The sequence below is a fragment of the Carassius auratus genome, chromosome 27 (genome assembly GCF_003368295.1).
Source record: "Carassius auratus strain Wakin chromosome 27, ASM336829v1, whole genome shotgun sequence".
Taxonomy (NCBI): domain Eukaryota; kingdom Metazoa; phylum Chordata; class Actinopteri; order Cypriniformes; family Cyprinidae; genus Carassius; species Carassius auratus.
Window position 1 is genome coordinate 27,610,603 of NC_039269.1, and position 65,807 is coordinate 27,676,409.

General features: G+C 37.4%; 1 protein-coding gene across 2 annotated transcripts; it reads right to left on the minus strand.

Annotated features, from left to right (window-relative positions):
• Positions 1 to 290: 290 nt before the first annotated feature.
• Positions 291 to 27,849, minus strand: LOC113046099 (GREB1-like protein). 2 transcript variants are annotated; one of them, XM_026206969.1, is made up of 33 exons: positions 27,765 to 27,849; positions 26,574 to 26,730; positions 25,317 to 25,493; positions 24,917 to 25,093; positions 24,123 to 24,299; positions 22,939 to 23,061; positions 22,315 to 22,431; positions 20,821 to 20,961; positions 19,850 to 19,960; positions 19,291 to 19,431; positions 18,035 to 18,220; positions 17,559 to 17,861; positions 16,506 to 16,634; positions 15,510 to 15,644; positions 15,228 to 15,425; positions 14,024 to 14,204; positions 13,745 to 13,934; positions 12,617 to 12,750; positions 11,317 to 11,656; positions 11,120 to 11,235; positions 9,786 to 10,036; positions 8,799 to 9,331; positions 7,653 to 7,755; positions 7,418 to 7,573; positions 7,001 to 7,146; positions 6,686 to 6,847; positions 5,588 to 5,792; positions 4,603 to 4,771; positions 4,313 to 4,519; positions 4,080 to 4,221; positions 3,279 to 3,479; positions 2,878 to 3,016; positions 291 to 1,933 (listed from the first exon to the last, which is right to left on the minus strand). In XM_026206969.1, exons 2-33 carry the CDS (start codon positions 26,725 to 26,727, stop codon positions 1,770 to 1,772), a joined length of 5,808 nt encoding a protein of 1,935 aa, XP_026062754.1. In that variant the 5' UTR covers positions 26,728 to 26,730; positions 27,765 to 27,849; the 3' UTR covers positions 291 to 1,769. The 2 variants fall into 2 exon arrangements, with proteins under 2 accessions (XP_026062754.1, XP_026062753.1); XM_026206968.1 differs by having other exon boundaries at positions 12,617 to 12,753.
• Positions 27,850 to 65,807: the final 37,958 nt, after the last annotated feature.

Genomic DNA, 65,807 nt, shown 5'->3' on the forward strand with positions numbered 1-65,807 from the left:
GCTTTAACAGGGTTAAAGTTCACTACTTCTGATTTTATACAGAGTCCTGCAATATTGAGCACAGAGGTGACTGTATACAAGGTTCATTATCGGCTGATGATTGATGGTTTGACTCGGCAAATAAACACAGCAGACATATAAAACTGTGTCACGGAAACAGCTTATCATCAATAGATACAACACAGTACGGTACAGTATACAGTTAGCTAAACCTGCACATGACAATGAACAAGATTACTATTAAAAGATCATGTGTTTTTTCCACATTTCTGACATCAGAAAGTTTCACATAAGTTGTTGATAACACTTTATTACATTCATTTATCTCGACAGCAACAACGACATTTTTGTGAAATCAAATGTTTACTAAAGCAGTAGATCACGAGGTAGAAGATTTCACAGCTGACAGCAAAGATGCACAGATTGTGAGAAGCAAATCGCATCATGTATGTGCACATCAAGTTAGCTACGATTGAGACACATTCGAAAGGTTGTCCAGTGGGTTTCTTCATCATTACATTCAATATCATTATGGGAACCGGTGCGTTTTATTCCAAACGCTCCAGTCGGTTCATAATAACGTAAACCATACGTCTGGCATGCTTCACATTAGTTGATTTCTAATACATCATCTGTGTGCAAAGCTTTCGGTGATGAATTCAAGGACTTGACCTAGCAAAGCATTCCTGATATTTCAATGATTATCAGTCCAAGAAGCTTTTTCAATAAATAAAACCATCCCTCAAAAAAGGGATCCATTTTTCTCATTTTTAAATAAATCACCCGAGACAGAAACGAACGGGTCCTAGGAAGATTCTTTGTGCCGTGGAAAAACAAAAGGACAGGGTTTGATCCGTGTCACATACGGCTCAAAGTGGCTCTTCGGTAAAACTAGCCAGAATCCAAAACCAAAGTCTGTCATATATATTAATATCGGCATTTCTTAAAATGTAAACAAAGTCCTAAACACAATTCAGAACATTCATCTTCTCAAACATACCATCTATAGGTAGCTATCATTAGGAAACGGCCATTGGTTTTCCAGTTTCACTGATATTAATCGTCTCTTGGGATTGTGTCAACGTCAACAAGTGTGCAACTCCGAAACATCCCCAGCTACTTCAATAAAGGCAATGTTTGACTGAAGAATATGATTAATCGATGCTAACTTTAAACAACGTGACCTTAACACTTCTGAGACATGCACCAAATGGCATTTACAATCATTCTGGCCGGAATCAATAAGATCATAAATGGCTTTCATTAGCGGTGGCAGACATCGGTAATTGAACTTTGTAACCTTTGCGACGCCCAAACTTGGGTCCCTGACAGGAGCAAGGAATGTTTTTTGGATATCTTTGGCAAGATTAAAGATTATAGAAGATTCTTTGTCTTTTCACCAAGATGAGATTTCCCAATGAAACGCTCCTTGGTCTTTGGTGGACGGCATTAATGGTGAGCAGTACATAAAGCAGAAAGAATAGCAGTCTCATGAACACAATTCCCTGAGATCATGTGTAGAAGGACGTATCCTTCGCAGTGTCCTCGTGTTGTTAGGACAAGCACAGTCACCGACAAACAAAGTTTTTTGAAAATATAAAAATGGAAACACAATTGGTCATTTCTTCAACGGATCTATCCTCATGGTCTGAGGTAGTGCTGAAGGGATGACAATCTCAAGTCTGGTTCTCTTCAGAAGCCGGTGTTGGAGAGCTACGATGCTGGAGAACAAACAGCCAAGCGGTTGAAGGGAAACGGAGATGAGGAGGTCAGATATGGCGGCCGGTGAGGAAGTAGAGGGGACGGTCCTCGCTGCAGTTGGCCGTCTGAAACTCGTCCCGCAGACGAAACTGCCACTCGTCCTCCAGCTCCAGACGCACAATAGTCTGACGCAGAGAGCTGCGGTCCTGACAGATCACACACAGCGTGGCGCCTGCAAGACCAGCCACAGAAATGAGCTTGATTTCAATCTCCTCACAGGAGCACAATGTGCTGTCACTGTTCTGATGAACTCTCATATTCAATGTGTATGTGGAGCGGAGCATTTAGAGATTCGATTGAGCTATTTTAGTTATAAAAACAAGCTTTTCTGTTTGAGATGATAGAAATGGGAAAGTTTGGGATCAGTGAGATTACTTTTATTTAGAAAGGATTCATTAAACTGATTAAAAAGATATCATATGTGACCCTGGAGCAGAAAACCAGTCTCAAGTCTCTGGGGTTTATTTGTAGCAATAGCTAAAAAAACACTGTATGGGTCAAAATTATCGATTTTTCTTTCATGCCAAAAATAATTAGGATATTAAGTGAAGATCATATTCCATGAAGATATTTTGTAAATTTCCTACTGTAAATATATTAAAACTTAATTTTTGATTAGTAGTATGCATTGCTAAGAATTCATTTGAACAATTTTAAAGTGATTTTTCTCAATATTTAGACTTTTTTGGCTTCCTCAGATTCCAGATTTTCACATAGTTGTATCTTGGCTTAATATTGTCTGATCCTAACAAACCATACATCTATGGAGAGATTATTTATTCAGCTTTCATATGATGCATACATGTCAGTTTAGAAAAATGTATACTTAAGACTGGTTTCGTGGTCCAGGGTCACATGTATGTAAGAATGATTTGTGAAGAAAATTCAGCTTTGCATCACAGGAATAAATTACATTTTAAAATATATTCAAATAGAAAACAGCTGTATAAAATTGTAATAATATTATAGATTTTTGTTCAAATAAACGTGGCCTTGGTAAGCTGAAAAAAACGTATTTAAAAATAAAACAAACACAGATTTAGATATAGACAGACATAGATTTATGTATTTTTTTTATTTTTTTTTACATTCCAGCTATAAGGGACCCGGCCTCACCTTTGAGGAAGTTGAATTTCTTCAGGAGGCTTGAAACGACGAAGGAGTCACACAAGTAGAGCAGCAGTCCGCCGAACATCACGCCTTGATGATCCACGTTCACCGAGTGCGGCCGGGAGCTCATGTAACACGTCTGAATCTGGACACACAAGAAACCGTCAATACTGTGTCTCAAGTAATAGTTTTCATTTTCTGACTGTCAATGCTTATTCAATAATAGCTAGCTGTTGTTTTATGAAAAGAGCTGCGCGAACATTCTTCAAAAGCTCTCTTTTTGTGCTCCAGGAAACACATACGTAAGAGCACACAGGTTTGGAGTTATTTTAAGGTGAGTAAACAATCGAAACATTGATTATGAGTGAACTATCCCTTGATTTGTGTGACTTGTCATGTATTTGCACCTGTGGGCCGAGGTTGAGGTAGCTATCTATGGAGAGCACGGGGTTAGTGCTGTTACAGACGGCCAGAGGAAAGAGCCGGTGACTGCAGGACTGAAGAAACTTCTCCAGCAGGAACTGAGCCGGCGCAGACAGAAGTGTGTGTTCAGTGTCCGGAGCGCACACGTACTGAGACGCACACACACGCACCGGGGTCTCCAACCTCTGCGGCACAAAACACATAGTCTTACAATCACACTCCTTCTTTACAAACTGTCAGAACATTTTCACAGTCCCAGAAATCTGTCAAATCCAAAAAATATAATGCAATCATTTTAATGTCCCGGTTTGCTGATAAAGAAACATTTATGATTATTTTCAATGTTTAAAATGTTTTTTGTGGAAACTGTGATATGTTTTTTTTTTTTTTTGCAAAGTACAAAAAAGCAGCATTTATTTCAATTTTTTATTTTTTATTTTTTTTGCAACAACATAAAAGTATTTAATTTTGCGCATCCTTGTTGAATAAAATTATAGTTTTCTTGAATTAAACCTTACTGACAGCAAACCTTTGAATGGTATTGTAACTCTCCTCATTTTATTGATTAATATATCATATTTAATTATAGAAATTGCACAAAATTCACAGACATTAGGATGATAGAAAGCTTTTAAAATGCATGAAATCCAGCATCAATATGATTGCACAGCGCCCACTAGTGAATGTATACTATAACTGCAGACACCATTAGCGTCATGCTAACAAGCTAATATTAGCGTCTGGATGTAATGAAGCATTTTGAAGCAGGCCTTTCTGAAGCTAACCATGAGTTTTGGCTTGATGAGGAAGTCTTTATGTCCTCCGATGGGGATGTGTTTCTTCATGACACTCAAGTGATTGAACCGACAGAGCAGGAGACCGCTGCTGTTTGCCCTCAGGTTAAAGTCCACCTCTTCACATGTGAACCTACACACACACACACACACATTCAGACTGTTACTGGTGCATCACTAATGACTTAAAGTCTAGTACTCAAAACTACATGTGCAAAACTCACCGGTTGAGGTCGTACTGGACGTTCTGGGTGAGGTCGACGTTCAGCATGACGAGGTCGTGCAGGTGACAGCGAGAGAAAGGGCTTGTGGGTGCTCGAGAAGACACAGCACTGCTCCATTTGCGCAGGCCACACATGGCATACAGAGAGATCTTAGGAGTGGCCTCCATGTGCTGCAGGACGCTCTTCAGTGACACGTTCATCACCTCGCTGAGAGAGAGACACAGAATCCAGAGATGTTAGACAACGACACTCCAACAAATCTGAACACGGATCCATGTATCAGTACATGCCTGTTGCCCTCGGGTCCAGGCTGGTGGGCGCTCCACAGGACGCAGGAGTCGTCCATCATCACGATGAAGGGCCACACGTCCTGTCGTTTGACGCCCTGCTCCTCTTGCCTGTTCCTCTCCAGCTCCAGGTTGTGATAGGACAGTTCCTTGATCATGAATCGAGCCGCTCCTGAAACACCACATCAACACACTCGGTCACAACAAGAGCAACTATGAAAGCTCGTGTCCACCACTGAATAACAACAACAACAACAAAAAATATCGCAACTTTGCAAATTCATTTTTTTTTCTTAATATCCTGAGTTTTCAATATTCTCACTTCTTTTCACACAATTGAGTTACAAAGTCTGATAAAAAAAGTCGCAATTCTGACATTTTTGTATAAATTTTAAGTTTATATCTCACAATTATGAGAAAAGAAGTCAAAATTGCCGGATATACCGTTATATACTCACAACTGCGAGAAAAGAGTCACAACTGTGTTTATATCACGCAGTTCTGACTTACTATAACTTGCAATTGCGAGTTTTTTATATCATGCAGTTATTTTTTTTCTTCCTGCAATTGCAGTTCATATGTCGCACTTACTAACTTTATTACTTGCAGTTGCAAGTTTATATCACACAATTCTGAGGGAAAAAAAAGTCTGAATTGCAAGAAATAAACTTGCAATTGAAAAAAAAAAAAAAGCTTTTTATTTTAACCAATTGCAATGCAATAAAAATACAAAAGCCAGTAATTACTGTCATGCAGTGGCTGATGACAAACATGCATTATTAAAATAGCATACTATTAATAGTATACTTATCTAATTCAGCACAATTACAGTATTTCATTTACTTCTTAAAAGTACTATCATTTGCTTAAAGTAAATTTAGGCAACAATCTTTATTATTATTTCTGGAACAATCTTAACGCCTGCTGTTAGAGAAACAGCATTAGAATAGCGCTGAGTTGTTTCACAGTCTTCTTCATCATCACTCACCCACTCCGGAGTTGTTGAACATGGCGGGGAGCACCAGGAGGATGTGGTTGGGCCAGTACTTCCTGTAGAGAGGCATTTCATATTGCTTGACCACCAGAATGTGCAGGTGCTGGGCTCCCTCCGTGGCGTGGTAGATGTTGAGCAGGCCGTGCTCCTGACGGCCCGTGGTGGGGGTGAAGATGGGACTTTTCAGCAGGCCAGACTCCTGAGTCAGCAAACGGTCACCACGGTCACTTTCAGACATTTGATTATTCTGTATTTTGTACATTTCAACTACTTTAAAATATTGAACTGTATGTCAAATATTTTATATTGTATGTATATATTTTTGTTGTATTATATAGAATGCAAATATTTTTATATATATTTATCTATATTTTTAATATTTTTATATATAGATTTTATTTTATATACAAAATCCATTTGTATTTTTTGTGTATTTGAACTATTTTTCATATTTTATAAAAAAATATATTTGTGCACATTTTGTGTATTTTAACTCTTTAAAAAATATTTTCAATACTTAACTTTTTAAATATTCTGTATATTTTGTGCATTTTAAATCCGTATTCTGTATCTTTTAACTTTTGTATTTTTGTCCATTGCTATGTATCAAAATACTATGTATTTTGTACATTTGTTTTTTTGGTAAATAGTGCAAACTGTGCCTTTGACACATATTCTGTACTTTTAAATTTTATTTTATACATGTATTTAAAATATGAATTTTTTCAGTATTTTTATATATTTTATTTTATCTTATATATATATATATATATATATATATATATATATATACATATATATATGTATATATATGTATATATATATATATATATATATATATATATATATATATATATATATATATATATATAATGCAATTAATTCTAAATATTTTTGTATATTTTGTGTATGTTTAAGACAACTTGTGCAATAAGACCAGAAAACAGAATGTAAAAAACAGCAACCAACAGGACTTTTTGCATTGCTCAGGTATCCATGTGCGCCTGACATCAGGATATTTCTTTATCTTTTTTTACTTTGACAGACTTTTAAAGTCATTCAGTGCTTGATATTAATAAGTGTGTCGCTCACCTTGTCTGAGATCAGCGGGAGCCGCATGCTCTCTAGATGACTGCCTTGCTGGCTGAACACGAAGTGAGGCTCTTTGGCTTTAGGAATAATAAAGTGCAGCTGGACTTCCTCTCCCAGCATGGAGGAGCAGAACGTGAAGGCATGGAAGGTGCATTCGGACAGCTAGAATCACACACACACACACACACACACACACAGAACATCTTACAGCAGCCATATACCCGTCTAGACATGCTATCACATATGTTTGAGGTGTTTTGAAATAATGTCATTTAAATATGTCACTAAGTGTTAATGCATCACAAATGTCCTCACCTGAGCGGCAGGAGCAGGCTCGCTGTAATGGTGGCACTGCTCACAGCGGTGAAATGCATTATGGGCCGCAAACAGGCTGAGTCTGACAGACACTGTGTTTCTCTTCGGCAGCTCCCCTTCTGCCTCCAGCCTTTCTGTTTTAACCCCTGTGTTTCATGCGAGGATGCAAAACAGCACATAACATACCTGCTATTTTCATGGGCATGTAGGCACACCATAATAAAAGTAAGTAAGTAAAATGTATTAAATGGCACATAGGAGTCACAAAGTGCTTTACAGTAAAAATAAATGAGAACAAATTAAATACCAGCTGTACAAATACTACAACATTCAATAACGGCCAAACCATATGGTTCATTAAAAGTGTTAAAAAAAAGTTCTCAACTAGTTCCCAATGTTAAGAGAGCAGTTTACTACCATTCAGTGTTTTTGGCATCCTGTCTGCATACACTGGACTCGTGTATCTGAACTTGGGGTCACGGGGGTAGAGGTCAAAGGGCAGTTTGCGGATGTCCTCCACGTCAGGCCACTGCGGTCCACTGGCAGGGGCAGCCTTGGATTTGTCTTGCACATCTAGAGATTGAATATGAGGGTCATTAAAACAGGTGAAGGGAAGAGCATCGTGTGGAGTAATGTGAAAGCACTCTCTCACCTTCCTCCAGCTCTTCTTCATCATACACGTCCACCTCCTGCAGGCGGATCAGCATACGGAACAGGATTCGCAGGAACTGCAGATACGCACCTGTTTTTCCAACCTTAAACAAAAAGAAAAGAAATGAGACACTGGATGCTTGTTGGTGAAGAGGTCAGCTAGCATGAGACACCGGTCATTGTAAATGGATGTGGCTCTGAAACAGACATTGGGAATCTTTGTATACTTTAACTATTTATTATTATTTCAATACTTAATGTTTCAAATACTTTTGAATGCTAAAATCTTTTTGTATGCTTTGATTATTGTTTGTACATTTCAACTACTTATAAATATTGAAATGTATGTCAAATATTTTATATTGTATGTATATATTTGTATTGTATCATATAGAATGCAAATGTTTTATTTTTCATTTAATTTTTATATAAAATCCATTTGTATACTTTAAGTATTTTAACTGTGTGTTTTGTGTATTTGAAATATTTTTCATATTTAATAAAAAAAAAAAAAAATGTGTATCTTACTGGTTTTAACAAATTTTTCAAATACTTAACCTCAAATACTTTTTTATACTTCGTGCATTTTAACTATGTATTCTGTATCTTTTAACTATCCCTTTTTATATATATATATTTTTTGGAGTTTTTTATCCATTGCATGAACGTTGTGTTTTGTACATGTGTTTGTACATCGTACATATATTTTTTTGAATATTTTGAGTATTTTATCTGTGTATTCTTTTTAACATTTCTAAAAAAAGTAACTTTTTAAAATATTTTTGAGCATTTTAATTGTATTCTGTTTATTAAAAAAAAATTTACAATTTTTTTTTGTGTGTGTAACCTATGCATTTAAAACATATGTTGTACTTTTTTGTTTTATTTTAGACGTTGCATTTAAAATATGCATTTTTTCAGTATTTTTATATATTCAATCTTAGAAAAATATAAAAAACACAATTCATTCTAAATATTTGTGTATATTTTGTGTATTTTAAATGTGTATTTAATATTGTTTTTGTCTATTTAATAATAAAAAAAAAAAATGTCCACCTGTATTTTGATGAGTGTATAGTCGATACACACACAGCACCAGCAGTGATGCTCACCTTAACTCTCTTTTAGTGATTGAGCTACTCCTCACCTGTGGTGGTCCGCTCAGCAGCAGTCTTCTGGGATGGGGCACAGCCGGCCCGTCATAATCGGCGTGGTGCTGTCTGGCTGTGGTCCACTGGCGGTAGTACAGGGACATCTCCACCCCTCCGAGAGCGTGAGGAACCGGCGGTCTGAGCGGGCTGCTCCAGGACACATCCGCGTGCGGCAGCAGAGACGCCGAGCTGGGCTGACCCAGCGCCTCAGGGGCCAGCAGGGCGTACGCCGCCCGGGACAGCACCGCCGTCCGGGGGAACACCTGTGCCCGGCTGCATTCACGCGGGGCCTGAGTGGACTGGCTCGGCCGCTGAGCTCCCGGAGAGGAGGAAGAGGAGGAGGAGGAGGAGGAGGCAGAGGAGAACGAGGACGTGGCAGAAGAGCTGGGAGCCTGGGAGTCACACTCCTGTTTGAAGCCAACCGGAGACGAGCAAGAGTTCATTATATTTCGGCTGCTGGACGACTCGCTGTGCGAGGACGCTTTGTCCAGAACACCTGAAGAACTGACGCCGTTTTCTGTGGTGGAGCCTGAAAGAGAACGAGGAAGAGTGATATTAGATCATGTGACCACTCCAGACCAGAATCAGGCGTCCAGAGTCCTTCACTGGGGTGCTTCTTAAATTAGTGAGGGTGCTCTAACTATATATATATATATGTGTATAATATATAGCTTAGTTCATCACAATCTCACAAAGATACGCTATTTTCATTAACGTTCTCTACGCTGCACAGAGAGTCTCGTCTACATTTTGTTTTAATGAGATGATTCACGGTGAACACAATTTGAGAAGTGAGCTGATTCTGATTCAAGAAATCAACAGATATGTCTGTGATTAGCTACTTTTCTCAACGCTGCAGAAACACGCTGAAATAGAAATCGATTTCCAGAGCGCACGGGACAGATTGCCAGATCTGCAATAGAAAGCATTAATGCATCTTTAAGTGAGGGTGCTTTCGATGGAGTTTGAGCCTGGTTCCTCACCGGAGGTCCTGGTGGCAGCGCTGGCATTGCTGGGGGGTCTCTCCAGATCCATCTGGAGCTCGTCGTGGTCTGCTGTTTCTCCCGGGATCCTCTCCTCATCTGTCGGTCTCTCTTCTCTGCCCGCGGGTGTTTTCGTCTCGGGTATGACTCTGCGTGTCACGTACGAGCAGGCCAAACCCACTTCCTGTTCCAGAGCAGTACGCGTCAGGTAGCTGGAGTCGATCAGCCGCAGGTCACAGTACTTCAGCGACCTGCGTAAACATCACACGCAAACACACTCTTCATGTGTCCCTCAGAAACTCAGAAAAACGGATTTTATTTGATCTTTTGGATGGTGCATAGTCTTTCAAAAAGATGAACATGAACTGTATTGAAATAATGCCACTGGAGAGTTAAAACAAAATATGAACGGGGGAAGATTTTCGAGCTGTAGCTGTAACAACTGTAGTAACCGCTAGGAGGTGCTCTTTTTAACAAAATAAAGAGGAAACCAAAAGAGCAGCATTTATTTATTTATCAAGGCCATCATATGATCATATAATGTCAGATAATTAACTTACGTCCTATATTGAAATACAGTGTAAGCCTGAAGATTTCATCATTAACTTCAGGTTTGATTTCTAAAAGAGGTTTGTCATTTAAGGCAATACATTATTATTATTATTATTATTATTATTATTATTATTATTATTATTATTATTATTATTATTATTGTTATTATTATTATTAGATCTAAAAATAAATAATACTTTCACACTAACAGAAAAAATATTAATATTTGTAGTTAACAAATATTAATTTTAATTTATTTTAAACACATTTAATGAATAAATAAAAATGAAATAAATTCAATTAAAATATAAATAACTATATGTATAAAAATAATAAATATATGTATATACTCCACTGTTGAAATTGCTCACCAAGGTTGCATTTATTTGAACAAAAATACAGTAAAAATTATAATATTGCGAAATATTATAACAACTTAAAGTAATTTTTTTTCTATTTGAATACAAATTATATATATATATATATATATATATATATATATATATATATATATATATATATATATATATGTATGTATTCTGTAAACTACGTACATTTCATTGAAAATGACAATTGGTCAAAAAAAAAAAAAAAAAGATGCCATGTTTCTATACATTTTTAGACAAAACAATACCAATGTTTAAACTTTAGAAAAGTTTTCAAATCAATATTTGCTGAAATAAGCCTAATTTTCAATCACCACGAATGAAAACATTTGTTATTTTGACCATATGTCATTTTCTCAATGATTATTATATAAAGAACAACATCACATGCAGTACCTTGGGAAGGTCTCTCCGAGAGGATCTTTTCCTGTGAGGATGACGATGCACGGGAGTCCTTCCAGATCTTCATAGGTGTGTGGGACCCATTCTTCGTTCTTACAGCCCTTCCAAGCCTGAAATGCACAGATGGTTTATTCCAGGCTTCTTCTGGTGGTTTTAAGCAGCCCATATTCTCGAGGGGATCTGGTTCTTACCCGCAGACGTGCACTGAAGTGAACCGGCAGACTGATCTCAGCAGCAGGGCTCCCCAGCAGCACGGCGAAGCGGTACTGAAGACCCAGCTTGTCCCGGGCCTCCTCCAAACGCTCCTGTGCCAGCCGTGCCAGCTGCAGAGAGGGCACACGCACCAGCAGCATGTGTCCGCACCCGTGTCTGCTGCGGCCCGGGACGCTCAGCAGATCCTCCACCATGGCCAGGGTCTGAGGGGTCACGTGATCCCGCAGCGACGGGGCCGCTGTGAGGGCCATCAGGGCCTCTGTGTACTGCTGTATCAACAGATAGCTGCGGATCACCATGCTGTGCAAATGTGGATGCCTGAAATAATACACAAAGAGAGATATAAATGGAAAGAAAGGCACATGCATATAGTTTGAAATGCACAAACGCTGCCAATTTAGACGTGGATCTGAGTCTGAGACAGAGAGTTAACTAAAAAACATTCTTCTTTTAATAGGTTGCATAAAGGTTTACTTTAGGGAGCACTATTCACTATTAACTAGCTGCTCATTAGCATGCACATGGCTCACATACTGCTGTTTATAAAGCACATATTAATGCATCACCATATTCTAGATTCCTCAACTCGTCCCAATACCTGAACATAACTACACAACAACTTATTTACTTACTACACATAAGCAGCTAATTAGGAGTTTATTCAGGGAAAAAAATATGCGTTCCAGAATCTATAGCGTTTGTTGAAATATATCTTGATTTTATTTTGATTTATTCGATGTACTAAAATAACTCAAAAACAACTATAGATATATTCAGAAATATGAAGAAATATGACAAAAATATGAATGACAAAAATTATAATAAAAACAAAAGACAAAAACTAAAATAATAGACTATTTATAGAAAAATAACAGTGGTCTGAGAATAACTTAAAGTATGTAATTATGTATTTACAATGGAAAAGCAGTTCTAAAGGAAGGTTATTTGCTTTAGATCCTCAGTTTTAAGTATTCTTAAAAGTTCTTGTATTTTTTTAATTAGTTTTTAAAGAGGTACATAAGATAAAACATACTTCAACCATCAATACAAAACATGCAAAAACACATGTGAAGTGTGTGTGTGTGTGTGTGTGTGTGAAAATTGTGCTGAGAATGTTTATAGAGAGAGAAAAAATATATAAAATTAAAGGGAGAGAGAGAGAAATAATTAAATGGGTACATAAACTATAAAAGAACAACCAAAGACAAAGAAAGGTGGTTCTGAGAAACTGATTTCAATAAAATGTTGATTGTGAGTGAACATGTATCTGGGCCTGACCTCTCCAGCAGGGTTTTGACCATCCGCTCAAAAGCGTGGTCACATCTGAGGATGGGGCTGGCGACCCCCCACTGCAGCGAGCTGCTGTAGTCCTTCAGCCCGAAGTAGACCAGGTCCTTCGGAGAAGCCTCGGCCTGCTGTCACATGAACACAGAAGAAAAACAACATCCATCTTACCTCTCTGAGCAAAACACAGCGTTGTCCCTTTTACCTCTTTTATTATTGCATGCAAATGCTTTTAAACACATCTAGGTCATTATACAATAATCCAGATTCATTTATGTCGGATTAATATGAATCTCTTTCACTGATATCATACCGCAAGTGTGTAAGAAATGTGATTGCTTTACAGATCGAGTGAATTCTGATTGAAACCGCTGCTGTAAAGATTTTTTTATAGTTACAAACTTCCTGGACAGTGAGCCACAGAGCACAGAATGTGCTGGAAAGACTAATCCCAGAGAAGAAAGCAAACATTAATGGCTACTCTCCACTGCAAAAACACCCGAAATGGTAAACCAAAAAACTTGAACTATCCAACATCAAACAAATATGAGACCCATGATCAAACTACAAAAAAGGAACATGAAAAAAATTCAAGATGATCTTAAATTAAATTGCATACGGTCAAATGTTGCCTTTAGACAGTTTGCCGCTAAATTAGCAAAATAATTAGCAAAATAATTAGCAAAATAATTTACTTAAAAATAAAAAAAGTAAAAAAGTAATATCTGAAACTGGTTTCTATTGTAAAATATATTAAAATGTAATTTATTCCAGTGATACAAAGCTACATTTTCGAATCTGCTGATTTGCTGATTATTATCAATGTTGAAAAAAGTTGTTTTGATTCGTATTTTTGTGAAAACTGTTTTCAGGATTATTAACGAACAGAAAGTTCAAAAGAAGTGCATTTATCCGAAACAGAAATATCGTTGACATTATAAATGTCTTATAATCAGATCAATTTAATGCATCTCTGCTGAATAAAAGCATGCATTTACATACTATTGACCTCAACACTTTCAGCAGAAGTGTGCACACATACTGCTTGCACTCATCTCATTTCAGTCTCATCTGTCCTCCTTAAATTCCTTCCCAGTTGTTGTCGGGGTCAGTGACACTCACCAGGTCGTCAGTGCTGGGCCAGTGCACTTCGTTCTGGGTGCTGATGCGTGACTGACGGCTCTGCAGGGTGAACGGGAAGCAGCTGACCTGCAGAACCAGCAAGTTTATTGCTTCCAGAACCTCGGGACAGTTCACCACGCGGTCGGCCAATCCCTGCAGCTCCCCGTGACACACCGACCCTGACAGAGCGCTGACGGAGAGAGAGCAGACAGACAAGACGTCTTAACTCTGGCGTTTGTGACAGACGCTTTTACAAACCGCTCGTCGTTGTCTTCTCACCTGGTCAGGTCGACGTGTGAGTTGTCGTGAATCAGGACGAAGAGCGTGTAAGGGTTCTGCTTGACTTTCCTCATGAAGGCCTCCATTTTTGTGTGGACCTCTGCGTCCAGACGCACCACATACTTGTCAGACTTCTGCAGCGCTAATGAGGCGTCCTCTATACCTAGATCAATCAGGACGCCTAGCAAACACATGAGGACAACAACATCAAATATGTGTGACCATGGACCTGTCATAAGGGTCAGTCTCTTGAAATTGAGATGTATACATCATCTGAAAGCTGAACAAATAAGCTTAGCATTGATGTGTGCTTTGTTATGAGGACAATATTTGGCTGAGGTACAACTATTTAAATCTCTGGAATCTGAGGGTGCAAAAAAAAAAAATCTAAATATTGAGAAAATCTCCTTTAAGGTTGTCCAAATTAAGTTCTTTGCAATGCATATTACTAATTAATAATTACGTTTTAATATATTTTCGGAAGGACATTTACAAAATATCTTCATGGAACATGATCTTTACTTAATATCCTAAAGATTTTTGGCATAAAAGAAAACTTTTGACCCATACAATTTTTTTGGGCTATTGCTAGAAATACACCCCAGCGACTCAAGATTGGTTTTGTGCTGCAGGGTCACATATGCTTAAGTCATACATCATAAGAGTTGCTTACAATATGTTAACTTTTTCTTTGATGCGTTATTCGAGAATGGTTTGGTCAATCAAAAAACTAAATAATACAAAGCTATTAGCATTTTTTGATAATTCGTAAAAAAAATTGACCAGCAGGTGGTGCTGTTTTCAAATCATTCAAAATTGTGAAAAATCGTAGCCATTAGAAATGTAAAGTTTGGTGTGCATTTGACTCGGCATGAGCCAAGGTTCAATTATTATTATTTATTAAACGGTTCAAGAGTCAGTAGCATAATCATGAGCGTAAATCTGAGCTGTTGGTGTTGATACAGGGTTTGCGTTAGAGACTCCAAACTTGCGGTGCTTAGTGTTGGGACTGTCCTCTATCTGTGTGCCAAATCTCCTAACGTTCCCGCAGACAGTTCTCAAAACAGAATAAAGTAGTAGTTCATACAACATGAGGGTAAGTAAATGATACATTTCCATTAGTGAGCTATCCGTTTAACTGTCATAACAGTGCGCTTGACAGTGAAAACCAGTTGAATATCCCTTCAAGTCGGCAGAATCGTACCTGATTGTTGTATTCGCTGGACGGTTTGGTGAACCAGGACGTGTGACGGCGGCACCAGAATCAGGAAGTCCACTTTACAGAAGCGTCCCAGATCTAAGCTCTGGCTCCCCGAGTCGGCGATGGCACACACCTGAGACAACAGACTGCGTGCAACGCTCAGCTGCGGAGGGTGTATCTGAAAGCCCTCACTCAGCAGATCTGCAACACATCCAAAGACAGTCAGCACTTTCAAGTGCCAGATATGAAGTTTTATCATGGTGTCTGGAGACAGCATTGTCTAACCTGGTCCTGCTTCTGGTAGCATGGCTGCGGCCTCTTGGGAGTGAATGTACTCGGTCAGATGTCCCTGAAACGGCTGAACCACGCGGTCTTTGCGCTTACGCTGATACCGAACCAGCTGTCTGTCCATGTTGTCGCCTGTAGCGCCACAATCAATTTAAAATTAATAAAGGAGACACATGCACATGCTATAATTCTAAAATCTTCAAAAAGTAACAGTTAAAACATTGTTACAAAATGTTCCATTCTCTTCAACTGATCTTTCTATTCATCAGTGCATCACTGTCTCCACAAACATATTAAACATTTTATTAATAATAATTGTTTCCTGAGCCCTGAATCAGCATGAATCAACATGTAATGGCTGCAGAACATTTGGTTTTGGCATAAGAGTAATAAATAATATTTTCAAATATATGAACATAGTAAAAATTAGTTTGGATCGTAATAACGTTTCATAATGTTACCTTTTCACTGTATATTTGATCAAAAATGCAGCATTGGTTAGCACGAGATACTTCTTGCAAAACATAAAATAATAATAATAATAATAATAATAATAACCAAAAACCACCAACTTTTGATCAGTAAATGTACAACTGATAAAGTCAATGCCACTGCACAAAAAAGCATTTCAGCTTATTACGTTTGAAATGTTGTGGCCAGGAAACACTTTTTTCCTTGATTCCTTAGGGTTATTTCTCTCAGAAACATTAGTTTAAATTGTAATATTTCACTATACTTACTAAATCTGATTGTGGCATAGAATCATAAATTGTCAAAAAGATCATTTATAATCTCAGCTATGTTCAGCTTTTAAACTATGTCCTAAAATCACCAAAGAGGGCACAATGACCACATTAACTGCAATGTATAATTTACATGCTTAGCCACAAATCTGCTGCTTACATCTATATTCCTAAATCAATTTCTAAATAAAGGGCAATGATAAGATGATGGAAACCGATGGATCCACTGAATAGTTGCACTGAGACTCACCTAATGAGGTGCTCTGGAAGTGTGAGGCGAGCACACTCACTTTCCCGGTGATGAGCTCATAGCTGATCTCCTTCAGAAACTCATTGGTAGTGAGCATGCTCTCCGCCAAGGCTCGAGACTGATATTTACCTGAGAAAAACAATATAAGACAATGACACACCTTGTTCAAAAAACATTCAGCTTTATTGCTTCTTAATTAGCCAACAGAGTGTGACTTTAGACTCCTTGAATGGCATTCATAGCATGAAAATGGACTCATATTAAACCCTGGCAGAGGCTATTTGCATCAAGTGTAAATAGCAATAGATAGAGCACAGCTCCGTTGATGCTCTGTAAAAATAAACTCCATCCACTGGTCCCTTAATGCTGTTTTTTTTTTTTGGTAATCTGTGCAGGGTTGTCTTGCCCTGGCAACCAAAAACACACTTCTTTTGTGACATTTCGTGACGCTCTCGCTCTGATCAGTGAATGTCTGTTGTGCTCTCAGTGCTCTGCTATACGGGAGCTGCGCGCTCTTCTGGCAGACGTGCCCTCAGGACCCATATAAGGAAATTCCGCTCCATCTAACGTCACACAGAGCCATACTCGAAAAAAACTTCCCAAAACTTGTGACAAACCGGAAGGAGTATTTTTGGAACAGAAATACTCCTTCAAACGAACAACTTAATTTTTGAAACTTTGTCCATGTTTAGCATGGGAATCCAACTCTTTAACAGTGTAAAAAACTCAGTATGCATGAAATAGCATTTCACCCCCCCTTTAAGTTTACAGTCTCATGACAACGGCATGTCACCACATGGAAGAGAGGGGGCGGGGTCAGCAGAGCTCATTAGCATTTAAAGGGACATGCACTAAAATGGGTCGCTGTGAACAGAGCTGTATTTGACAGGGTAATAGTGTTTATTTACACTACCACTGACACATTTTAACCTATGTAACTGACACATTTAAGTATGTAATATACGATTCATTAAGACCCTAAATAAACATATCAACTTGTGGAAAACGGGCATCTGATGACTCCTTTAAGTCTTTAAGAGCAGCAGAACATACCCATCACTAGCACGCAGAACTCATTCGCTCCACTTTTGGAGGTGCAGATGATGATCACGTAGTTGGGCAGACACTGCTGCTGCTGCGGTGGTGTTTCACTCAGCGAACGCAGTGACTCAGAGATGCCCTCGCCCAGAGAGCCGTGGCTGACCAGCACCTGAACACAGCCCCCTGACACACTGGCCTCCATTCGAGCTAACCAGGGCAGCTGGGCAGGGGACACGGGAGGGCCATTCGGACCGCACAGCATGGCCTTCAGTATGATCTGCTCGAACTCTTCCCGTAACGGGATCTGCTCCGTACCTGCATTGAACACAGGAAAAGTAAGAGTCACATCACTATAAAGAGAGCACTCATTGCTTGAGCTAAATGCATTTGAAATAAGACATTTAAGAAGCTATGCACTCTTTTCCATGTTCATGCATTAAAACTGATTTGACATGCATTAGTATGTCTTGTGTGTCAGTGTTGTTTACCCAGCCGAGCGAGGTACTGCAGTGTGAGCAGTATCATGGTCTCTGTGGTGAGTAACTGGCTTGCTGACATGCCCAGGCTGATGAGGGTCTTCTCATTGAGCTCTCGGCCCTTATAGCAGCTCACCAGCAGGGGGCTCACCACCAGATCACCCACATTGCCAAAGAAGTACGGCAAAGTGCCCTGACCTGGAGAGAAACATTCAAACAAACAAGTTCACACACACACACACACACACACATCCAAACACTTCAAGACGAAGTAACTCAAGATCTGGTTATATTGTGTACTGTGATGAACCTATTTCTGATGAAAAATAGTATTTCAGATTATGCTATCTTTCTTAACAATGTTTTTCAATGCTTGTCTTTCTATGTAAATATGTGACCCTGAAGCACAAACGCATTCACAAGATGTATATTTGTATAGACGGTACATGGGTATATATGAAAACAATTAGATCAACAAAAAATCTTTAGAATATTAAGTAAAGATCATGTTCCATGAAGATATTTTGTGAATTTCCTACCGTAAATATATCAAAACTTAATTTTTGATTAGTAAAATGTATTGCTAAACTTAATTTGTTTTAATTAAGTTTAAAGGCGATTTTCTCAATATTTAGATTTTTTTTGCACCCTCAGATTTTCAAATAGCCAAATATTGCCTTAACAAAGGAGCGGTTTTGTGGTTTGTCTTTCTGTCTATCTACTGTTTATTCTATTTAATATGTAGATTAAGTACTTTAAAATCTGTTTTGTTAAAAATATCTATTAATTACTATCTATTAGTTAACAGGCTAGCGAAATGCTGAGGTTTAGATAAAAAAGATAGCAATGTCAGATTAATTAGATTTAAATAAATATATAATTAAATTTAAATAAATTAAATCAGTATTAAAAATATTTTTATATATTTAAAAAATATATATAAAAATATTTTTTAATACTGATTTAATTTATTTAAATTTAATTATATATTTATTTAAATTGACAAAATGTTGCTGAGTTTTATTTTGAATCTCAGTCTTATTATCACTCTGCTGTTTAAATTCTTAAATGTAAATTAATATTGTTACATATCTGATGCTGTCACTATCTAATTAATCTGACATTGCGATCATTTTTCATAGTTCATCCAATCATTCACCCCAAACCTGTTGCTGGTCCCCACTGACTTCCACAGTTTGAGAAAAATACTATGAAAGTCAATATAACTACATGAGGTTTTATTACACAAGCCTGTTATGAAGACTGACCAATGAGAAGGACTGGTCGGACCCCAGAGGAGTTCAGAAGGTTGTCTGGGATGATGACAGTTTCTCCTGCTGTGATTGGTTGGGGTTGTATGACCCCTGACACTGATGGAGGCTGCTGATTGGTCAGGGACAATAAAGAACCTGGAACCAAGGAGAAAAACATTACATGTATGTACTTTATTTCTATTGGAACACACAGAATGTGCTGTCAAGCCACTGTGGAGATGGATTGGATCGCTTCAGTCCCATGCTTTGTTAACATGACACTCCAATCAATGTCGAGGACAAGATAACTGAGCCACAGGATCACAGAGAAAAGATCTCCAAAGCACAAACCCTCCAATCTGCTGCTTTAGCACGACCCTTCACCCCTGTTTCTATCAAAACAATGAATAAATCATCCTCGTGGATGGAAAATGTCATGTACTTGTTAAAAACAAAAACAAGGTAATCAAATCCATGGCTGTTTCCACTCAGGGCCAAGCATAGACAGCCTGGATGAACTGAGCGACAGCAGCATTAACAAACATCAGGAGGAGGAGGATGAAGTCAGACCCACCTGGGCTGCATGCCAGCGGCCGGATGGCTGGCACAGGGACGGGGACGAGAGATGTGGGGTGCCAGCTGCGGTGACGCTTTTTAGGCGGACCGGATGACATAGCACAGGATGCTGCAAGAAAGAGAGCAGGGTGGGACGTGCTTGTTATCATCAAGATGCACAGTGTATTTCACGATGCCTACTAAAAACATCTGATGAGTGTGACCAATAATGATATGCATGATCAGCTGCAGGATTCTGGATAAACTGAGAATCGCAATTTTTTTTTGTCTCATAAGAAAACACGATTGTAAAATCAGACATGAGGGAAAAACTAGGTCATGGAGAACACGGAGCGTGTGGGGGAGGAAAACAAACACACAACAGTCCATGGGCGTTTTCTGAAGAGATGTATACATCATCTGAAAGCTGAATAAATCAGCTTTCCATTGGTGTGTGGTGTGTTAGGATAGGACATTATTTGGCTGAGGTACTACTATTTAAATCTCTGGAATCTGAGGGAGCAAAACAATCCAAATACTGAGAAAATCATCTTTATAGTGGTCCAATTTAAGTTCTTAGCAATGCATATTACTAATAAAAATTAAGTTTTGACTTATTTACGGTAGGAAATTTACAATTTACTTACATTATATTCTAATGATTTTTTTGATTATTTGGCTATTGTTACAAATGTGCTACTTATGTGGTCCAGAGTCACATATTATGAAAAAGTGGTTTGAATGAATGATTCAGTGACACACTCATAAATATTTCAGTTGTTTAATTATAAGAAGAATCTGTGTTTTTGAACAAATCTCTTGAATGAATGACTGAATGAAAAACAGGCCTGTTGCCACCTAGTGGTGAAATAATGCAATTATTTGAAGCACCAGTTACTTTCAAAAGGGGATTTGCTCTATTTCGACATCAATGTTTCTATCCGAACTATAAGCTTTGATTGCATTGTTATTGGCTGGCTTAATGCTTACCTGGACTGTCTCCTGGTTCTATGGCCCTATAGCCATGAGTAGGGGTGGCCAGTGGGTTTGTATGAGGTGGGCTCAGTAGACTGGACCGTCCGTCTATACTCAGACCATTAGTTAGACTGTTTACTCGCAGGGCAGTGGGAACTGAACAACAAAAAATAGGTTTGGAAGTCAGTAAAACAGTGTGGAAAACCATTTACACACACGGGGTCTCACGGTCTTCAAAGCTGCATTAATTGAATCACAAAAATACAGTAATACTGTGAAATAAATTGTTTTCTATTTGAATAAATTTTAAAATGCAATTTATTCTTGTCATGCAAAGCTGAATTTTCTGAAAGATCCTGTAGAAATCACTGAAATATTCAGATTTATTAAAATATATGTATATGCATCATTCGTAAACCGCCTTTTTCAGGCTAAAATTTATTTAGGGATTACCCAAGTGCCCAGAGGGGTGTCGTGTGTGACACATTAATGGCTAAAGTCCACTTTTCTGGTGACAAACACCCCAACCTACATATAAATTCAATAGGGAGGAAAGCTGAAGGAGAATGGGTCCTGCGTGGCTCAGTTTATTGATTTCCTTTAACTGATGGCATATTGATAATGAACTGCTGGCCACTTTTACATCTAATATTCCTGACACACATAAACAGAGCACATATATGTTAAATGTCAATTGCAGGGAACTTGAAGCTTGGGCTGACATTAAACCCCTTAATAGAGAATTTCTGCTCTTATATTGATGATTTGGAGCGAGTTAATGTGTGTGTGTTTGTAAAAGGGGTTGTGTAAGCAGCCAATACAAATGACCTTCAGAGAAGGGATTCATGCTATCCTTCTGTGGGGAAAAACAAACAACATCTGAAACACAAAGTTGACCATAACTGCTTGTTAACCATTTATTATTTAAAAAATACAATACAAATGCAAATACATTTTTATTTGATCTTATTGTTGTGTTTAATGTGTTTTTGTTTAATGAAAAAATGATAATTACATTTGGAAATTATATTTAAATATAATTTGCCTTTTATATTCTGTTTAAAAATTGTGGAAGAAACATTATCACTGTATTAATTTAAAATTGCAAAAACATCCAAACTGTCAATTTAAATGAATGTGATACACTTTAAAGTTTAACATTTGAACCTATTTAATGTTAAAACAAAATAGTAAAATCTTAAAAAAAAAAAACTTTTATAGTATATATTTTATAATAACTGGTTGCCTGTTTAATGTTATTAAAGTACAGTGTGGTTCGTTTACATTTCTAATCCAAAACATGAGATATATATATAATATATACTGAATATTATATATAGAATATAGTGGTATTTTCTTTAGCAAGCAAACTAAAATTGTTAAAAAATAATTTTAACAACTGCTTGCACTGAATGTTTAACTGCAAAAGCAAGTTGCACCTTAAAATAAAATGATATATGGCTTGGTATCATGAGAAATCTTTGCTACTTGAGATTCAGTATCCTGTACCGATGGGTAAAGTCTTGGTCCCGTGGGTCGGTGTGTTCAACGGTTTGAGGAAGCCCAGCTCCGGGGGTCCAAAAATCCCTGAGGATGAGCCAGATTGCATGCGGGCAGGAGGCGAGTCTGTGGATCAGACAATAACTTCTTATCAATGCAGTTTTACTTTTTCCTTTTATAGATGTGGTATTTAAACACAAAATGTGTGTCATTTGTTCTGCAATAATGAGCCCTTCTCCTAAACCTATTTTGTGCATTGTAAAAGCTCGCTATGGCCACTAATGGACGCACTCTGCTGCCAGCTGCACGGCTTTCTGAATGGTGTTGTGAGGAAGAAAGAGACAATGAGTTGCTTTCTTTCACCAAACACTGTTGGGTAAACACTGTGTGGCCTCCAGCCAGATGTCAGCAAATGCTGAGTATCCCCCACCCCTCTTTGAGCACAGGTTTCCCTCCCTACCCCCGTATGGACCCTCCCCCAGGACAGAACATGACCAGCAGAAGATGGTCATCCTCCACTGGACAGATCCAGCTCCTCTTATGTGCTCCAGAGCTGCACTTGTGAAGTGTAAAATGACGTGCTTTCACAGGAGAAAAGGCTTTTAATATTTGATGGTCCACACATGCACTCACCTGAGAGGGGGAATGGAGATGGACTGTGGCCATGTGTGTCTCCATTTTCTTTGCTGCTTAGTGAGGATGAGGAACTAGGCTTGGATGAAGAAGCACTGCCCGAGAATGGCCTCGTCTTACAATCTGGAAAAAAATGTATAAATAATAATGCACAGGTTATGTCAAGTGAACCATCTGTCTCTTTCAAATCAAACAGGTTCAGTAACAATGTTATGTGTAATACATGGATGGGAAGGATGCAGAATATATCGGGACCATTGCATTTTTTTCTTCATTGGTTCAGGTCTGGAATAAGAGTAAGATCTCTTTTCCAAATTTAAACAGAACTCAAGTTTTTCAATAATTTGTATCTGTTATCGATTTGTAAACTTAAAAATATAACACAGAGGCAAGTACATTTTATTTGTAATTAAACAGACATATGATTTGATTTAATTTTACCTTTTTATTTTTATCTGTATTTAATGTTTAGTAATACAGTATATCAAAATATAAAACAAAAATGTGTTTTTGTAAAAAAATAACTATGATAATTAAATTTGGAAATTATCTTCAAATAATTCTATGTACAATATATTCTCGTTCAATAATTTATCCGAACCTTTATTAAATAAATCATTATTTATCAATGTTTTCATTTGAAAATAAAATACAATTGCATATACATTCTAATTGTAATTGTAAAGATATTATATTTAATATAATATTTGCCTTATTTAATGTTGAGAAATGTACAGACAATACGGGGAAAAAAAATGTTTTAAATAAAACAATAATAATTAAATGTGTAAATTATGTTTAAATAATTGTATGCATACTGTGTAAATAATAAAAAAAATGCTGTGTAAATAATCATCCATTATCAATTTATTAATTAAAAATTGTATTGAATTATTAAATGTAATTATCAGTTAAAAACATATTTCAGATAAATTTTAACCTAAAATAAATAAAATATGAATCAATTAACTTCAGTATAAAATGAAGCAAAATATTTAACAAAAATGTATTTGTATTTATTTAGTTAATAATAACAGTAATTACATTTACATACACAGGAAAACATCTTTAAATACAACATCTTAATCCATTTGCTAAGTATTTAATTTAATGATGAACAGCATCAGAACTTTAAGACAGGCCACTGTCTATGCCATGCAACATTTTGCATGTAAGTGTGGTACCTTTCCAGCAGATGAGGGTTCCCTTGCACAGAGCACCCTGGGAGTTCTTCACCAGGTAGTACTTCAAGTGCTTCTGCTTCTTCGGCTGAGTGGATAACTTCAAGTTGATGTGGTTGGAGAACTCAGTGAAGTATCGGAACCCTTTCTCACCACAGCCCACACAGTTCCCTGAAAACCCTTCACAAACACACAGACATGCATCACTACGTGCTGCAAAAGACACGCACTTCACTTCAGAAAGGCTTCTGACCAAGATTTGCACAAGGGTTGCACCGATACCACTTTTCCAAGAACTAGGCCGATACCGATACTTTTATTTTTGTTACCTGCCGATATCAAGTACCGATATCCGATATCATTGCATTTGTAATTTTTTTTTTAATACTGTGTACAGAAACCAAAACAATATGTATAATGTTAGTTGGCTAAGTATCGAAGCATTTTTATGAGTAGGAGAGTGAATACAGAAGCGCAGTATGGGGCTAGTATCGGTATCGGTGCATCTCAATGCATCCTAATCAGGCAATAAAATATATTCAGTATTACTTCTGAAAGGCAGATTTTTTTATTTTAAATAACAATTCACATAAAAGGTGTTTATACAACATAGTATTTTGTTTTCTGTACCCAGATCTTTTTTTTTTTTTATTCTATATGCAATGAAAATACAGGTATCGTTAACTAAAAGTACCAAAAATAAAAGCATCGGTATCTTCCTTGTCCTAGAAAAAGTGATATCTGTGCATATAATAATACAGATTATATAAAGCCTGGAATTGTATTGGAACACCAACCTAAAAGTGCATTTTTCCCGTTCTCATCTGGCAGGAAGCGCTTGTCCACCGCACAGACGAGGATGTGCTCCGGGATGCTGGGAGATTTGGCACCCACCAGCTCAAACCCCATGGGAACCTCGATAGACTCTGTTGCCATGGAAACCAGGCGTAGATCCTTTCCCGCTTGACAGAAGCCTGGGCACAGATGACTCAGGTCAGCGATATTATGAAAAGCGATCTGTGCTGATGCAACTAAACGCACCATGAATCACTGTTTACACTATTTTTCAATAGTTTTGCAATGTCATTACCATACGTTTCACTTCGACACTGACGTGGCACATAAAAATAGCTCTTTTCAACACCATGCTTTCATATGACTTCAGAAGCTGGAATATAAATCTATTAATTTCTCTACCGTCAACAGTGCAGCAGCCGTCAGGAGGGGGGCCCTGAAGATACGGGAGCGGGGGGCTGCTGGTGTCTGAATCATCCTCGTCATCCATATCTTCAATGGAATTGGACGACTTGCAATTCACCAGCACATGGCTGGACAGGTCGGGCCTAATGCTCAGGTCCATTTTGGGCTTAATATCTGGAGGGCAGAACCAGAGACAGGTGTGCTATTGTTATACATGCACACTTACACATGCATTCGAGTTAATCTATAGGGAGTGTTTTCAGGGGTGTTTGGTACAGAGCCCCACACATGGCGTGCAAAAATTACTAATTCATTCCCTTGATGTACTAAAACATGCACACAATTACTATTTCGTTCCCTTGGTTTGGTAAATCGTGCACACAATTTACTAATTTGTTATCTGGATTTCTAAATCGTGCACAATCGAGGGAACGAAATAGCAAATTGTAAACACAATTTATAAATCGAGGGAACCAAATTGTAAATCGTGCACATGATTAGCTTACTATTTTTTTCCTGCATGCCATGTGCGAGGCTCGGTAGTTTAATAAGTAACATAGTTGACAATTTTTGTGGACATGAGTAAAATGAATATTTTTTTGAGAGATGATTAACTCCAAGGCACTCTTTGTAAAAAATAATAATAATATTAATAATTTGCCTTGTTACTTCCTGGCCTCAATCATTAAAATAGTTAAAAAGGTAGATCTACGCATTTCGGCTTCAAAGATTTCTTCAGTATATACATCATTTGTATAACAGGTGCTCTTAAACAATTATTAATTAATCAAAGACAGCTGGTAAATCAATGAAAGAAAACAATCTATTGTTCTAATGGTATTTCTATTGTAGAAATACATTTTAAATACATAATCTTGACTTAAATTGTTTTAATCATTATTTTGAACTCAATTCAAAAAGCAGACATTGCAAAAACTAATTAAGGGACATTAAAGGCAATTTCAAGCAAACTGGAAAAAAGGGTGAAGAAAATATATGTGTGAGATTATAGTATGTATTCTCTTTATACTGGATAAAATATGATTTTGAAACAAAAAAAAAAGAATAATCATCACCAGACATGAAATGTACCCTGATTTATAGATAGACTGAGCCATATATGAAGCGCTTTGATGAATGCAATAAAGGTTCTTTGACCAAGTTTTAGAAGATCACTTCCATATGTTTTTCCTTAAAATGTAATTTGTTATTAAGAACACGTTAAAATCAATTCCTTTGAAGGCTAAGGGTCACCTTGCAGGTTGCTAGGATACTGGTCAGGCTGGAGATACAGCTGTGTGAATACGGGCTGAGGGTCACCGCTCGATCTTAACGAGGCCTCTATGGAGTTGTGAAGAGCTTCCTCAAAGCGGGCAGATTTCAGCTGTCCAGCGTATGAATTCCCCATGATCTGAAATGAAACATGCGATTTTCACACATTCAGTTTCTGTTGTATTACTAGCAAAGACAGTCCAGGCATAGGTTTCAGAGCACGAGAACAGCTATACAGTGAAAAGAAAGTTTCAATGCCTGATTTAAAACAGTAGCACGGAAGAAATCGAGAGAGACCTGATCAACTACATTGTAAAAAATGTCACGTGAGCCACCAAAACAACCATTTTTATGACTTTTAAGTACACTCCTTGAGCTGTTCTTGTTCAGCAGCCCTTGACTAGTAACAGATAATGGTAGCACTTTATTTTACAGTCCTGTTCCTCATGTATATACTATGTACTTATTATAGTAATTACAATAACTATGTAATAACTAGGTACTAACCCTGAACCTACCCCTAAACCTAACCCTACCCCATGTAGTTACCTTGTGTTACCAGAACTTTATTAGATAAATACACTGTAAGTACACTATAAGTACATGTTAGTACACGAACTGTAAAATAAAGTGCAACCGAGATCATTTACAGTCAATTGGTCATTATTGCGAAATAAACCCTGATGAAATGATCAAAACCCTGACATTAATCTGAGGGGACTTATATCACCTACAACAAAGCTAATTCCCAGAAATAATTGACTGCAGAAAGGTACAACTGACCAATAAAAATCAGGTACTCCAGAGAGTCATGTAATAAATACTGATATGAAGAAAACGTATACCACTGTGCTACATGCCAAGTATAACCAGCTCATCTGTTAGGCCATCTGCTCTGCACCAATGCATTCATTTGTATTTCTGATTGCATTTCCTTTCCTCTTTTTACCTTTTTGTTTGCTTTGTGAAACTACTAAAGCTCAGTATTGGTTTCTGCTAAACTAGATCGACAATCAAGACAGCAAACGATGACAAATGAGTATGCCACGGTAAGTTAATTGAAAAAACCCTCAAAGACAGATCTTGACAATTAACTACTTCTATGCAATTATACAGCTGCAACAATACACAAAACATTCAATTTGCTAAATATTTGCCATTGTACCACTATACCTTTGATAGTATTTCTTTAGCTGCAGAAGAACCGGATCACCTCTTCTCCATGGTATATCAACGTTGAACCGCAGTATTCCTGCACCTACAAAACAATAGTTAAACAATCAGAACTCCACTGACAGTATAAATACATGTAAAATATCATATGGTGCATAGCTTGTTGGAGCAATACACTGGGAATTATCCACGAATCGCTTGAACTGTGCAATTCAATCCAACTATTGCAGAATTAGATATTGGCAACGGGCTTATTTTGATTTAAAAACACTGAATGGACGATTAATTGTGGAATAAATCCGTAAGATTCATATGTGGTGAGTGTTATCTCAGATCAGACAGTTGTTTTCAAAGCCGAACAGATTGCAGTGATCTTCAACATATGTAGCTGTTAACTGATAACGCTGAAGGATGAGTTATATGACATTATGACCTCAAGGGAATGTTTGTGGAACACACAGGGGAAAGGAACTCAACGTCTCCTACTTCCAGGATTACACAAAGACTGATGGGACAGGTTTTGTGCTTTTGGTCTGGTTAAAACAAGAGTGAAATGCAGTAAAGCCATCAATCAGTCACTAAATACTTCATCCAAAAGTATCCCAAATTTGCAAAGGTTATAGGACCTAGATACTTTGAAAATCAGAAAATGAATGACCTTAACTTTTATTAGTTTTTAAAATCTAGGTTATAAAATGGATTTATAAGCAATATATTGATAACCTCCACCAGGTGATACTATGATTGGTTTCACAATAAATACTGCAGCAACAATAAATATAGTATTATATGTCAGTATTTCTTTGAACATTGTGAGATTTGTGAATGATTACCCAGAAAACCGGATATAACTGAGACCAACTGATGAAGTTTCCTTTTTCAGATAAAAAAATTAATCAAGTCTCTGAAGACTGACATGGAAGATTGCTGGTGTGACACAGCAATTGATGCCAGCATTGAATAACTCAGAAAACAAGTAGCACACCCTGTTTTGCAAACAGCACTTGGAGGCCTGTTGGGTCAAGTTTCAGCACATCGCTCGTCTTGATACTGTGGTAAACAGAGGAAAAGTGAGGTAGCAGCACCTGATCATAGTTCTGTCCTGCCTTTAGGGCTCTCAGGGTCCAGTTTGACTGCTAATGACACGTAAGGGGTGTTAAATGCTAATGTGGACATGCCTGCAGAGAGCCCTGCCTTTAGGCCAAGAGCTGTTCTTCCACTGCTTCCATACAGGCTTTCAGTTTGCTTTCTAATTCTGACTGATTATCTACAACACATACAACACAAAAAGCTGTCATGAAACATCTAAAAATGCACCAAGTCCTTTTTTATACAAAGGAATTGAGAAGTTGAATTCTAAAAACAAAAATGAATCACTAAAGCTTCAATATTGACACTGAACACAATGAACATGAATGTCTTTCCCTGATCAAAACGGGTTTACCAACAACCGAGGACTTGGTGCGACTCAAATGATGTGTTCAAGGATGTCCAATCCAAACTAAAGAAACCAAAAACTCTACAAATATAATCTAGGAGATCATGAAATAGCCATGAAGGGAAACACAACACTTTAAGTAGCCAAAACAAACCAACCCACAGACATAATTAGGCACAGTTACAAAAGTTTGTTTGCTTTACTGGTAACGTTTGTTTTGTCTAAGATTAACAATTTTACAATTATGTTGTCCAATAGACTCAACATGTGGAGATTTCAGTCACTGTTTTGGTGCCGCATGCATTATTTTCTTGACCTAACTTTGCGACGCACATTTGAATAATTTCAATATAAAAAGTTATTTTATTAACAACAAGGACAAAAACATTTAGCAAAGATGTTCTTAGTTGGTCGAGCAATTTATCTGGTTCATATAAAAAATGAACAACATGATAAATATGTTTATGCCTTTGCAATTTTATGGACATTTTTTTAGAGTACAATAAAAGGCCAAATAAAAGATTTAGATGAAATGTGCCACATGTGACTTATAAAATTTGGTTACAGTCACATACTGCACTGTACCACTAAATACCTTTCCGTCTTTCTCTCAATCCACTCCCTCTTTTGTTTCCTTCCTTATCTGCATAATTACATTAAACTGATGACAATGGAAGAGGACAACTTGCTTTCAGTGAACAAATTCTACTTAAGTTTCACAAACAAAAACAAACAAATACCGGGTGAAATTGATAAAAACAGCCCATTTATAAGGTATAAACGTTTAGACTAAAAACAAGCAATGTATAACTGCATGATTTCAACACTCCCTGCCTATATTTACATAAAGAGTAACACTACAGTACTTCAATTTTTGACTCAGCACTCATCACTGACCAATTCACACTTAGTTTTCTTTTACACCCAGAGACATTAACTAAAGGTAAGAGAGTTGAAAGAGCAAAACTTCATGCAGGGGGATGGGACAGAGATTAGCCAATGCAAAAATCTTTAAATAAATGGGGCGCTAAGAGCCATGGTCATTCACACCAATTTAGCAGGAGCCGGTGAGTGTCAAATAAACTAACATGACGCTTCTGTACCTTTCATAAGCAGCCGGGGTGCGGAGTGTGCCTCAAATCCCACTGAAGACCTCAAAGCAGATTAATAAAACAGGCTATTTCCATTATTTGGATATCTGAAAGCAGTGTCTAGGCTGTGACAGTAATCCTCGTCCCTGTTGCGAGCCAGCAGCTCCCTGGTCATGATAGTCCAGAGTTGGGGAGGAAAATCCTGATTTGAGGAACTCCAGTGGAGCTACCTTCTCTGTCCTGTACTCAGTGGCTCTGGATACACAAACCCTCCAACACTCACATACACAAACAGCAGGCCCTCCCCCCATTTCTCTCGCCCCCTCCCTCTTCTCGGCCATTTGCTCTGTGGGGTGAGAGGGGCATTCTCTCAGGACTCATTCATCTTGGCCCTTGATGACCCCCTAAGGTGACAGATGCTGTTGTGGAGAGGGCCATACTGCAGAGCACGGCACAATAGAGGCAAGGCGCCTCCGCGCGCCACACGCGTGCTGCGTTCACCACGCACGATGCACAGATGCCCATCTCTTAACGTGACACCGGAGACCGCTAAGTGTCACACTCGCAGATGGGGGTACGACGTAAGGCGAAGGATCGTTTTCCTCCCCTTCTGCTGCTCCCCTTTTTATTGGGGCCATTTTACTGATAGGGCGTACCAATGGCAAACTAGGGACACTTGCTAAAGAATGTGGGGTCAGTCCGCATTTTGTCTGTCAGCCTTGCCCGAACTCAAATCCCTCCCCTCACTGGAGGTTGACGATTAACTGAGAATTCAGGCCCATTGTAAATAGCCGAGTGGCGGGGACTCATCTGGTCTAAATAACTTGATAGGAGATTGATGTTTTGCACTTTACCGGATTGATCATTTCCTACAGCGTGCCACAGAGAAGTGGCTCAGAGGAAGTGAAAGAGATTTGAATGCAAATACGGGAGGATCGGGTTCCCCTGGTGCTCCAGGCTCTCACTAACAATGACTCCATCTCTCTACTTATCTCGCAAGATAATGACAAAATATTGTGAATCGGTTGACCCTTTCGTTTTAGGACCTTACGGTATTTAAATAAACCAGTGCTGGTCCATTTGTGAACTGTTACCATTCATTACAACTCATTATGGATCCAATAACAATAATCTAACTCTATTTAGGCATAAAGTGTTCCCTCAAGTTTCATCACCTCAACCCTATCATATGACTTTAGAGGGTAAATATACACAGTAGATTCAATCAACACACCCGCGATCCTGTTTTGTCTGCAGCGAGTAGTAGGATTTGTTAATAATTGATAACAGCCTTGTCCATGGAACAAAAAGGTGACTTGACGCAATGGTTCAAAGAGTGTGCTGAGAACTGCAACAGTGAAATGCATTTGTCAAAGTTAAAGACACAAAGAATTTATCAAGCAAACAACAAAACAGCCATGTCAACAAAATGATGCATTAGAGGCAACTCACTTGCTGAGATAAACACCAACAAAAAAATGGAATAACCCTGTAAAAATGACATTAATGGCATTTTGTAGATTGAAGAGTAAGGAAATAATTTTGATCAGGTTGTACAGAAAAAATCAGTCATTTATTCTGCTTTCTAAACAGTTGGTCTAAATCGAGCCATATACTCCTTCTCACCCTAATAAGAATTAGTAGATAGGGGCTAAAGCAGTATGGGAGTCAGCTTTAAACAATGACCTCCCGCCCTCAGAGGGCTTTATTAGCCTCCCAGAGTCATTAATGCTGTCATTCCACCTAATCTGGGGGCTTTGTCTAAACATTGTTTATTTTAATTGCAAAGTTTCTCCTTCAGAAACCATTTGGACCACACAATGTCCCCAAATGTGTAAGGACTTGTGATCAACAAATGCTGGATATTATATCAGAAACGTACCTTTGCTGTACTCTATGTCAAGATTGTAAAAAAAAAACCAAATAATAATTATATGAAGAATGCATCGCAAGTTCAGTTTTTTGGGTAACCGAAGTGATTAATCAAGTCTCAGGCTTTTAACACTATCAGAACTTAATGGGTCACTGGAAGAGAAGAAAGAGAGCAAAGCAGAGGTTTCCTTTGCTCAATTGAGCTTGTGGGTAAAACAAAAGAACCAGTGAGTGAGCTGTCCCTCCTCTCGCCCATCCTTCAGCACTGCTTTCAGTCTCCAACCCTGGGTACTGACAATGGGAAGTGTCTTCTCCACTGCCACCTGAGAATAGACGAGTCATGTGGTGGCAGCTCTTTCAACATCTTTTGGACTTCTGTTTTGTCTCGTTCTCTATTTCCTTTTGAGAAGTGCCCTTTCTTCCAAGGTACAGCAAAACTGCCTCATTCCAGAAAGACATCATCATTGCTTAGATCCAGCCCAATCCAAAAGCCCAGTTTGAGGTCAACCACAGAAGAGTTAATGAATACAGAATTCATTTTTTTAGAAATGTAACTTCTTGAAAGAAATGGCTTCTTTACAGAGGAATGCAATCCAGATCCAATAGGAATAAAAATCATACAAGTGGGACTACTTAATCCAAATTTGGGCCAACAAAATCACAGCTTGGGGCAAAATCAAAGTAGTTTTGGGTTCAGAAGTGCTTTTGACTTTCTTTCTAAGAACCCCTCAATCCAAATCCAATGGGACAAACTTAATCCAAATACTTAATCTGAATCTGGACCAACTAATGCTTAGAAATACCAAAGCGGAATAATGAATGCAGAATGTAAGCTCTGGGAAGCGTGACTCTAGTTCTTGCTTCTTTCTGGAGAAATGCACAATCCAGAACCAACAGGGAAAACATAATCCAAGTGGGGCTACTTAATTTAAATTAAATCTTAATAAAACAGCTTGGGGCAAACAATAGCAGAAGTTTAGAGTTCAGAATTTTCATTTCAGAAGTTAATCTAAATTTTGGCTAACAAACATGTAAGAAAGTAAGTATCAACAAATGCTTAGAAAAACCAAAGGAGAAATAATACAAGTAACATGCAAGCTTTGAGAAGTATGACTCTATTTCTCAGCTACTTTCTGGAGAAATGCACATTCCAGATACAATGCCACAAATTTCATCCAAATGGTGCAACTTCATCTAAATTTGAACCAACAAAAGCATGTTGGGGTAAACCAGAGTAGATTTTTTAGTACAGAATGCAAGTGTGACTCTTGTTCTCAGTTTCTTACTGCAAAGCACTCCAATTCAAATCCAATTCCACATATTTAGTCTAAATGGAATGACTCGATCTAAATTTGCGCAATCTGAATCCCAGGCTGGGGGGAAACCAGTACACAATTGTTGAGTGCTCTAAGCTTTTAAAAGAGTGGCTTTGGCTTCTTAATAAGAACTGCTTGATTGTCTTATCGAGTGTGGGTTTTAAGAAGTGTGATGAAATCTTTGTCATCGCATGGTTGTAAAAAAACAACAACTAAGAATCACATAGATGAGGTGAGAGTAGAACGTGATTTTAACGCAGTGACAAATGAGGATCAGCTGGGTAGGAGGGAGAGATCGAGGTGGCAACTGCCACAGCTCATCGAGGTCTTCAGGAGCTATCTACTCAGTGTCAGAAAAAACAAATTACAACAGCCTGACAATGTCGGCGTCACGTGAAAGCCAATGCTGCCCTGGCACGTTCAGCCTCCCTGACCACATAAGGGCTATTCCAGGCATGAGGCGTGGGGTCTCACGCCGCTTGTCACACCGCTGGCAGGTTGCTGTTCCCTAAGCCCTGCGCTCATTTGCCTATTAAAGGCCTCTCATAGACTTCCTGCTGGGGTCCTGAAGTGCAAATTGGGGCTTTTCCAGCAAGGCCAATATGAGCCAGGGCCGTGGAGATAACCTCCTCCACTTGGCCACATGAACCAAAGGGGGAAGGGAGGCTTGGGGGGACAAGCTGAAAGCCAAAGCTGAAATCGGCAGAGAGAGAGAAAACCCTGACTGGTCAGCTAGGGATTGGCTTGGGTGGGGTTGGAGGTGACAGCCTGGGGAGAGGATTAGTCCAGCAGTGGACGGGGGTAGTGGTGGGCCAAGGTTAGCCAGGGTTTAAGGGGGTGGAGGCCTGGGAGGATCAACAAAAGGAGTATTTGGGCAGATGAAGAATTCATCATCATTAAGCCACTGGAAGTTTACTGTCCAGTTATAAAAGTGACTGGAAAATGAGAGGGGCAAGAGGGCAACACCGAGATACGGTCAGCAGACTGCAGTGGGGTGGGATCGTGGGAGTGCTGGGCTCATTTATTAGAGTCCAAACTGGCCTTTGTGTGACCGAAGCCCTGATTAGAGTGTTGACCTTGCCGTACATTGAGGCGGAGTGAATGACTTTAATTTAACCTTCAGCTAAATCCTGCACTCAGACAAATGCTTTACATCAGTAATTACCAAAGACACTTTGGGAAACCTCCTATTAGAGCAATTCAAGAATACAAGCAAGAAAACTTGGGAAAAGTAGGGATATATCAGTTGTTAGCCAATATTAGATTTTACTTTTTGGTCAGTATTGATATTAAATAGCACATACTAATTTATATTATTTTATATTTATGTTGATTATCTTTACCACCATGTAGCGTTCACTTAAAGTTCATCTTTAAAAACACTAATAATTTAATAACAGTAATATAATCTTTAGCAAATGTCAAAATGTCTATATATTTTCATACTGTACATTATAATGTTGTCATGCCTGAATTAACTTGTAGCATTTAACAATGATCGACTTTCGATTTTAGTGTTTAACTTATTTTGACAATTATTTTAGCAATGTATCAGTTATTGGCATAATATTAAATTATCAATCATAATTGGAGTTTCACTGGAGAAATGGAGAAGCAGTAAAGTCAAAATATCTGAGGCGGCTTCAAATTGATCTGAACAAGTATAAATTCTTGCATATGAATATTTCATGTTCATCTGGTTAACTGGAAAAGGTTGACTACAATTTTACACCTTAAAGCCAAAGTGTCGGAGCCACATGCTCAAACAACCAATGATGGCACCAATGTTGGGACTCATGTGCACCAACATGACTAGTTTTCCTTTATAGGGAGTGGATTCTCAACAGTAAAACAGTGAGACCTAAGCTTTATTCCAAAATCTATGGTGTTCATGGGAAAATCAAGTGTCCTGATGCCATGACAACAAAACAAAGAGCTCAATCTGGGTGAAGAACAGCAAGGCTGCTCTGGCCAATAAACCAGAGACCTGACGATGAACCCAACCCTGCATTTTACAACACAGACCACAGCTGTTATTCACTAGGGACAATAATAGTTCTACTAATGGGTTAAATGCATTTCATTTTTCCCGTATTATGTTTTTAAACGGTTGCTGTTATGTGCTGATGACTGGCTGACATTTGGAAATAGACAAATTTAAGTGTCTATGTTTCAGTTAAAGTGCTCCTTACTGCATTTTGGCTTAAACATTCGGTAAGCTCACTCATTCACTCTTGGCTCCTAATGGTTTGTTTGTCCTGCTCTTGTTCTCAAGATTAAATAGACTTTAGAGGCAGATATTTTTGTTACAGTGCAAAAAGGGGTCTTGTTTAATAGCCCAGTGTCACATGAAGCACATATTATCAAAACAGACAAGTGTTATCAGGTGACAAGGGCCAAAGAGAGGTCAGATGTGCTTCCTGACACAATTCCTCCTGCTTTGACGCTTCATCCATCATTATTCAGGCGAGGAATGGCATTGCTGGTCAGGACACCACAGTTCACCATGTCGTTCAACCAGATGCGAAAAAAGTCTTGTATTGTCATTTAACGTTTGTGATAGTTACAAACATTAAATATGGCAATACAAGGGTATTTCATCACTTTTAGTACAGAGTTCGACGATGGAAAAGTGGGAAAACAATTTCCAGCGCTGTTTGAGTTAATCCTTGACTGATTTTGCACATCTGGTTAATTGGAAAAGGTCAACCAAAGTTTTACACCTTTTCCTCAAAGCCAAAGTGTTGGTACCACGTGTTAATGTTGAATTCATGCAGTGTTGGTATTACTAACATATGTAGTCAAACAAAGTCTACTGAGATTGTTATGAAATTATAAGTGTTTTGATTTCAAAGATTAACTTTAAGTAGCCATTAGATGTCATCTGAAGCAATCTGAATGTATAATAATGGAAAATGACCACGAACCACTAAATACACATTTTGAAATATTCTGTAAAAGTTCTGATTCATTGTAGGAATGTATCTAATTTGAACAGTGTCTCCAGTTTCCAATGAGTAAAAACTGATTTAAATGTTTTAACTTTTGAATCTTTGGAAGTCTCTACGTGATACACTTTATTAAGCTCTTAAGTTTATATTAGTTCTTATATCTTTCATTGGTCCTCTGTGACAACAGTGAAAAAGACTAAATGGTGAATTTCAGTTTGATGTGCAATTTTGTTAAAACATTCTTTACTTGACTAAAATGAAGTATTTTGCTGTCATCAACAATACATGGATGCATGATTTTAATCAAAGCCACATAAATAAACAATTTCCAATCAATTAACAGCTCAGAGCAAAATCTCAAGAACAGTCACAATATTTCTGACATGAAATGTGCATATAGTCTGTTCCCACCAAAAAAAGAGCTAATGACTGAACAGATCAACCTGTAATCAGTTTAAATAAAAACATCTGTAAGTTGGAGCAAAGAAGTAGTGCTTTCCCCTCTTCAGAGTCACAAAGCCACCTTGAATGAGTGAGTGACAAATGAACAATGAGGGTCTTTAATGTTCTCAGGAAAGACCCCTGTCCTCGCCCCCTCCCCACTTCCTTGTGGAGCGCTCAACTGTATCCATCATGCTCCTCTTCCTGACCCCAGGCAGCCTCTGCCACATCTGGACTGCTGTGTGTGTGTGTGTGTGTGTGTGTGTGTGTGGGTAACAGTAGTGTCATGCTGATATAGCCGAGTGAGTTGCACACGGTGATAGGGTTGACAATTGAAATCCTCTTGCTTCTTTTGTTGTGGTTGAGATGTAACAAAGGCAGGTTCAATCTATTGTCCAGTGATGACACAGACACAAACCCATTCTCTTAATCAACTGAGCTGGGAACAGCCAGACCACTCTCAAATTAGACCGGAAACGTCTGCTTTAGATGTGCTTTGTGTAATCGATCATAAAGCCATCTTACACCAGGGGTTCAGACAATTACACCTAACATGTAATCTCATATGAAACAGCGTTAGAACTGTTTAAAAACTTCCCTTTACTTTAATGCCTTTTTTATTTCATTTACTGAACTCTGGCATCAAGCAACCTTGAACAAGCAGCCATTGACCATATTTGATGCTCTGTGTATGAGCGTTGATCAATGTTTACATACGAATAAAGCCTAGAGCAAATCTATTCATCCTGTAAAGTGGCCGTATTTCATCAAAAACTCATTAAACTGCTCGATTCATATGGATTATGTTTACAATATCTTTATGACACTGTCAAAGTTTTGGATTTTCAGTGATGGGAAATCTCTCACGTTTCATTAAGAAGAATATCGTAACTTGTGTTTCAAAGATTAACCAAAGTCTCAAAGGTTTGGATTTTTCATCAACTCAACCTAATGTTATTCCAACCCTGTATGACCTTCTTTCTACTATGGAACAATAAATAAGATATTTAGAAAAATGTTGGAGAACGTAACCGGTTTGGTTAGCATTGACTTATTAAAATAAAGACAAAACAAAGAAAAACTGAAACATTTCTCTAAATATCTTGGAACAACATGAGGGTGAGTAAATGGCAGAATTCTAATTTTTTTGGGGTGAACTACTCTTTTAAAGACCATTGACTGCACTGCACCGCACTGTACTAGAAAAAGCAGCTAAAGAAATCAAATGCTTGCCCCACTGCATGTGCATGCCGCATGCCATTACATCTCAAATATTCAACTATCTAAAGAAGTTTTCTAATGTGGCATACAGAGAGTTTATCTGAGGAAAAGCCTCCATCAAGACAGAAGCATATGTTCCTCACGGGTAAATATTTGCCCTTTCTCTTATCATGAGCAGCAGGGCCATGAATCTGGATGCTTCCTGAGGTCAGATGAGGTCCAGCCAAAACACAGAAGCTCCAAGAGTCCAGTGGATTTGTATTTACTGTATTCAACTCCTATGAGATAAGAATAGTAAAATCACAAATCCATCAATAAAGGTAGCCCTCACCAAATCAAACTTAATAACGGGTTTCCCGCCCTTTTTTTATAGGTTTTTGTAAGGCGTTGTAATGTATGTGGTAGCTGCAGTGTTTCTGAGTGGTTGTTAGAATACATTGTGCATTTTTCAGCCAAATGTTTGTCTCTCTGTGACTGGAATAAAGTCTGTATGCTTCATACAGAGAGACTGAACTCATAAGACTGATCTCTGTTTCATCCAGAATCCATTAATGCAATCAGCAGAGACAGTATTCTATTGAGATCAGAGGAAGATTCAGAGCCAGTGCTCTTCTCTTTTTCTCTCAGCTAGATTGTGGAGTCCAGCACTGGGTCGTGGTCACCGTGACTTTGGCCAGCCTGCTCCCCAACCCTCACCTCATCTCCCCAGAGCCGCTATTGGCGACCTTGGGCTTAACCGGCTCCATGCAGATCGCAGAAGAGCCAGAAGAATGCTAAAACATTTGGACAGAGCTCCAGGCTGAAACAAAACAGCGCGTGGAAAGAGAAACAGTTACAGAGCGTGATTTTTAGGAGGTTTATCACCTTAGGGTGTACTCACACTAGGCACGGTTGCCATGAACCGGGCCCGAGTACGATGTGCATCCTCGGTTGTTAGTTCAGACTTCGTGCATTCGACTGGGGAGTGTGATGTCTGCGACGACGCAAGTCCGGTAAATCTATAAACAGCAGCATACTTGATAACTTCAGTCAGCTGACCATGGCTACTGCAATTTTCCTTACTGTATACTTACAATAAAACGAAATAGGATATCAAATACCACTGCCTCCTTTGGTTTTCATTTAAGCATAATAACAGCTGCAGAAATGTACTTAGTTCAGGGATATGTGTATATGCAGCCATTACAATGAAACGAAATATTATATAAATTTGCCTTTTTTATTTTCATTTTAACATATAGATAAATTTCAGATATAGATAAATACTTTTTTTTAAATAGGTGCTGTCTTTATAAATAAACAACAGATTTGAGTTTTAAACAACTACATTCTCGACTGAAATACTTTTAAAATTGCATTTCATGACACAATAACAGCAATATTTTAAAAATGTTGATCCGAATAAATGGTGGTTGAACTCAACCAATGCTGAGTGAACTCAACCAATCAGGATGTTTAGCGCCAAAGTCCCGCCCCCGAAAGTTCCGGAACTCTGAAAAAGTACCACCTCGCCAGCAGGGACTTTCTGAGGGGCATTTTTTTACCCGGAACTTTATTTAGTTCCTGGTTCCTGCGGTGGAAACACACCAAGTACCAGGCCAAAGTCCCTAGTTCCTGGGTAAAGTTCCTGCGGTGGAAACGCGGCTATACTAGCATGAACCACAGAATGACCTCAACTATAACACACAGCCATGAGAGTTATTTAACAGAATGAATAATAATGCACAATGCTAGCTGATATCCTGATCTCTAGGTGTGCTTCAGGTACCTCCTTCAGTTTTAGTCAATGAGATTTGTTTTCATTGTTTTTCAATTTAACCATTTAATTCTTGGCCAGAGAGCCATAGATCACGAAAAATAAATAGAAAGTGTGATTTCTAGACCTGGAAAAGTCATGCCAGTTAATAAAACCATACAACTCCATGGGTATTTAAAAAAAAAACACTTTTAAAATATTAAATATTAAAAATATTAAAATATTAAATATATAAAATATAAAAAATAAAACATATATATAAAACAAATATAAAAATGTGACTTCTAGACTTGGAAAAGTTACATAAAATAAATTAAGCTTCAGAACTCATATCTAGGTCAAAGACCAAAAAATAATTTTGGTGTTTGCAACAAATTCAGTTTACAAAAGTGATTTTATATACACAGAAAGCATATTACATTCAAGTTAATTGTCTACTTTTATGTTTAAAAAAAATTGAGACAATAAAATGTCAAAATATTGGTGAAATGGGCTAATATTACCTTGGCATTCAGTAAAAATTAAACATATATTCTGACCTGTGCTTGAATATTATATATTAATATGTTCATATATTAGAATATATAAAAGAAAATGTGAACATACTACATTTTATTAAATTTTAAATGATTAAAAACTTATTGCTCACAAATGGGTAAAAACTAGTGATTTAAAGGGTCATGACAAAGAAAACATGGGTAAAGATTTAAAATGACATTTAATTTGTTTTACGGTCTTTTAATGAGTTATCGAAAGGGTCTTTTAAATAGAGTTTTTTAATGTTATCTAATGATTCTGGTTCTACACATGGCTGAAATGATTTTTGCTATAATCGAATTTGTTACACTAAACAACATTTTAGTGGGTGTCTTCTGTAAATCAGGGTTAAAATCTGTGCTAGACATTGTTTTGAATAAAATTATAAATAAAATTAACCAGGACATTCTAATATACGGGGAAAAATAAAAGCTTTTATTGTGTTGATGCTTGAAAACCCCTTTTGGTCATTGACTCATATACAAAGTGTGATTTCTAGAAATGGAAAGGTTGCGTAAACGTAATAAAACTTTACAACTCCATAAGCACTTTTACAAAGTGTGGTCATGAAAACTAATACATTTAAGGACTGATTCTTACTAGCTGACTATTAGCATGCGTATTACTAATAGACGGGCTGTTTATTAGTACGTATAAAGTGCATAATGCTGCATGAACATATTCTAGATCTTTTAATCGACCCCATATATAAACTTAACTACTCCCTTGCTAACTATTAATAAGCAGCAAATTAGTAATTTATTAAGTTGATAGTAAGAACTGGTCCCCAAAGTGTGACCATATAACCTTATAACTCCACAGGCATTTTTATATTGACTAGATAGAAAAGTTTGTAGACAGACTTTAAGTTGCCTTGAAAAAGCCTAGCTAGAAAGTTTGAAATCGTTTTAAAGCTTTAAGTTGGAAGGTTTTCAGTGTTTACTTTTACGTTTAAGAGTTTAAAGATGTGAAGACAATATAATTTATCAGCTAGATAGACAGAAACTCCAATATCTAATAGAAATAGTGCATAAAAATAATATATTTTATATATATATATATGAGCTTTAGAGCCTGTCCTTTAACAAAAAAACGACCATATAAGCACCTTATTACGCCCTATATTTACGTTTTAAAGTTAAGCGGCCTCTAGCGGGCGTAAAAATAATGACAGTATCGCGTTGCGTCTGTCGTCATGAATTGACGTATAACGTCATTACCAATCAAAACGCACGTTTATTTAAATGCAATGTGTGGGTGTTTTACACCGATCTCACCGTTTTTCCTACATATTTTACTAGGTGGCTTATTCGTTCGAATGACCACACCTAACCCAACCCCTAAACCTACCCCTCACAGAAATCATGCTAAATTATGATTTTATAGTATATACATTTTACGTGCACGTCCGTTCCCTGGGATCGAACCCATGATAGCATGATTACATATCAATGTATAATACAATAATCTACCAACTGAGCTACACGAAACGCAAACCAGAGGGCAAATAAAAGAGTACAAAACATTCATATGAAAACGACCTTTTGCCGATAGGGGCGCAATTGTAGTATACGCTCTGATGGGTTGTAATTCAGGGATTTGGACAAACGACCTATACAAGCGTACTGGTTGGAGGACAGGTTGGAGCTTTAGCAACAGAGATGCACGTCTTTGAAAAAAAAGTGCATATTTCATGATTTATCTAAATGCTCCAGGCCCAAACGCTGAGCACAGTGTTGCTAATGAAGTGTTGAAGAAGTGCAGCTGTGTGGCACAGCGCTGACACACAGCCTCCTCGTCCTTCATCGTGACATGTCTTCCTTCAAGCCGAGCTGCTCTCAGACCCTTGGATTTGTTTCCAGACATGTTTCCTAACAAATGACTGGAGGCTGGAGCAGATAAGCTGTGTGCGGTGAAAACATCAGCCTTTTGAAGGAGAGGAGGAGAAGGAGGTCCAGGACCCATCTGCTGCAGATAAGAGCCGGCCTGTTCGTCAGCACCCAGGATAACCAGGACAGGACGACGAGACGCACATCCATCTGAGCCATGTATCGGCACCCTATCACCTCAACACTATCCTCTGTGCTCTTCCTTCCCTTTAAACTGAACAAACTCCACACAGTCACCAAAACATCTGGGGCTGTGACTCATGGCAGAAATCTGATGTCCTCGTAAACACTGGGGCATAAAGTTCACATATTCAACCTGGTAGTCAACATCAGAGCCAAAACTACGAAAGACACAGTGTATATATATATATATATATATATAGAGAGAGAGAGAGAGAGAGAGAGAGAGTAATAATATTAAATAGTAATGCTGGGGTTCTTGTCCTCTAAATAGTGAATTCATATTTAGTTATTTGTTATTTAATAGGTTTTAGTAAACTTCATATTAACATTTTTAATTTAGCTAATCTTTATTTGTTATTTGTTATTTTATTTTACTAAAGTTTTAGTACATAAAATGATATTTCAAACAAGTATTTTGTTAATCATATTAGTAAACCTATAAAAAAAAATCCAATTCTAGGTTGAGAGACAGTGGCATATTTGTTATTTAAATAAATGAATAATTAATGTAACAAATACAATAAATAATTTGTCACACATGCAGGAAACATAGCCAACTAAAAGGTGAAAATAGACATTTTACTAAATAGTACTGTTTAGTACTTTTTACTTTTTATATATATAAAATAAAATCTCATAAACATAGACATGTTATATGCTCATTATTTATATATTGTTGTTGTTTTACTACTACAAGTTACATTTTTAAAATAAAGTATAACATCCAGTAGAACCTTTTCTGTCCAGTGCTGCACATAATTTATTTTTTTGTTGGTGCAGCTTTATCTTCTACAGTAAAATCTGCCATGTGGAGAAAAAAACAGGGTGACAAAATGTAAGAAAACAAAGGTCCAAACAAAGATATATTAGCTGATGTGAAGGGCTTTGGAGGGGAGCAGCCCACCTCCCGAGAAACCATCAATGCACATGAAAGCAAGAGGTCAGCAACCTTTGACATCTCCATTCAGAGGGGGGAGGGGACGTGATCTTTTGTAAAATTAGCTACATTGATCCAATTGTGTGATATTGTCGAATCCAGGCCCAGACTGTGTGGCAGACACTTCTCTGAAATTTGTCATTTCAGAGCTAAATAACGACACTAGTGTGAAAGAACATTATGAAAACTTGGCTCTTTTTAAGTCAATCAACATCCCAGCTCTCATTCCCTCTGTCATTTTTACACACGGGAGGGAAAGACAATGCAAAGAAGAATTTCATGCATTCTTTCCCTGTCGTTAAAGAAGAGGACAGGTTAAAAGTTTACAAGCGGCCAGGCAGAAGACAGCCAGGTCTCCGCTGCAACAGGACAGGGGTCACCGCTGATCTCAAAATGAGCATGCAGTTTTAAGCAGAAGATGCTTTTCAATCTCAGATTGAACATTGAAGTTTATGACAGAAAAAAAAAAAAAATGAGTGAGAAAGGTCATAGGACAGATGGGCAGATGAAAGGTCAAGGAATGGTCAGTTTGTACAGTCTTCACATAATATTGTGTTACACAGGTTAAAAACTGAATGTTTTTACATCAGAAAAGTTTTGAGATTTATTGTCACTAAGTACGTTCAAAGCAATTAAAATAAGAGCTTCTCTTCTGGCTTCTATAAATAATATCTGTAATTAGGCATTTAAAACAAAACAAAAAAACATGATTTAGTATCTTTTAATCTATTACACTAAAATATTACAATATTTACAATAAAATATTAATTTGATTAATATCAGTGGTAGAGCGTTGTGTTAGCAGCGCAAAAGGTTGTGGGTTCAATTCCCAGGGAACACACATACTAGTAAAAATGTGTAGCATTGAATGCACTGTAAGTCATGGATTACAGCATCTGATAATTGCATAAATGTGTATGCAACCTAAATACAGTAGCCTACATTCATAAACGACTGTGGAAAAAATTTAAGATCTTCTCGATGTTGGGAAGCAGCCAAATCTGCTATCCCTAGAAAACACATTTTAAATATTTGTATCTCAGGAGATTCCTGTACTCTTTAGGGGAGAAGATTGTTTGGAAGGGTTAAGAGTTTAATACATATTCTTTCAAAATATAAAAAAAATGGGTCACACTTACTCTTAGGATCCAATTTATCTACGACTTTTGCTTTAATAAACTCATAATTAGTTAGTAAGATATTATTACGTTTCTGTATTGGGTAGGATTAGGGATGTAGAATATGGTCATGCAGAAGATGTGTTTTATAAGCATATGTTATTAATATGCATGATAATAAGCAACTAATAGTGAGAATTGGTCTTCATACTAAAGTGCCGGGGAAAAAGGTAATGTAAATCACAAATGAATACTGTTAAGAAAACGAGACGTTAACCAAATTATTATTAATTTAAGAATAGAACAAAAAAACAACAACAACTGTTTTCCAGTTCACATTATTATTTAAAAGACAATTTTGTCAAAGATGTATTTACCCTCATGTCATTCCAAACATGACTTTTTTGAACATTCCTTTCATTCTGACTTGGAGGTTAGTACAGAAATATCCTGATTTTGACCGCTTTTTTGTAAAATGATGACATAACATAATGGGGATAATGTACAATCTGTGTCGTACTAGCGTCCTCTGTCCCGTTCACCCTAATAACTGGATGTGCACCGTCCCTCACCTAACCTCCCATTGTTAAATGTGGTTTGTGTGTGAGGCTGAGGCCGGCACTTTTTAATAGAGATCGAACGAGCAGGAGTTATTCAGAGTGAACAGCATGTCCGGAAACGTTTGTATAAACACACAATCACTCAAATGGACATCCAAACACACTGCCTGCCAAAAAAAAAAACACAATGACATTTACAACCTCTCACTTTCACCAGAAACCTAGAAGCAATTTCTTGGTTAATAATAAACACTCCGAAAAAATCTGCGTCAGCTGACAGAATCATAATGAAAAATGGCATTTAATAAAAGCAGTTCAGTGAACCCATGGAGTATCTCAAATAACTTTTATTACAGATCAGTTCCCTTCTCCTGCTCTCAGCCGAACACTGAAGCTGTTCCTCTGTCCTTCACCTGGTAACCATAGCCACAAGAAGACCAAGCGGCATTTATTTGTGCTCCTTGAGATCTGCTATCATTCACAATGGTCTCGATGCAACTTTTTCATATTTCAAGACAGGTTTTGAGACCTATAAACCTGGTCCCCTAGCAAACTTTCAGAAGCCACTAGCCACTGTAGGGCTCAATGTGGCTATTTCCATCCTGGATAAAGTGAAATCCACTGAAACAGGCTGCTTAAACAAGACCAAGATGTCTGTCTAGAGAAAGAAGCACCTGCTGCCTGGGTCGTGGTCAATCTATTCCAAGAGTTTCAAACAACAGGAGGGATTTTAACAGCTAGATGAGCATCTTTTTATATTGCCATCTGCACACGTCACTAGTGGCCAACAGATACACAGAGGACCACAGCAAAATAAGCTCTTAAAATCAACTCTTTTAAGTGCATTCATTTCTACACGAAGATTTTTTTTTATGTCTCTGAAAGAAGTGTCTTATGCGGCTGCATTGATTAATTATATTGTGAATATTGTATGTGTGGATATATGTTAAAGTGTGTTTATCCCTGTGATGCACAGCTGTATTTTCAGTCTCCAGTGTCACATGATCCTTCAGAAATCACTCTGATATGATGATTTGATGCTAAAGAAACATTTCCTAATATTGTTTAATTTTTATTTATTATTTTGCACAAACCATGACGCATTTATTTGAAAGAGAAATCTTGGTCAAACTTTATTTTAGGGTCCAATTCTCACTATTAACTAACCATTAACTATGACTTTTTTCTTAATTAACTCCTTATTTGCTGCTTATTAATAGTTTGTAAGTTAGTTGTTAAGTTTAGGGTATTGGGTAGGATTATGGATGTCATGCATTATATGTACTTTATAAGCACTAATAAACCGCCAATATGTTAATAATAGACGTGCTAATAAGCAGCTAGTTATTAGTGTGAACTGGACCCTATACTAAAGTGTTACCGAAATCTTTTGTAACATTATAATATGTTATATGTTTATCACTGTAAATCAATTTATTGCATCCATGGTGATTCAAAGTAACAATAAACAAATAAAAAATCTTAATGACCAAAAACTTATGAATAGTAGTTTATACTGGAAAACATATGGTTATTGATAGACCGATATACAGTATTTTGCTTGCATTAAAGATCGCAATTTAGGGGGAGGGGGCTGTATTTCAGTTTGGACTAAATAACTGCTTTTAATAGGCTGAATATAATAATAATATTTAACAACAAAAAAAACTAAACTCCATGCATTTAGCATCACCTGATTAACTTCCTGAAAAGTGATATTATAAATCAACACCAGGAAGAAATTAGAGCAACGGCATCTATCATTTTAACGCTCATTTAAGAAACTTAATTGCATGCTGATTCTGCTCTTCTCTGTTCAGTCATTGATCATGGCGTTACGCAGATCAATACTGGACACTGAGAGCCAGCCTCTCTCGACTTTATTGATATCCATTGCAGTTTATATTAGATTTCCTTCCAAAGCCCTTCTGTTATGACAGAAAGAAGTTCAGCACACACATGGCCATGTCAAAACACACCAAGAGCAATGACACGTGACACGACCAAGGAGAAAAAGAGAGGAAGGAAGGAAGGAAAGATCTTGTAAAACAGTTACCGTGGTAACAGGAAAACTAAAAATAAGAAATCAATCAACAATGAAGTGTCTAAGTCACATTGAGCGGCGTTATCTGTGTGGGAGATGTCAAGCAGCTTTCAGAAGGACCTTTGTGTGCTCCCTGCAGGTTTCTGGCCCACAGAGACAAAGGGTTTCATGTATAACCCTGGACACGAGCTTTAGAGCAAGGACTCGCTGGCAGTCAACAAACAGCAAACAATCCTGGGCTCTCCTTTCAATCACTCCTTTGGAAACATGGGTGAGCCAAATGTTGAAATCAAACTCGGGATAAAAGGGCTTCAGGAAGAGCAGTGTCGTCTCAAAAGCTGAGGGCCAAATGGAAGTGAGAAAGCTGGATTGCTAGAAGCTTTTACTTTGATATGCATGTGTATGAAGATTATGTCTTGGAGGCTTATTAAAGAACAATAAGACAACTCTATGCAGAGTATTCAGCTTCCAAAGATATCCTCAGCTATTTTTCACATGATGCTTTGAATAACAGAAGACCTATGTGAAAATAGTTAGCGTTGGACTTAATAGTGTTTTGAACATCTACAACAGATTCACAATGATTCATTAGAATCAGTTCAACTCAGTTTCAGTGAACTGATTCAAAACCCAGACTCAAGGCAATAATATAAGTGTGTACAGGTAATATTAAATTTATTTTAATATTATTTTTTTTATGCATTTATCCAAAGCGACTTACAGTGCATGCATTCAGGCTATCAATTTTTACCTATTATGTGTTCCCGGGGAATCAAACCCACAGCCTTGCGCTTGATAACGCAATGTTCTACCACTTGAGCTACAGGAACACCGTATTATAAACACTGAAAACTGATTTGGAAAACGTATTTATTTGTGTGTGTTTTTTTTTACTAGAATTATACTAGATACTTAATAAATCATTAATTTGTTTTACTGATCTTACTTTGAACAAATGATCCATTTGTGATTGTTTAATTATTATTTATTCTTTTACCTATTTTTAATAAAAAATTTGATTTTCTGGTGAAATGTCAAACTTTCTGGCTCCTTTTAGTAAACAATGACTGATATAACTAAGATCCCACCCTACATTTGGTGTTTTCTTACTTTTGAGGGAAAAAAAACACAATTTCAAGTAATTTCAGAATAAATGCATATAAACTGATACTGAGACCTAAAAACATCAAGACTAGCTCAGCAGCTGCCAAACAAAAGCTGAACCAGAACCTTGACTCCTGGAAAGCAGCACAGTTTCTGTAACATCTCCTCCTTCTCTTTAAATAAAAGGGAAGCCAGTCAGTCGAAACCTCTTTCATGAGAGAGACAGAAGCAGAAAGAGATGTCTCCTCACACACTACGTGAAGACTGGCCGATGGCGGCAATGTAACAGAGGCTATTCTTATCTCCTCCAGATTAACTTCCAATTGTTTTGGACAAACAAAGGCAGCATCTTAGGAAACCACCCCCTAAAGGTCCAGATGGTCACCGTCCAAGACCCCTGACCTGAAGGCTCCGCCAGGGGACACAACAGCACATGCCTCCAGCACCAAAAGGCCACCCAGCAAACCTCGTCTTTTCAGCCAATCAAACAAGGACTCACACTTTTTCATAAGCTCTAAGCTCGTGCTGATAAAGTGGCAGCTTAGCCAGTTGGTCTGGCTTTCTAATCACCCCAGTGGTAAATTAGAAGCAGGAGGAACCAGATTGAATTACCACTAAAGCCTGATTGCATTGAGAGTGTAGAACTTAATACCAGACCAATGCCATCATGATTAAAACCTGACCTCACTTGAGCCTCGGTTCCTCTCATGACTCAGAGAGGCCTAAAGAAGCGTGCACGCTGGCCATTGTAAAGGACTGTTCTTTATTAAGCTGTTTGGGAATTAATCATATGAATTAGAATTTCGAGCACATTTTTGTAAAGTAGCTTTTAAAATAATTTGACTGAATGTGGCTTCAGTAAAGAAACCTATAAAGCAGTCACTTTTGCTTAAAGTGAACATTTGCTTTCTTAAACGGTCTAGTCATCATAACCGTGTTTGACTTCTTCTTCTCCAGAACACAGAAGAAGAAGAAGTGCTACAGGTTTGCAACAACATGAACACAACTTGGACAATTTTCAACTAGTTTTCTATTGTGACATGTCCGTAGCATATGTCTTTCTCCATGTTGCCTACTAGATTTATCTGCTAGGAAAAAAAATCTGTCTGATACAAACATAAAAAATAAAAAATATAGTTTCCACAAAAATATTCTTCATGAAAAACTGACTGAAATAATGATGTTAAATATTCAGCTTTGCATCAGGAATAAAGCACTAAATTTAAATAATTTAAATAAAATTTTAATAAAATAAACTTAAAAAGAATTCATTTAATAAATACAATTAATATTTTTTTAAACATTATGGAAATCAGTTATTTTAAATTGTAGCAGTACTTCACAATATTAATTTTTTACTGTGTTTTTGTATAAATAGGTTATAATAAATTACTTTTTTCAAAAACATAAAAAACTGATTCAAAAAAGAAAAAAGGTCAATCATACATATTTTTACACTGATCTGATTGTGAACTATAAAAATGCTTATCAGTATCTATTCTATGTATTCATTCTTTAAGCTGTAATAACTTGCTTTTTGACTCCCGTCAACACATCATCACTTGTGATATCTTGTTTTTATCCTCATCTTCTTTACTCTAGAATTTCACATTTGGTTACACATGTTGTTCATGAAGACGTCACCAAAAGTTACTTTTATGTTATCGTATTGCATCATAGTTTTTAGCTAGGTCATCTTTTTTTTTCATTCACCTTGACTTTATTAAGAAGACCAAAGTCAACTGCATGAATGCACCAACAGCTGACAGTTTGGCCTTTTTTTCTGAGGTGTACTTTCAGCTTCATTACCAAATGCATGTTTGGGAGTCCAGCTTTCTCATAGCTGGCTCCGAAGTGTCTGTGACCTCTACGGCCACTGAGCAGAAATGTTCAGGGGGTGGGAAAGACTGAGGACACAGGAATGTGACCAAAACATTGCCTTTAAACCTCCAGGTCATGGGACCTCGAAGGACATCAGATGAATGTCCAGTTTAGATGGGAATGTGGTCAAGATAGACTGGTTTATAGGTGCTGCACCAGGAATGCATCCTAGGATTCCCTGAGGACCACTGACACTTTAAAACCTCTAGAAGATATAATTCAGATCAGTTCATGACACACACAGTATGCTCAGTCCGATCAAAGTCAGAACTGGATCCAGTCCAATTCTGAATCTAGTGATAAAGGATTTAACAGAAAGACCATTATCAGTGTTGCGTTGCAAACCTCAAATAAGACAATATACCAAAACGTGAAAGAAATACTGGTGTAATATGATATATTTATTCCAAATCTATTTTAAACAATATATACAAATTCTTCTATAATAATCATTTTGCTTATAATTAGTTTTATGGCCTTGTATTAAATAGCACAAATACATAAAGTAGGCTAATTGGAAAAAAAAGCTAAAAGGTGATTAACAATTGTCAGTTTTATTTTATGAAAAGGTGACCAGTCACAATAAAATACTCAAAATTTCACACATTTTTGTGGCAATCCAGTATAAGATCCATTCGGGTTTCCTGAAGAACCTTTCTATATTAGGAAGTCTTTTTTTCTTTAGAGTGAAAAATATTTTAATAATATTAAGAATGGTTTTCCACTATATGACCCTTTTTGTGTAATGGGAAAGTTCAATTAATGTTAAAGGTTCTTCGTGGAAACATCGATGCTAATAATCAACCTTTATTTTTGAGAATATGACATTCACCAATAATAAAATCACCAAAAATCTTGGTGTTAAAAAAAATAATGATGTCAATTTTTGTCAGCTATGTGAAGCTGATTCTTTAGTTTCACGGCTTTCAACAGTCTTAAATAATATGGTAAGTGATTACAGACAAAAAAAATAATTTATCCATTGCTCATCTTGGAATGATTTGTTTTGTTATTATAAAAAAAAATCCTTACTGACAGGATTGCTGCAGGATTTCTAAGCGCAAATGTAAGACCTCTTGAAATCATAATTAAGCCTTCCTTGTACAATTTAAGATTTTTTTATGATCTTACATTCAATTCAAGTAATTTTAAGACATTTTAAGACTTTTTAGGGACCCATAGGAACCCTGATTGAATCTCACCCATAGCCTGTACAGTATATATAGTTAATATGCCTAATATTATCATACCCACATATTAATGACAGCTGCTGTATTTATAAACACATCAAATGTCCTGAAAACAGGCTAGTATCACATATGATGATGATTTACGTTTTACAGTTTATTTTTGACTGTTTATTTTGTACAGCAACTTTATGACCCCCAGTGTGGTTTAAATTTGACACATTACTCCAAAACACAAGCTCGTTTTATAAACTGTGCATTATTTCACTCACAGTAAGATTATTTCATTGAGAAAGAATACAGGGTTAACAACATTAATAGTATTTGAGGAACGGTTGCGTTAGCTTGTATTAATATTTATCTTTTTAAATTGTGAGCATCTGTAGGCTACAGTAAGTGTTTTCAGATAGACATGATGCTGATCAAGTTAGACATATCAAGCTTCATTGCACTTTAGTAAACCGAGCTCAGAAAGAAGAGTCGAGCTGTCAATCCACAGCAGCAGCATAAGAATGAACCGAACTCAATTAGTTTGGCATCAATCCTGACGCAAACTTGACCTAACGTGTATCATGCACTGGGATATTAAATACAGTTTTTGATTATGTGGTAACTTACCGATTTCTCTGAGCAGATGCGCGGTTTCTTCTCTCTCCGCTTCGCTTCAGCGCATTTCTCTTCAGCTCGGCTCGCGCGCTGCTGACTGCCTGCCGCTCGGAGCTCGTGACGTCACCAGAACTGACTGTATGTTCCTTCACGTCACGTAGGGCTTCCATTTGTGTTTTAGTGTGCACACCTGCCAAAAACATCCAGTCCGTGAAATACACAGGGACAAACTGTTTATTCGTGAACGATGCTTTACTTGGAAATGCATTCAAATTGTCAAGGAACCTATGTTTTAGTTCAGTAATTTCACTTTAATAGCAACGAATGGAACCTATTCACTGCCATTAATGTGAAATTAGCTATATATATATATATATATATATATGGTAGAATATATATATATATATATATATATATATATATATATATATATATATATATATATATATATATATATATATATATATTATACCATTTAAAATACAGTAATGTATTCATAACTATAGAATATAAATGGCATACTAAAACAAAATGTTGAGTAAATATTATAAAATATATAATGAAAACATCGGTGTTGCCGTTTGACGAAAATGTTACTTTGAAATAAAATCACACTGATGATGACATCACTTGACTTCCTCCTTCCTATTTTCTAAAGATTTTAGAAAAAATTCCCATGTTAAGACCACGGTTTCCTTTCAGTTATCAGAAATGTTCTCATTTAACTCACGATTTCATTTTAAGCGTTTAGTTGACGTCACTGGTACGACCTATTAATTGTTAGGGAATTGTAAAATTAAATATATAATAAAAACGGATTAAGCAGAGTATATGATTGACAGAAGCATTTTGTAAACTGCATTTTTTCATGAAAATTGTCACTGGTGTTACCTTCCTTATGGGTAATAACACCAGTGAAGATCAGTTTATCAGGTCTCATGTATGTCACTGGTGATTCATTGTGTCACTGCTGTTACTTTGTTACCGTATTGCTTTTTTTTTTCTTTCAAAATGAATAAATAAAACTTAATCTCCTTATTTCTTGCATTTTCATTATTCTTCTGTAACTCTGCCTACATGTGCTGAAAAAAAAAAAATTAATAAGATTTTTTATATTGATAAAGAAGGTAACATCAGTGACAAAAAAATGGTACATGTGGTCTTGAAATAATTGCTCAAAAAAGCTAAAAAGAAAAAATAGTTAAGATGTCATTTACAGGTATTAATAATTAAGTGGCTTTGGATAAAAGCGTCTACTAAATGCATAAATGTAAATGTAAATAAATGTTAAGACATTTTTCCATACCAAAGGTGGACGTTTCTGTAGAATGACCCATATATATATCTCATTAATCAGGTGGCTCTTCACTTAAGATTGTTCATACAGACGGGAATACAGCGCTCTCTGCTGGAAGTTTAGATCAAAGTGTAACTGCTTTCAGAAACTGTATGAACTATTAAAATGTATTAACTTTAATTATATGATTTTAGTGAGAAATATGTTTAATTTCCGTGTCATCCAGAAAATACATAATTATTAATAGTCTATTTAATTTGACTCTGTATTTCAATTATACAAGAGACTCTAAAAGATACGTTTTCTCCCGATCTAACACATGCACAATCTCTCTTCTACATTGTTAAATGACACAGTTTCACTGATGATCCACTACTAAACCCAAACCCAGGATAGAGAGAATGTAGTCTGTCGCCTTCAGTTTCTCCACCATCTCAGCAATTATGACATTCTTACATAAAGCAGGTCTTGAAGTGAATGTGTGTCTGCACTGAGGGCATCTGTAGACTCTCTTCTGTTTCCAGCAGTCTGTAATACAGCTCATACAGTAACTGTGTCCACGGGGAAGGGTCACTGGGTCCTTCAGGAGATCCAGACACACTGAGCAGCTAAACTGGTCCTGAGAAAAACTGGCTTCTGCCATTTTGCTGTATAGACACAAATAGAGACGCACAAAGAACAGCTTGGCAACACTTTAGTTTCAGTTTCCCCGTGAGTTAATAAGTAATAATGCTTGGTTTTGTGTTTAGTGTTTGACCCCCATGCTCATGACATGGCAAGGACTCATGGAGGCAGAAACTGGCAGGACCACTTAAAGAAGTTGGTATGACTGTCTCTAGGGATGCTGCAATACTCTCAGCTGCCTCGGGGGTCATCATGCTCAGCAAGATGAAACATGGGACTGTTCTTTCTCCTCTGTTGGTCATCCACCACGTCAAAGAAGTCAGGTTTCGGGTGTTTTAGGGCCCTTAACATGCTTAAAAAGTCTTGAAAATTGGCACACACATTGGAATCTGTGGCCATTAGGGCCGAGCAGAGACTGATACATGGGTGAGGCACAGTGGCTCTACAGCGCCCCCTGGAATACTGAAGGCCATATATCTTGCATACTTGCACGTAGACATATGAAACTCTGTACACATATAGATCTCATCAAACCAAACAACTTTCACAATGCATGTCATAAGCTCCGCCCAACAAGAAGTTGGCTATTTAGGGTTTAGTATTCATATTTTTTGTCAAAATTTTGAGGGCTTTTGGGGCCTTTAACATGCTCAAAAACTCTTGAAAATCTGCACACACCTTAGAATCTATGGCCATTAGGAGGCCGCAGAGGCCAAGTGGGTATAACTGCAGACCGGAGATCTCCAAAATGGGGCGTGAACTCCAAAATTTGGCAGAACCTCCAAAATACGGCGGGGTCTCCTTTCGCATGAGAGCAGAGGCCAAAGTTTGTGTCCAGTGGTGTTTGGACCCAAGTCTGAACCTCTGCTTCATGATGTAAAGGGGAATCACTCAGGAGCCATCCCAGAGTAGGGTAATGATTTTACTCGAAATTCGCAGGCTAGGAGGGGGTAGTGATGCTGGGTGTATCTAAAGAGATTCCATTGTCCGGTGAGTCTCATATCGCATAATCTTATCAACTGTTTATTTCCTGAACTTCAACTTTCTTTACCACACTATTCAGTGCCAATCCCGCCATTCAGTAAATTTCACTGGTTAAGGTAAGGTGTAGGGTAGGTTCAGGGGTTAGCATTTTTTGTTGCATATTTTAAGAAAAATGTTTACTGACCAATTTTTATTTTTACAACCAATAAAAACTTCAGAATCATCTGTGGGGTGGAGTTTGCACTGAAGTGGATTGGGGGGAAAATTGTGCATGCGTGTCATGTGCCCGTCTCTCAATGGGAGGAAGCCATGCCCTATTTTGGAGCTCCCACCTCGTTTTGGAGTTCCCGCCCCTATTTGGAGATCTCCAGGCTGCAGTTATACCCTTCTCGGGTCATCTGGTCCCTAAAAGATGGGAGGTGGGAAGTGTTGCTGTGTCACATGATGAGAGTTTAGGAAAGGGAAAGGACTCAAATGCAGAATGCAGAAAGTCTTTTAATTGAATGTTAAAACTATAAATGGCAACATAAGCTACCCAGAGGGTCTAGGCAGGATTGGAGCTCAAAAGGCACAGAAGGAAAGGACTTGGCAAAGAACATTACTCCTGTAGGTGTAATATTTTAACTGAAGCAAATTTCAGGTCTATGCAATTGATTGAGAATATTAACAAAACTGGTAAAACTTGCCTCTCATTTAACGAAGGTTAATTTGGGAGCAGCAAGCACGTAATCTTTCAAATAATTGAAGTATGCAGTCACCCGCTTCTCACTCTGTCAAATTATCATCTTTCCAACTCCACCTTCATTTATATATTGCTTTATATAAACATCTACTGTGCATCAGTAGCCTTTTGAAATGGTAATTGAAACCAGAACTCAAGCTGAAGCCAGTTCCTTAAGCAGAGAGCAAGTCAAATATATGCAGCCAAAATTGTTTGAATATTTTATGGATAAACTTGCGGTTTATGAGGAGAATTATTTGTTATACCAAACATTTCATTCTCTGTGGCAGCACAAGAATGTATACAATTTTGACTTGAGGCGTTCTCCTTCAGTTGTCATTTCTTTAACACAGTGGAATGTTTTTTAAGACTTTACAAAGTTGTGAACTGTGCTTTATTATGGAAAATGAATAAATGAATAAAATAAATCAAAACTGTGCACTAAACAAAATAATTATGTGAATGTCAGTGACTTAGTCTTAGTTATGGATGCAAGCGCACGAAGAAGTTTGAATCAGGTGAAAAGGGTATGATGTCTCTTTCTTAAGCAGGGGTTTTTTTTTTTTTTTGCTTTAAAATTATACATACATAAAATATTTTATGTAAACCATATGTTTTTTAAGAAACTCCCAGTTATTGAACACACTGGATTACATAGATATGATTGAATTATTATTTCAAAGATTATTGTAAAATATCAAGATGACAGGGTGGACCATCACGTGACGGGGTGGACACAAAAAGCAGAACAAAATATGAAATGGTTAAGAAACATTAAAATAAAAATAAATAATATAATTACATCCTCAATCACACTGATATACCCCCACATTCATTTTAGCTTGTTGCAATATTAACTATAAATGAATGCTATGTCCACCCTGTCATGTGTGTGTCCACTCTGTTAAGTCTAAGTGGGCAACAGGGTGGACATTTTGAGCTTCAGTCAGCATATTAGCTTACAACAGACTGTGACTAGCTAAATAGTTAGTCTGGTTGTTGAAGAGAATTTGGTGTATTTATACTGTATTTAATCACTTTTTGCCAACAGGGTGGATATGTTAAGCTTTGGCAAAGCAAGTAAGCAAACTCATACAAAGAAAATTTGTCAATTGAAAAGCCACTAACTTAATCACCTCAGCAATTGAAATTCCCTCCACTGAAGTGAAAAAAAATTGTTGTCCTTATGTCACTAAAGGGGCTGGCCTTTTCTTAAAGGGGCGGATTCCCCAAAACAACAGGGTGTGGAACCATTCAATAGACATGGACAAACTCTTCTTTTTTATTAAATAAAAATATAGTTTTTAGGAACAAATTATCAAAACACTCAAACTGAGTAATCTGTTATTTACCAAAATATTTAGTAGTTTTGGCAATATTCTACTATCATTCAAATTTAATGAGCGGTGCATGGGACATAGTAAAATAACATGCATCATCTTACACAAAAAATCTAGAAATCTAAAAAGCCAAGCAATGCTTTTGTTATGAATAAAAACTTTTGTCATTTTTATGTTATCATGGCAAATAAGTTATTTATGTACAGGACACCAAAAGGCACCCACAGTGATACTGACCCAAACACAAAGTGATACCAAAATTAAGTCTATTACTGTATTATATGTGGGAGGAATGTGGACTAAACAGTGAGAGTGCCCACTGCTGGGGGTTTAGGATAAGATTTATGTAACAGCAGAATCACATGAACATAAATGTAACTACTAAAATATGTTTGCTTTAACATTTTTAAAAGGTCTTATTATCTGCAAAGAGTATTTTTTAAATACAAGGCTGTGTCATCCCACAATATTCATTAGCTAAGGCATTCTTCATTCTTATAACACAATTTTTACAGAGTATGTGAAGGAGACATATGCAGCATTCCTCATATACACAGTTTCACTGATGATCCACTGCTAAACCCAAACCCAGGATAGAGAGGCTCAGTGAATGTGGTCTGGATTCAGTGGATGAGGCTCATTGTGTCAGAGACGCTGTAGAAGGACAGAATTCCTAGGATCTGGAGGACACAGGGAGCTCGGGCTTTATGTTATTGTTCCTGAATAAGTAACTGGGGGAAGAGCAGAACAAACTCCAGGACTGATTATTAAATCCAAACAATTGCTTCCTGCTGATGCTCTTGTATGACACTGATATACATAGACTTTTCCTCCCACTCCACTCAACCTCCCAATAACAGCGTCCACACACACTCTCTCTACACAACCCCTGCACGCAAGCATCAAATCTGTCTGGATGGGCAGGATAATGCTGGGTTGTGTCCGTGCAAGTTGCCACACTGTTCTCTTCAGACAAGCGGATGAATCGATTCATTGTGTTTGAATCCAGAGTGAGCTGGCAGGAATCTAATCGAGATAAAACACAATTAGGTTAATCTTTGTTAATGTGTGTGTAATTTATGTTGTAGAGCAAAACATTCAAGTATCGCTAGTTTGTATTTACCACAGACCTTTATTTTACTCATTAATTACAAAACCCTATTCTTTTCAAAAAGAAGCCTGGGAATTCTGACTTATACTGTAGTTTTTTTTTTTTATTTTACAGAAGAAATTAAAAGTTATATGGGTTTGCAACACGAGGATGAGTAAATAATAACAGAATTTAGAATTCCATTTTTTGTGCTTAATAATTCCTTACACTAAAGGAACTTTAGTATAAAAATTAGTATAAATGTTTTCACAAACATGATTCTGAGCCACCAGAGGGCACTCCACCCAGCTCATTGCCCATTGTTTGTGGACTTCATTTGCCATTCATTTCCCTTTTTCTCTGTCTATCAGGTCTCATTGTTTCCAACTGTGTGTCATAAGCCTAGTTAATTCCCCTCACTGGTCACTCTGGCCCCGTCCACATGGAGACACGTTTCACTGTATACGCATACATTTTGTATCGGATAGGCATTTCATCTACACAGAAACCAATATTTTTTTTTAACTGGGTCCCAGAGTGGATCAATCTGAAAACGCAGTCCTTGCATTTTCGTTTGGACAGAGAATCCGTATATTTTCTGAAATGATGACGTCATCACCCCACGTCTTGACCAGAGGGGTCTGTACTCCCCGGTCAGAGAGCACCTGTCCATCAAAAGCTCACTATCCAATCAGAGTAGATCACTGTTAACCCCGCCCCCACGAGAGGTTTGTGTCAAAACACTAAACGAATAACTGCGAAACGTAAGCGAAATCTGTGGCAATGAATTTAGAATGCACGATTAGCGAAAATGAATCTTTGAAAAACATTAACAAAGAATAAAGAATATTTGAAGAGCATGTTAAATGTTGACTCTTATTTAAAGCTGCACTTAGATCTTTCATAAAGTCCCGGAGTATTCTATAGATTCACCCCCCAAAAAATGCATAATTTCATATAAAATTCTAAGTTCTAATGTAACTGAAATCAAAAGTATCAAAAGTAAGCACATAATCATGGAAAGATGATAATTATATTAGCAGGAGTAGTTTGCAATTTAGGTGGAAATGTTTCTCCTGCATGTAAAAATATGAAATGGTCCACATAATAATTTGTGAAAGAGACCAAGTTTAAAGAAAAGACTCACTACCATTGTTTTGTGTTTCAGGTCTCTGTTACCTGCAGGAAATGGAGATGATCATCTGTGTGTAAAAACTGCTTCAGTTTCTACTCATCAGTTCATCAATCTCCTGTTCCAGTTGCAATAAGAGTCCTTCAGCTGGACTCACTGCAGCACTCTTCCTGAGCTCTGGTCAGCTGTATCACCTGAGAGCGGCTTCTCTCAATGGAGCGGGTGAGCTGAGTAAAGATCCTCTCAGTGTCATCCACTGCTGCTTGTGCAGAGTGCTGTCAAACACACATCACAATCAGCACTTACTGCTGCATCACACAGCCTGAAAGACACAGTGAGCTTCAATGGGAATCAAAGTCAAACTCACCTTGTGAGATTCACAGCGTCTCTCAGCTCTTGGAGCTGATTCAGTCTCTCCTGAATTCCCTGTTGGAATTTACTTTGATTTTCTCCCAAAAGTCTCTGTAGGAAAATTAAAAGGTTGCATAATCTCAGACACCAAATCAGTATATAAATACATTTCTAATGCTATCATGATTATGGGATTTTGCTCGTGGCACCCCATAGAACCGATTACAGGAAAGTTATGAAATTGGCATACAGAGAGAGGACAGTCTCAACTACCGTATACAAAAACAGCAATTTTGGAATCTCTAACTCAAACATTCTAGCGCCACCAACAGTTCAAATTTGCACTCACATTTATGCTAATAATTTCTTAACCATAAGGATAACAATGTTATTTTGCTCTGATTTCTTGGCTCAAGATAATTCAACGGCACTCTGTCATTAAATTTTATTAAAAAGGTTTCTGAGACTATATCTCCACAATGCTTTGGAGTATTGCTTTCGAGACCAAACTTTGTGTGTGTTATAACCATGACCTGAGAGTACCTGCTTAGCTTTGGCACAGCACCACCTGGTGGTTGGGCAATATGAAAAATGGCTATAATGTATTTTATGAATGCATTTGCATTGGTATGTGCATCATGCCCTAAAGGTAATCAGGGGAGCACCACCGTGTGGTTTATAATTATAATGAAAACTTTTTAAAACAACTCCTAGTCCATTGGTCAGATTTTCACCAAAGTCATTTCAGATAGGTGTCGATAGGTGAAACGGTTTGTGTTTAACGAATCATGGAATTTCATGACATGATGCCAAACTTTGTGTGTCATTGTCACCTTGCAATGAACACCCCAAGTCAATTTTATTAGTGATAAACCATTAAACTAGTGAATAAACTAGTCATATTAATAGTGGTTCCCTGTCAAGGGAACTTCGAACTGCGTCCTCTGAAGGGACACTATGGGGAACATGGGCGAGGCTAGACCCTTTTTAGGGGTGCTTCAGCACCCCTAAAAAGGAGCTCAGCACCCCTAAAACTTGGAGTGAGAAATGTTGTTATTCTAATTTTTTTGGTCGTCTTTTACACGGTTAAATAATGTCCAAAACATACTTCGTAGTTTGTGGTTTAAAATGTATGTGTTAAGGAGGAAAATGAAAACATCCCCGCAGCTCTACTTCTCCTCTGTACCTGAACCGCTCAGCACGACCGTCATCAAGCGCGAAACACACGCAGAGTGAGAACCCGTGATGCAACTAAGTTACTCCAAAGCTGTGTCTGACAGTTCTTTCCTTTTACCTAGAGTTGTTCCGATTCCGAAACCATATCGGTGAGTACTGGAGTCAGTATCCTGAATCACCTATAATAAGTGTTTATTTTCAGACTATTTTAGTCATGCGGGTCACCGCCGCTGTGGAGTAGCACAGGACCTGGGTGACTCGTCCATAGTCATAAACGGAGAGAAGTAACGACAGTTACAATGTTCTTCCGCAAGACGCATGCAGTTCTGTTTATTAACTGCTAGAGCGTGAAACAAAAACAGAAGCGCGACAAATAAACTGCGTACCTGTGTAGTGCGCACGTGTGTCTCTGTAGTTAAAGTTTATCTTTAATTTGATACTCATTTTAACAATCGGGAATCATGTAAACATGACATCACGCGCGTCTTTTCTGGTCAGTCGTCATGGAAACATGAAGCCCTGGCGTTTGGAGTGACAACAAACGACGTATCACTGAAAACATTCACTGTGGCTTTTTTAATGAATTGTTGTTAATTCCTAGATTTATATCTGTTATTTTTCACTTGTGGTTGACTATCAAACTAGATAATAAAAGAAAGTTTGATGTTTTTTTTTTTTTGCTGTATTTATTCATTAATCACACACAGGATTTTACCTGAACCAGGCTTAACTCCTGAACTCCTAGCATTACTCTCTCTCTCTCTCTCTCTCTCTCTCTCTCTCTCTCTCTCTCTCTCTCTCTCTCTGTGTGTCTGTGTGTGTGTGTCTGTGGCCTGTCAGTGAACAATGGACATACGTAAATTCTTTAAAAGAAAAAAGACAGATTCAGGTTTTTTTTTCTTTTTTCTGAAAAGTGTTAACCTAAAGTAACAGATAATGCAAACCAGCTGTTTTTGTATCAAATTACTTTGTATTATTATTATTATTTTCAAACTCACAAGCTTCTCTTATGAAAGGAATTTGTCATTTAAAAAAGTTAAGCCCAATAATAATAATAATAATAATGATAAAGACATTTAAAATGACACGCCTCTGTGTGCCTTTTGATCATGTCATTAGAATCTGTAAATGGTGTCATGGTCTCATTTTTGTGACATGACAAACTGACCTCAACTTTCGTGCCTACAATATATTTGTGTATGATTGTCAGTGCCAAGGGAAAGAGAGGGAGATGGAAAAAAAGAAAGGGAAAGGGAGAGCATGCAGGAAGAACCAGGTGAGGAAACAACAACAATAAATTGACATATAGTGAATAGTGGCAAGCAAAACAGTAACTACTCATAATCCTATACAAACTTATTGGCATTAAGTAGCCTATATTACATTTTATTTTTGTTGTAACATTATTTTACACCACATTTTTTCATAATAAAGGAGGAGGAAAACAACAGGGAGAGTCCATAAGGGACGAGAGAGAATTGACTAGTGAAAGAAATGAAGAGACAGAGGGAGTGCAACATACAGACCACCAAGCCTGAGATAAAGGGAGCAAATATGTATGCCATTATGGCTGATGAGGCCAGGGATGGAAAGACAGAACAGTTGACATATTGTTTGTTTTTGTGTAAAAATAGGGTGGGTGGTAGCATTGGTGCTCATTGGGTGCTCAGCACCCCTAAAGCTCTGACCCTAGAATCGCCCCTGATGGGGAACACCTCGTCGTGACCCGTGTCTGAAGCATACTTTGAAAAACGCCAACGTGTTGGCCGGCGACAGCCTCTGAAGTCGCTACCGGCGCGACTATAAATATTTGTCCGTAGGACCCGTCACTTATCTTCTTCATCTTCATTGACTGTTTTGTTTGAAGCGTGCATCTGGGAAACGACCAGAACAGTAAGACCGATCTATTATTGTTATCATGGCATCCACTAGCAAGGCGTTTAAACAGTGTGTGCATCCATGTCAGCGTTATTTGACACCTGGTGTCTTTGCGTCTCTTGTTTGGGCGAAGAGCACTGCGCGCACTGCGAACGTTTTTATGTGAAAAAGCTCCGCTCTCGTTTGTCATCTGGATATCGCGGCTCAGGACCCGTCGTTGCCGAGGCACGGAGGAGAATGAGCTCGTGGGGATCACAGGTGGATCTCGCTGAGGAGTGTAGAGAGGGACTTTTCCTCTTACATTCTCCGGCAGCAAATGAGAGCGAACTTCGGGAGGAAGATGCGTTGTCATTAACCCATTCTGACACTCAAGTTAGTGCTCTGCTGGGTTCTACCCAGAAAGAGCAGGAGATATTTGAGAGTGGCGAAGAAGCTGAGGCTGAGCCGCTCATTTCTCCTGCTCTGCGTATGGGGAGCTGTTAGAGGTTATGCAAAATTAGAAAAAAATGAATAAATAAATAAACTTGCCATGGAAGCGTGCCAGAAAGGCAACGTTGCAAGGTAGCCTTGATGAGCGTTATTTGTCTGACCATAGCCCGCCAGCCCAAGTGAGCCTCCCATTCTTGCCTGACATACATGCAGAAGTTGAAAAGGAATGGAAGAGGGCATTTTCTCTCGCATCCATGGGTTTCAGCATATGAGTTATGCTGATATTGATGGCATGCACGAGAAAAAGTTACATGATTTTTATGTTTTTTGTATTCTACCAAAATAGTGAAATGTTTAACTATTAGGAATGGATGTTGGTCAAGCTCAGGGACTCAAAAAATAATAATTATGGGTAGATTGTTCAGACACTGCATGGCCATGAAAATATTCCACCCTGTTAGGGACATATAGATAGTTATCACAACATGTTAATAATGTAAATGTTAAACAATAATGAGCTTTTCTTGGATAGTATATTTCCTTTAGGCTATCTTATTATTTGTTTTTATTTTAAAAACAATAACAAAACTATTATTGATGAAAAGAATATGTCTTAATTATTAAGAACAGGTACTTTTTGTGCCAATTTTTGCCAATAGTGTTGTAAATAATAATAAAAAATTGCTCAAAACATATAAGCTATTAGTACTCCCCACCTCATATAATAATACAAAAGTATGGCAAACATTTAATGTTTCTTTGAAATTATTATTTAAAATGACTTGTCTAACAGGGTGGAAAGGAGAACAACAGGGTGGAAGACCAGTGTTAACAGGTTCGTTAACGGTTGACAAGCTTTCCGTCATTGTCCTGCATTGTTTCACATCTGTAATGTGCGGAATTGCACCTATATAATATTGTTTCAAAATGATATAAAAAAAATTGAATAAAAAATTTAATAAAAAAATTAAATAAACCATTTCCTTTGGGGGAGGGACACAAACTATCTTTATTAAAAATAAAGATGTTATAAATCATTTGGGTTAACTAGATTAACACACAAAAACAAAAACAGTCACAAGAAGAAACAGAAATGGACAGTGAAGGCATCTTTTGTGTTTTTTATTAATTCTGATGGAAAAATGGATGCTGCTTTAATTGTATTAAGTATTGTAATAATTGCAGGCTCAGCCTAGTGGGTGTTTTTTTTGTTTGTTTTTTTTTTACCTCCGAGATCGAGTTCTGTACCAGTGACCTGGGAGCTTAAGAGGTTCTTGCACAGTATCTTATATATATATATACACCCACATATACACAAACACATTGCTAGCTAACCTTCTACAAATTAACAGAACTTTTATAACTATGTCAGATTTGTTTTTACATTTTTTTTGTAATGTACTGTAACAGGGTGGAACTTTAAGGGTGGGACAAGCAGGATAACATTTCAAAAACAAATAAAAAGCTAGGAGTGAGAGCTGAAGCTTACATCAGTTTGTACAGATGAATTCCAGTGGGGAAAATAAATTATGTCACTTCTATAAAATGGTCTCAATGAAATTGCAGCCGGTTTTAGAAGGCGAGAGAGTATGTACTAACAGGGTGGAAAATGACTTCAGGGACACGGTAATATAAGAAAATTGTGAAAAAATATATTCACAATATATTCAAATATTTTCACTTGATTTATAAGTATGATTAGAGGCAGCTTAGCCTAGTCTATAACATGAAACTAATTTTATTATTATTATTTTTATAAATATATATAATTTTTTATAAGTTGATTACTTTGTACTGAGGACATAATAAAACTGAATGCATACAGTATATCAATGAAAAGGTGTGTAAAAAACAAAATAGTATTTATCATTTCTATTATCCCTGTTTAAGTGATAAAGAAGACCTAAATATACAATTTAAACCATATCTTATAAATATGTGACTAATTTGAGAGAAAATATGGTTAAATAAATCAATGGGACAAAAAAGTCACTTTATAAAAGGAATGACCCATTAAGCATTAGCACATTAGAGTCTAACTTCAGTTCATACCTGTTTCTCTGTCCTTTCTGCTTCAGCTGTTACTGTGTCACGGTTCATCCATTAAACATGGATAACAAATGAATTGCTGGTCAGTACGACAGTAGATTTCCAGCTGTTTGTTGTGTTTCGGGCAGATCATCTCACAGAGTCGTCTAATGGGATCCATCAGATTGTGTTTCCTGTCTTTAAAGAGAGTCTCTTGTTGTTTAAGATGAGTTTGACAGTAAGAGTTCAAACACTCCACACATAGTTCTTCCCAGTACATACATCACACTCCACATCTCCAGGTTCAGCTGTTTGAAAATCTTTCGCCTTCAGTTTCGCTACCATCTCACCAATTATGACATTCTTACATAAAGCAGGTCTTGAAGTGAATGGTAGAAAGTGAGGAACTACCTGAGTGAGGGAGCTATGAGTGCTTCAGGCTTTGCTACCGTTCGGATGTTCTAGCTTACTGTTCTGCGCTTTGCTTTTTATTTCTGTACTTTTCTCTGATTTTTCTAAGATTTCTACATCAGCAGATCAGCACAGTGCTCAAACAACAGATTTTTGGCACAAACGCTAAAACTAAAAACTCTTTGGGACTGGAATAATACTACAAAAAGAAAACTTTGCCTCCCACTGCCAGCAGCTTACATTCCTGAGACGGGAAAACAACTGCCTACATTCAAACAGAAGAGAGATAAAATGCCTCCTGTTGGATCTACTTGTTGCATGAACTGCTGCAAACTTCTACAAAGGATTGTGATTCTTGAAACAAAGTTACTTGCTGGACTTCCAAAACAGACGGAACACTTAGCAGACCGTCGTCATGGACCCTCTCAGCAAACAGCCGGTGAGTCCCAT

Coding starts and splice junctions, on each gene's coding strand:
- LOC113046099 (XM_026206968.1), bottom strand. CDS start 26,727: ATGGGGAATTCATACGCTGGACAGCTGAAATCTGCCCGCTTTGAGGAA. Junction 18,221..19,290: donor CCGACCAGTCCTTCTCATTG/GTCAGTCTTCAT, acceptor GTTTCTCTCCAG/GTCAGGGCACTTTGCCGTAC. Junction 10,037..11,119: donor CTCGGAGAGACCTTCCCAAG/GTACTGCATGTG, acceptor ATGTTTACGCAG/GTCGCTGAAGTACTGTGACC.